The sequence below is a fragment of the Crocuta crocuta genome, unplaced genomic scaffold (genome assembly GCF_008692635.1).
Source record: "Crocuta crocuta isolate KB4526 unplaced genomic scaffold, BGI_CrCroc_1.0 scaffold103, whole genome shotgun sequence".
NCBI lineage: Eukaryota > Metazoa > Chordata > Mammalia > Carnivora > Hyaenidae > Crocuta > Crocuta crocuta.
The window spans coordinates 270,180-342,268 of NW_027529192.1; the positions used below are offsets into that span (position 1 = coordinate 270,180).

The window sequence follows — 72,089 nt, forward strand, 5'->3', positions numbered from 1 at the left end:
TGCTTTTGGGATTTATTTGCTTTTTATTTATTTGCTATTTATTTAAGAGCTTTTTACAGCTCTTTTAGGTATAAGGTTATGTTGTGTATTTGAGGCTTTTCTTCCTTCTTTAGGAAGGCCTGGATTGGTATATACTTCCCTCTTATGATCACCTTTGCTGGATCCCAGAGGTTTGGGAGTGTTGTGTTTTCATTTTCATTGGCTTCCACATACTTTTTAATTTCCTCCTTCATTTCTTGGTTAACCCATTCATTCTTTAGTAGGATGTTCTTTAATTTCCAAGTATTCATGATCTTTCCAAGTTTTTTTCTTGCAGTTGATTTAGAGTTTCATAGTGTTGTGGTCTGAAAATATGCAAGGTATGATCTTGATTTTTTTTGGCCTTATTGAGGGCTGATTTGTGACCAGTATGTGATCTATTCTGGAGAATGTTCGATGTGCACTTGTGAAGAATGTGTATTCTGCTGCGTTAGGAGGACATGTTCTGAATATATGTTAAGTCCATCCAATCCAGTGTGTCATTCAAAGCCATTGTTTCCTTGTTGATTTTCTGCTTACATGGTCTTTCCATTGCTATAAGTGGGGTTTTGAAGACTTCTACTATCATAGTATTATTGTCAAAGAGTTTATGTTTGTGATTAATTGATTTATATATTTGGATGATCTCACGTTGGGGGGACAATATTTACAATTGTTAGATCTTCCTGGTAGATGGGCCCTTTAATTATGGCATAAAGCCCTTCTTCATCTCTTATTACATGCTGTATTTTAAAATCTAGTTTGTCTGATATAAGTATGGCTACTCCAGATTTCTTTTAATGACGATTAGCATGATAGACAGTTCTCCTTCCCCTTACTTTCAATCTGCAGGTGTCTTTGGGTCTAAAATGAGACTCTTTTAAGCAGCATATAGATGGATCTTGTTTTCTTATCCATTCTGATACCCTATGTCTTTTGAGTGAAGTGTTTAGTCCATGGACATTTATAGAGGGTACTAAAAGATATAAATTTAGTGCCATTGTGTTGCTGGTAGAGTTGGTGTTTCTGGTCATATCCTCTGGTCCTTTCTACTCTTTGCTGCTTTGGGTCTTTTTTGTTTTGTTTTGTCTTTTCTCCACTCAAAGGGCCCCCTTAAAATTTCTTGCAAGACTGCTTTAGTGGTCAAAAACTCCTTTAGTTTTTGTTTGTCTGAGAAACTATCTCTCTTATTTTGAATGACAGCCTTGCTGGATAAAGAATACTTGGCTGCTTATTTATTTTTCTGATTCAGCACATTGAATACACCCTGATACTCATTTCTGGCCTGCCAAGTTTCTGTGGCTGGGTCTGGAGTGGACCTGACCTGTCTTCACTTAAGGACTTTTTTCCCCTTTGCTGCTTTCATAATTCTGTCCTTGTCTGTGTATTTTGTGATTTTGACTATGATATGCCTTGGTGATGGTCGGCTTTTGTTGAATCTGATGGGAATTCTCTGTGCTTCTTAGAATTTGATGCCTGTGTCCTTCCCCAGATTAGGAAAGTTTTCCCCTATAATTTGCTCTCATAAACCTTCTGACCTTTTTTCTCTCTCTTCATCTTCTAGGACTCCTATAATTGGATGTTAATCCTTTTTAGTAAGTCCCTGAATTCTCTAAGTCTTGTATAGTGATCTTTTGCCTTTGTTTCCCTTCTTTTTTCTGCTTCATTATTCTCCAAATGTTATCTTCTATATTGCTTATTTGCTGCTCTTCTTTGTTCATCCTTGCTGTCATGGTATCCATTCAAGATTGCATCTTGGTTATGGTATTTTTAATTTCATCCTGACTATGTTTTACTTCTTTCATCTCTGCAGAAAAGGATTCTGTTTTTTACAACTCCAGCTAATATCCTTATTATGATGATTCTAAATTCTAATGCAGACATCTTGCTTATATCTATGTTGATTAAGCCCCTGGCTGTCATTTCTTCCTGTTCTTTCTTTTGGGGCGAATTCCTTCATTTTGTCATTTTGGAGGAAGAAAAAAATTAATAAAATTACAAATTAAAATTAAAACTTTAAAAACAAAACAAAAATAAACAAATAAAAGAAGCTAGATCCTACTGTGTGTTTTGGTCTGCTTGTTGAATGAAGCTTGATAGAGTAGAGAAAAATGGGAAAGAAAGGAAAAAAGGTAAGAAAAATTTAAAAATTAAAAAAAATATAGAATAAAATAAAATAGAATAAAATTATAAAAATAAAGTGAGTAAAAAAGAAAAGAAAAAGAATTTTTTCTCTTTTTGTATCCAAGAAAGGAAAGAAAAAAAGAAAAACAATTTAAGCAAAAACAGAAGCAAAGAAAATTAACAAATGAATCAGCAAACAGAATGAAACACAAATGAAGTTATATCCAGTATCCCCTAGAACTGAAATTATGAAGCCCTCTATGGTCCATACACTAAGCAGGTGACTTGTGCTGGTCTTCTAGGGGATATGCGTGGAGGGCACAGCTGAGCAGAGCTTGGTGTAACAGCTCTGTTCTCCACTAGCTGGCACTATTTAGCTTACTATGGTGGATCTGTGTGGCGTGCATGCACATCCTCACACATGCACGTGTGTGGGAGAGGTGGAAATGGCTCCACCCAGCTCCTAGTCTCTGGCACAGGAACTTCAAGCTCTCACTGACCTGCGATCAAGCACCCCCTCCTTTGTCTCACACTTCTGTACACTTCCCTCCTGTATCCTGTTCATGTCCAAGCTGTCCACCTGCCAGGTGGCACCTCACTTCAGAGTTTTATCTCAGATGGAGTTTTGTTTCAAAATTCCACACTTCAGAGAATCCTGTGGTTTAGACCCATGCTAACTCTCTGGGGGGAGGGTCTCATTGAGCAATGGCTGAGTGCTGGCTTGCCCCAGAAAACGTTTGTGTGATTGTGCATTGACAGAGGTTCAGAGATTATGGCAAACCACAACACAGAGCCAGCACCAGGTTTCACTGCACTCTGGCATCTTTGTTCCAATACCAGCAAACATGGCTGCTCTCTGGGGTCCGCTGGGACCTTTGCCTGTGGGGAAGCCAGATGGTCTCTACCAAATGCCCTTTAAGCAAGGGAACTGCTATTCCCCATGTGGCACACTGATCCCTCAGACCCCACTACTGGCTCCTGGGGATTCATCCTACTTCCTCCCCAGAGTCCTGCCAGGCATTGAACTCTGAAATTTGAGATGGTGTTCCACTGTTTATAGAATCCTGGTGGTATTGAAACCCTCTCCTTTCTTCCCATCAATGGTTTTGGGGAACAGACTTCTTATTTAGTCCCATGTGAGTGTTTTCACTCTTTCTCTCCAGTTACTTTTGGGGGAATACTTTTCTTGCAAAATCTCAATGCACCACACTCTCCCCCTTACAGAGATAGTAAGTTTGTTGTGGCTTGAGTGGGAATGGGCAAGGGCTTTGTGATTAAGATTGATTCACTGCACTTTTCTAGTAGACATCATTGACCAAGTTGGAGAATTTCCTTATATTTTGGCTTACAAATCGTTATTTTTGTTGCTGTTATCATTATGAATTTGTACTGACGTTTTTCCAAATCCTTTTTTTGGCATCAATTCAGATAGATGTATTCTTTTTCCTTTATTATAGTCATAAACTGATAGTGACTCTTTCATGTATAATGTGTTAATCCTATTACATGATGTTTTATTGTTCTTTTAATATTCTGCTAGATTCTCTTCTGAAATTTTATTTAGGATTTTTTTTGTTTCATAAGTGACAATAGATCATAGTCTTTTTGTTCTATTTATTGCATGGCTTTGCTATTGAGACTATTGTAGTGTGGAATGAGTTAGAAAGCTTCTCTACATTTTGTATAATCTGGAAGAGTTTCCATAGTATAAGAATTTTGATTATACACATTTTTGCTAGAAAAACATCTCGTTTTGTTAAATATTCATATTGGTTGCCACACAATGTATTAGATCATCTCTTCCAATTTTAGAAATTCCTCTGTACCTATAGTTATCTTTTTTCATTCCTAATAATATATCAGTTATTTCTCTCCTCCTTTTCTTCATCAAACTTGTCACTGGTTTGTCTATTTTCCTGGTCTTTTACAGACCATATTTGGGTATTGATCAGAATTACAGTCATGGAAAGGTTTTGCTTATTACTTATTCTTTAAATTATTTGATGCTTTTCTCTTGTTTTCTTCCTGATATACACTTTGGATTTATTTTAGGGTTTTTTCCCCTTAGCTCTGGAACTATATCCTTAATCACTTATTCTCTATCTATCTTGTTTTTTTCTAATAATATTTTTCAACTATAAATTTTCCTCTGGGTTCTACTTTGGCTGTATTCCACAGGAAATATTCCACATTCTTGTTTTTGTTCACTTCCAAATAGTTTATAATTTCAGTTTTTATTTTCTTTCTTCCAAACATGATTTAGTTTTTAATTTCCATGTCTGTAGGTTTGCTTTTATTTTTTTTTGATGTTGTTTGACTATCCTTTTTTAAAAATTAATTTCTAATTGTATTACAATGTGATCTGTGATTGTGGCCTGTGTGGTTTCCACTTCTGAAGAGCTACTGAGATTTCCTGGGTGCTGTAGGACACAGTTCTTCGTGTGTCTATTAGATTAAGTTTATAAATTATGCTATTCAAACTTCACCTGTTGTCACTTACTTTTGTCTACTTAACCTGCTAATGTCTAAGGAACATGTTCTATATGAAGCTTCATGATTTATTTTTGAAATAAATGAGTTTGGTGGTTGAACTTTTTATCAGCACGAAATAACCATTTTTATCTGTAATGCTTTTGGCCTATATTTCTGTTTGGTCTTAAATTAGTATTGCCATACATCCTTTTACAAATTTTTATTTACCTCATACTTTTTTCTTCTTTATTTTCAAACTATTCATTTATTTTTTTTGTTTTTGTTTTGTTTATGTTTTATTTATTTCTAGGAGAGAGAGAGACAGCGTGAGCAGGGGAGGGTCAGAGAGAGAGGGACTCACAGACTGAAACAGGCTCCAGGCTCTGAGCCGGCAGTCAGCACAGAGCCCGACACGGGGCCGGAACCCACGAACCGCGAGATCATGACCTAAGCGAAAGTCGGACGCTTAACCGACTAAGCCACCCAGGCGCCCCAAACTATTCATTTATTTTTAAGTCAAGCCTTAGATTGACAATATTAAAGTATCTAATGTAAGAAACTTTGATTTTTATAAGTGTGTTTAGCCTTATTTAAATGCGAAACTATTAATATTTTTGGCTTATTTCTGTGATATTATTTTATTTTATATTTCCTATTCACCATCGTTTCTTTTTTGTTTTGTTTTGTTTTATTCTTCCCTGCCATTTTTTGACTTGGTTGCATTTTCTTTCTAACACATTTTTTCCTCTTAATGATTTGAAAGTTGTATATTCTATTTCTGTTCTCCTAAAATCTAAAGCTATGGTTCTAAACTTTACTCTCCATCAGAATCACTGGAAGAGACTTTTAAAACACAGATTGCTGAGCCTCACAGCCAGATTCACTAATTCAGTAATTCTAAGGTTTCTTAGAATTTACATTTCTAACATCTTCTCAGATGATGTGGTGCTCCTGGTCTGGAGAGCCACACTTTGGTTCTGGAAGATTTTCTAAATTTTTTAATTTAACATTTTTAATTTTTCTATAAATATTTATATTTGGTCTGTTTAATTTGCTGTTTGATTTAACAATGCGTTATTTCAAATTTTTTAATGTTTATTTATTTTTGAGACACAGAGCACAAGTAGGGGAGAGGAAGAGTGAGAGGGAGACACAGAATGTGAAGCAGGCCTCAAGCTCTGAGCTGTGAGCACAGAGCCCAACACAGGGCTCAAACTCTCAAACTGTGAGATCATGACCTGAGCTGAAGTCAGATGCTTAACCCACTGATCCATCCATGCACCCCAACAATAAATTATTTAAATTGCTACAATGTATTCCATTACATTGTTTGAACCTTTCACAGTTAGTGAACCTATCATAGATTCACTAATCTTTTGCTGGTAAATATTTATATTATTTCTAAATCCTTACTGTGATAAACAATACTGCAGCCAACATTCTAAAACATTCACCTTTGCATGCTTGTCCAATTATTTCCTCAGAAAAAATACTTATAAGTAGAGCAACTGGGTCAAAGGTTTGCACATTTCATATGCATTAATATGTATTGTGAGGTTTCCTACCAAATACATTTGATAGATGTTGTCAAAGTTCCTTCCAAAAAGATTATACCAAATACTTGAGAAAAGAGTGGAGGACATCAGAGAGACCCTTAACAAAGAGATTAAAAAAAAAAAAAAGAATTAATCAGAGATGAAGAACACAATAAATGAAATTAAAAATATGCGAGATGGAATAAATAGCAGACTAGAGGAGCAGATGAATGAATCAGTGACTTGGGAGACAGAGTAACAGAAAGTCATCAAGCTGGGTGGGTAATAGAAAAAAATTATGCAAAAGAAAATAGACTTAGAAAACTTACTGGCACCATCATGCTTAATAACATTTGCATTATAGGATCCTAGAAGGAGAAGAGAAAGAAAAGGGTGCACAAAATTTATTTGAAAAATAATGGCTGAAAACTTCCTGAATCTGGGGAAATAAAATAGAAATTCATCAGGCACAGAGATCCCCCCCAAAAATCAATCCAAGTGATCATACCAAGATACATAGTAATTAAAATGGCAAAAAGCAGTGATAAAGAGAGAAGTATAAAAGCAGTGAGAGAAAAGAAAACTCCATAAGGCTATCAGCAGATTTTTCAGCAGAAACTTCGTAGGCCAGCAGGAAGTGACATGGTATATTCAGAGTGTTGAACAGAAAACATCTGCAGTTAAGAATATTCTATCTAGTAAAACTATCATTCAGAATCAAGAGAGAGACACAGAGTTTCTCAGACAAACAAAAGTTAAAGGAATTCATCACTACTAAACCAGACCTATAAGAAATGTTAAAGGGCACTTTTTTTTCCCATAGTTTATTGTCAAGTTGGTTTCCATATAACACCAAGTGCTCATCCCAACAAGTGCCCTCCTCCATGCCCATCACCCCCCTTCCCTCTCCCTCCCACCCCCATCAGTCCTCAGTTTGTTCTCAGTATTCAAGAGTCTCTTATGGTTTGCCTCCCTCCCTTTCCCCAACTATTTTTTCCCTAAAGGAGACTTTGAGTGAAAAGGGCTGAACATAAGTGAGACTAAGAAAAGTAGGAAGCACAAAAGCAGAAAAAGTAAATATATTTATAAAAACCAGTCAAGGGACTCACAAAATAAAAGGATGTAAAATATGACACTATATATCTAAGACACGGGGGTGGGGGAGAGGAGTAAAGAATGGGTTCAAACTTAAGAACCCATTAACTTAATATAGACTACAATATGCAAAAGATGTTATATACAAACCTAATGGTAACCATAAATCAAAACCGGTAATAGACATGCAAAAAATTAAGAGAAATAAACCCAACCATACCACTAAACATAAAGTCAACTTATTGTGAGAAAAGAGAACAAAGGAAGAAAGGAACAGAGAAGAACTATAAAAACAGCCATTAAACAAGTAAGAAAATGGCAATATATACATATCTATCAAAAATTACTTTGAATGTAAATGGACTAAATGTTCTCACCAAATACTTATGGTAATGGAATAGATTAAAAAACAAGACCCATTTATATGCTGCCTACAAGAGACTCATTTCAGTCCTAAAAACACATGCAGATTGAAAGTAAATGGATGGATAAGTGTTTATCATGCAAATGGATGTTAAAAGTAAGCTGGGGGTAGTAATATTTATATCAGACAAAATAAACTTTAAAACAACGACTGTAACAAGAGGCAAAGAAGGACACTGTATAATCATAGAGGGACCAATCCAACAAGGAGATATAACAATGATAAATATTTATATACCCAATATGTGAGCACCCAAATACATAAAACAGTTAATAACAAATATAAAGGAACTAATTGATAGTAATACAATAACAGTAAGGGACTTTAACACCCACTTAAATCAATGGACAGATTATCCAAACAGAAAATCAACAAGGCAATTGTGGCTTTGAATGACACATTGGACCAGATGGATTTAACGGATATATTCAGAACATTTCATCCTAAAACAATAGAATATACCTTCTTTTCAGGTGCATATGGAACATTTGCCAGAGTATAGATCACATACTGGCCACAAAACAAGTCTCAGCAAATTCAAAAAGATCAAGGTCATACCATGCATTTTTTTCTGATACTATGAAACTAGAAATCAACCACAAGAAAAAATCTGGAAAGTACACACATAACATGGAGGTTGAAAACACTCTCCTAAACAAAGAATGGGTCAACCATGAAATCAAAGAGGAAATTAAAAAATAGAGACAAAGGAAAATGAAAACCCAACGGTCCAACATCTTTGGTATGCAGCAAAAGCTGTTCTAAGAAGAAAATTTATAGCAATACAGTCCTATCTCAAGAAGCAAGAAAAATCTCAAAAAAAACAGACTAACCTTACACCTAAAGGAGCTAGAACAAGAAGAACAAACAAAATCCTAAACCAGTAGAAGGAGATAATAAAGATTAGAGAAGAACTAAACAAAATAGAAACTAAAAACATTATAGAACAGACCAAGAAAAGGGAATCAAAATCATTCAAGTTGGTAAAGAAGTAATACTTTCACTTTTTGCAGATGACATGAAACTATGTATAGAAAACCTAAAAGACTCCAACAAAAAACTACTAGAATTGATAAATGCATTCAATTATGTCACAGGATACAAAATTAATGTACAGAAATCTGTTGCATTTATATACTCTAATAACGAAGCAGCAGAAAAGGAAATTAAGAAAACAATCCTATTTACAATTCCACTAAAAATAATAAAATTTCTAGGAACAAACAACCAAGGAGGTGAAAAATGTGTACTTGCAAACTATAAATATTGATGAAAGAAACTGAAGAAATTGACACAAATGGAAAGATACCCCATGCTCATGGATTGAAAGAACAAATATTGTTAAAATGTCCATACTACCCAAGGAAATGTACAGATTTAATGCAATTCCTATCAAAAAATACCAGCAGTATTTTTCACAGAACTAGAACAAATAATCCTAAAAATTTTAGGAAACCCAAAAGACCCCAAATAGATAAAGCAATCTTGCAGAAGAAAAACAAAAATTCGGGGATCACATTCCAAATTTCAAGTTATACTGCAAAGCTGTGGTAATCAAAACAGTATGATATTGTAACAAAAATAGACACATAGATCAATAGAACAGAATCCAGAATCCAGAAATAAACCTGAAATTATATAGTCAATTAATTTGCAACAAAGGAAGCAAGAATACACAATGAGAAAAAGACACTCTCTTTAACAAATGGTATTGGGAAAAAACTAGATAGCTATTTTCAAAAGAATGAAACTGAACCGTTTTCTTACACCATACACAAAAATAATCTGAAAATGGATTAAGGACCTAAACATGAGACCCGAAACCATAAAGATCCTAGAAGAGGGCACAGGAAGTAATTTCTCTTACAACATCTTTCTAGATATGTCTCTTGAAGCAAGGGAAACAAAAGGAAAAATAAACTATTTGGATTACATCCAAACAAAAGGATTCTGCACAGCAAAGGAAATAACCAACAAAACTAAAAGGCAACCTACTTAATGGGAGAAGATATTTGCAAATGACATAGCCAATAAAGGGTGATTCTTCAAAATATATAAAGAACTGATACAACTCAACACCCCAAAACCAAATAATCCAATTAAATAGGCAGAAAACATGAACAGATATTTCTCCAAAGAAGACACACATATGGCCAACAGACAGATGAAAAGATGTTCAACATCACTCATCATCAGAGAAATGCAGATCAAAACTACAATGAGATATTATCTAACACCTGTCAAATGGCTATTATCAAAAACACAAAAAGCAAGTGTCGGCGAGGATGTGGGAGGAAAGAAAAACCTTTGTGCACTGTTGGTGGGACTACAAACTGGTGCAGCCAATGTGGAAAATAGTATGGAAGTTCCTCAAAAAGTTAAAAATAGAACTACCTGTGATCCAGTAATTGCACTACTGAGTACCCAAAGAATACAAAAACATTAATTTGAGAGGGTTTATGTACCCCTACGTTTATATCAGCATTATTTACAATAGCTAAATTATGGAAGCAGCCTAGGTGTCCATCCAAGAGATGATTGGGTAAAGAAGAGGTGGTATATATACACAAGGGAATATATTCAGTCATAAAAAGAATGAAATTTTGCCATTTGCCAGGACATGAATGGAGATAGATGCTAAGCAAAATAGGGCCGTTAGAGAAAGACAAATATCATAGAATTTCGCTCACATATGGAATTTAAGAAACAAAACAAATGAACAAAGGGGAGAGAGAGAGAAATCAAGAAACAGACTCTTAATTATAGAGAATAAACTCATAGTTACCAGAAGAGAGGTGAGTCGGGGGATGCTGAAATAGGTGATGGGGATTAAGGACTACACTTGTCATGATGAGCACCGGGTGATGTATGGAATTATTTAACCACTATATTGTACACCTGAAACTAATATAACACTGTTAATGGAATTAAAATAAATTTTAAAAGTAATAATAAAATAAAATTAATTAAAAAGAGCAAATCGATTTATTCAACTAACAGTGTATAAAAGTGCCAGAGTATCCATTTTTTAAACATTAAAGAGTTTAAAAAGTGTATATTTTCTCTTAGATTTTATATTGCTCTGTTTTTTGCATTTCAATCCTTAAATTTATCTGGAATTTACTTTGGTATCATATGTGAGGAAGACACTTAACATTGTTTTTATTGAACTAGCTATCCAGTTAATCCCAGCACCAATTACTAAATAATGTACATGGAGCAGTCTCACCCCAGACATGGTATTTATAACACGATACTTATATTCTTGTCAATTACCCTGGTTGACCAAGTCACAGTTATCAAGAGCAGAGTCTCGGGGCACCTGGGTGGCTCAGTCGATTAGGCGTCCGACTTCGGCTTGGGTCATGATCTCACGGTTCGTGGGTTCGAGCCCCACGTCGGGCTCTGTGCTGAGGAATAGCTCAGAGCCTGGAGCCTGTTTCGGATTCTGTGTCTCCCTCTCTCTCTGACCCTCCCCTGCTCACGCTGTCTCTATCTCTATCTCAAAAATCAATTATTAAAAAAAAAAAAGAGCAGAGTCTCATAGAAAATAGGAATTGCTTGGGACAACATGGCATAGAAATAAAACTTATGATAAATGAATATTCTAGGGAATAGAATCTAATTTTAAACCAAATTAATTTGAGTTGGTACAGTATCACTGTTTAACAATATAGCAAGTTGTTTCATAACACATACTGAGTACCAGGGACTATTCTAATAATTTTTCATGTATTTAATGCCTCAAAGGCCTATGAGGTAGGCACGATAGTTATCCCTATTTTATAAATAATTTAAGACACACAGAAGTTATGTAACTGAAATACATTGATCCATTTTGGGGCTATCTGTTTGATTTTATTAATCTTTCCAGCTTTATAGCTCAGTTCTCATTTCCAAAGCTCTAAAATAGACTTAATATCTGGTAGGGTTAGTTTCCCCTCAAAACTTGTCTTCAAAAATTCCTAACTAAACTTATATGCATAATCATCTTCTAGGTAAATTTTTAAAATAATTTTTAAATGTTTATTTATTTGGAGAGAGAGAGGGTGTACATGCACTCATGCACAGAAGCCGGAGAGGCAGAGAGAGAGGTAGAGAGAATCTCAAGCAGGCTTCACACTGTCAGGGCAGATCCCTACGTGGGGCTCTGTCTTACCAACTGTGAGATTATGACCTGAGCCAAAACCAAGAGTCAGACACTTAACCAGCTGAGCCCTTAAATAATATTTTTCAAGTTACAAAAAAATCCATTAGGATTATTATGAGATTACATTAAACTATTATGACAATTTCCACTAAATTAATCCATTAACACAATGGAAACTTTTTTTCCAAAAAAAAAAGGTATTTTTTTCTTCTTTGATTAGGTCTTTATTTTCCTCAGTAGAATTTATAGTTTTGTCACATAAGCCAAATCCTTACTGATTGTGCAATCCTTACTGATTGTTCCTCAGTATTTATATGTTTTTTTTCTTCTCTGGCTTATTTCTCATTATGCTGTTTAATTAGTTACTGTTAATAAAGAAAAATTAATTTTTTAGTATTTATAGTTTATCTGACCTCTACTGATGCTTTTATTAGTTTGTGTGTTCCTCTCTTCTGTTTCCTAGACAATCATATAACCTATAAATATAATTTTATCTTTCTAATAATTATGTTATTTGTTATATATATTTTGCCTTATATTGGTTAGAGCTCTGAGAACAATTAAAGTGCTTTCATAAATGATATGTGGTTCAACCATAGTAACCCCAAAAGCCTTCCTATACTTAAGAAGGCAAATTCAACTGTTGGCTAAATATTTAATGCATGACTATTTGCTGGTTTATGTTATTTCCAAGTTGTAGTACATATAGTATTATATATTGATCATTACATTTCTGCACCTTCATTAGGTGTGACTATTTTATATATATGGTATAAAACATGTAATGTAAATTTCATATTCCAAATAATCATAGCACTTCTAATGTTTTCATCATTGTTTTCATGATAAATTATTAATTGAACCTAAATGTATCTGATGCCAAATGCTGGCTCGTGAACATAATTCTCATATATAATGTTTCTATGGAAAAGAACAGTCTGCTTTTTGACCATCCACTTTATTTTGGTTTCCAAGATCATATTCCAGCAAAACTCAAAAGCTATAGATATAAAGTTAGCTCTAGATATTAAAAAGCTTCTATAAACTGTTGGATTTGCAGAGTATGTTGGTATTAGAATAATAATGAACTAGGGGCTAAGTTGAAGGATCATAAAAGCAGGAGAGTCACAAATCTTCAAACCATGAAGGCCAAACACAATAATATAGCTAACAAGGAAATTCTCCCAGGACCTATAATGACCATTGTATAAATTAAATGTGAACTGAAGAGAGTTTCGCAAACTATTCAGACTATGATTAGGCAGTTTCTACAAGCTGCTTAATTAAGGCCATGCAAGATAAGTGATGTACAAATTGGTATTTCCTGATCTCTGGTTTTATGAGGGTGATTCCTCACCCCAAAATCCCAGAACATATTTTAATTTAATAATCAAATTTTATTAAGGTGGCTTCAATTTAACTCCTTTGTTCTTTGCCTTGAGCAATCAGTGTCCCATGTGGCACCCCAAATCCATCCCGGGACCCTCACTTCTCCTCTTGTGCTCCTTTGTGACAGAAACACAAGCAACTCGCGGTGTAGGAGGTGGAGCCGGAAGCTGGTTTGGAAGGCAATGTCCCAGGTCATGTGGAGTTGGTAATCCCCTCCCCAGGCAAAATGAGTTGTGCCATGGATCCTGATGAGCCTCTGAGCTGTGGCTGTACCATCTGTCTGAAGCACTGATGGCCATACTCTCTTTGGTTGCCTTTAGCCCCCCCCAAAGGCACAAAATAGCAAACAGCATTCATCTCCTAAGAAGGTAGAGAGGATGGCTGCCTACAGCTACGAAGTAAGAGATGCAAGAAAAGCCTCTACAAATGCCTAAGACTGGCCAATCTCCATGTTGACCTGTTTTCAGTTGTTACTCATAACATACTTCCCACATACAAGGGGTTTACAGAAAGTTTAGCAATGAATTTTGGCCAAAGGGACTATGGTCAAAGGGATCAAAGTTTCGTATTTTATTCCTCTGGAAGCCAAGAATGTGTTTCATTCTATGAGCACAGCCAAATTACCCTGGGGAAGTATTCGTTAATGGTAAGTGGTCAACCTGCCAAGATCTGTGAAAAGTCTGAAATTACACTCTACTTGAAAACTAACAAATTAGGGGCGCCTGGGTGGCTTAGTCGGTTGAGCGTCCGACTTTCGCTTAGGTCATGATCTCGCGGTTCGTGGGTTCGAGCCCCGCGTCGGGCTCTGTGCTGACTGCCAGCTCAAAGCCTGGAGCCTGTTTCAGAGTCTGTGTCTCCCTCTCTCTCTCTGACCCTCCCCATCCAGGCTGTCTCTCTTTCTCTCCTAGAAATAAATTTAAAAAAAAAAGAAAACTAACAAATTAGCTATTACCATTTCATGGATGCTGGAAGAAGAGACCAGATTTCTAGACCAGAGACAAAGGACTTTATCACTTAGAGTATAGAAGGCAGCATGAACTTCAGGTGTACGTCAGTTCCTCTGATCCCCAACCCAACAGAGCAACCTGGAGGGATGCTGAACATGCAGATTTGCATTACAGCCCAAAATTCCAAATTTAAGGAACCTGATCTTTTATAATGGGCTGCAAGCAAACCTGTCCAATTTTTGTCTCCAAGGAGAAATTTTCTTTATTATATAGGCCTTCAGCTCCATAGGGAGACACCATCTTATTCTAATGCTATACAAAAATTCTTGAAAAGATAACCTACAAATCATGTTATACTCCCCAAACTAATACAATGTGATAGATCAATTATACCACAATTTGAATGAAAGGAAAGAAAGAAAGAAAGAGGAAGGCAGGAGGAGGGAAGGGAGGAAGGAAGGGAGAAATGAAAGAAGAAACATAAATACAAATCCCATGGGGGGAAAAAGATAATACAGAACAAAGACAATCAGTGCCTCTAAATGCAAAATGTACAGAAATGTTAGAGACCTTGGTCTACTCAGGCTGCCATAACAAAAATACCACACACTGGTTGGCTTAAACAACAAACATTTATTTCTCACAGTTCTGGAAGCTGGGAAGTTTAAGATCCAGGTGCTAGCAGATTCAGTGTCTTGGAAAGGCCCACTTCCTGGTTCACTGATGGCCATCTTTTCACTGTGTTATATGGTAGAAGAGGTGAGGGAGGTCTCTGGGGTCTCTTGTATAAGGGCACTAATTCCATTCATAATAGCTCCATCCTCTTGACTAATCACCTCCTAAAAGCCCACCTCCAAATATCATTACATTGGGAATTAAGGTTTAAACATAAATTTGGGCAAGGGTGGTACAAGCATTCAGTCTACAACAAGACCTATGAAGAACTGTCTCTGCACACAACTCTATGTATCAAGCCCTCAGAGAAAACACAATCTATAGACTCACCACTGATACCTTATCTCACATTGAATGGTATAAGGAAAAGGAGCATTTTCTCTCTCTCTTCATAAGAGAATTTCAAAAGAGAACCATAGCTTGATTTGGGAGGGAATGAAGAACATAATGCCAGCAATGTAGTGTTCTCCTTTTTGCCATTCTCCATTTCTTGGACTTGCAACATTATAAGCCCAGCTGTTAACCACATGCAATCACTTGGGCGACAAAGAGTGTGAGAATAAAAATATTAGCATTATTTCCATGGCACTGGATTCACATGTTATTATAGAAATAACCAACTCCAGCATATTATAATATTTATTTTGTCCTTGAATGTTGTAACACCTTAGGAGCAAAGTTATCTTTATTTGAAAAGGGTTTAAAATGACAGTACCTGTTATATACCTTTGCTGGAAATGGTGGGAATGAATTTTTGAAACCATATGGAAGGGAAGAAGGAATAATTAAAAACAGAATTCTAAAAACAGAGAGAGAGAACCACAGTATGGTGATCATACTAAGAAAATGGGTATCAGGGGTCCATATAAAAAAATGTTTCTCGGGCGCCTGGGTGGCTTAGTTGGTTAAGTGTCCGACTTTGGCTCAGATCATGATCTCATGGTCCGTGAGTTCGAGCCCTGCATCAGGCTCAGTGCTGACAGCTCAGTGGCTGGAGCCTGCTTCCAATTCTGTGTCTCCCTCTCTCTCTGTCCCTACCCTGCTCTGTTTCTCTCTCTCTCTCAAATATAAATGAACATTAAAAAAAAGTTTCTAAAATTCAAGATACAATATGTCATCAGCTAATTAATTCCACTTTTGACTGAGGGAATATGTTTCTGACCAACTGTCTTTAGTTCTACACAAATTTGAGTTATTATTTGTCTTTGTGATGAAATGGAAGTAATAATCGGACTGCCAAGTCAGGGGACATTATTGGATGTCTTCCCAGAATGACTTTGGGCCTTAGTTTCCTCATCAGTAAAATGAAAGACTATACAACCTATATGAAGTTTTCCAGCTCTCAAATGCTAGTGCACTTGTCATAACAGGTAATTTGTTTTAAGTTTATTTATTTATTTTGAGAGAGATGGGGGGATGGGGCAGGGAGAGAAAATCCCAAGCAGGCTCTGTGCTGACGAACTGCGAGATCATGACCTGAGCCAAAATCAAGAGTCAGACTTTCAACTGACTGAGCCACCCAGGCACCCCTCAGAGGAAGGAATTTAATTCATTTTAATATATTCCCATTATTAATTGCACAGTCATATGCCTAAATTAACCATGCATGCCTGAAAACTTATCATGAAGAAAATCACAACCTAAGTTGGTAAAATCCAGATAATATGAACAAATTCTCATGAAATCTTAGAGCTTATCTACTTCCTCATCCCATTTAATGCTGCATGTGCATTTCTTTTTTGTCAATATAACTTTAGAGGACTTTCCACCCTGTCCCCAGAACAAAAGTCGTCCCTTAAGAATCTAATGATTAAGAAAACGCACAACACAAAACAACCGAGATGAATTCCATAATGCTTTTAAAATCAAAATCTATTTCATTTATTGCATATATTTTAAAAATAGTAAACAATTCACATTTTAATGTGAATACAGTACTTCAGGTGTGTATGATCTCACAGAATCACTGCAGTAACCATTGCCTTTTTCCTCTCACCAACTCCACTGCTAAGGGTCTTCAACCTATATGCCAAGACCTACTCCTCCACAACATGCCATTATAGACTAATTTTAGAGATTGAAGGACTTCAAGGAATACTTTCATTTTACAGACTGTTAGAAATGGAGTAGTGGAAAATTATCAGTAGCAAAACCAAAATTAGAAGCAAACCAAGGCACGTGTCTTGATTCCTTATTTCATTCCTATTCTGGAACACGACCATTTATCCTTTTGTAGTAGGTGCTGTTGGTGCCCTACCCAGATCCCATTTACCTGGCCAATACTTTCATCCTTCAACTTCTGTGAGTATTGACTGCAAACAGATCACAGATGTACCCCTGGCCTGAGAATTGCCTCCGATTGCCTTGCATGGAAATCTCTTTCAGTGCTATGCTTCACCACCTCACACACACACACACACACACACACACACACATCTATGGGCACCCCACAGGCAATAATGGACTGATATACAGGCACAAAAGACCTACCTCCCTTGTCTCCGGGCAGGACAACCCTGTGATACCAGTCATGCTCTAGAATTCCATGGGGTCAGGTGGAGGTTAAACTTTAGCTGAACCCTCATCTTTGCCCAGCTTCTTCCCCTGCCCTAACCTGCTTCCCTTACTTCTCTATAAGCCCCTCCCGAGAGTACTGTCAATGAGTCACCTGCACAAAATCCCCATTTCAGGCTCTGCTTCAGAACATGACCTAAGACACTCTCTTCAACTTTTCCAGGAATAGAGCTGACAACCCTGCAAAGCACGCCATTCTGTTTCGGGACAGCTATCGTCATTAGAAAGTTGTTTGATTATGATTGTGATTATGGTTATTATCTTATGATCACATCTGCCTCCATAATTTCCATCCACGAATCTATATAGAATGAGTCTCATTCCTATTCCACATGACAAGCCCTCATATTTGAAAAGGGAAAAAACATTATGTTCTACTCAAACCTTGTTTTCTTGGCTGTGAGAAAAAAAGAAAGTCTTTTATTGTTTTTGAAACCACCAAATGATATTTTAACTAGGTGATGCCTGTCTAACATCAAAATCACATGAATCAGAATAATGGAAAATCTACCAGAAGAAAATTTGAAGAAGGATATGTTCAAATCCACTGGTTGGTGGGGTTGGAAGGAGTGTGGAGAGACCAACCCAGTACAAGAATGAGGAGAAGATTAAATCTCGGAAAAAAGCAAATCAGACATAAACTACTTCAAACCAGACACCGTGGAGGACTGCAGAGATCCCATGGAAGAGAAACCTTCTCAAGTGGACATCTCCATAGAAGTAGGTCAGGAAAAAAGTCTAGGACTCAAATGTGTGTATGTCAATGCACACAGCATGTATATATTTAAGATTTTTAGATACGGAAAGGTAAATATTGTCTCAGAATCATCAAGGTTTATGGATGAGATGCATGCCTGGAATACAACAATAAAAGACCATACTATGTCTTGTTCAAGGGGAAAATGTTTCATTGAAAGGATAGGATAGGAAAACTGTGTTGAGAATGGGTATTGGGATGCCTGGGTAGCTCAGTCCATTGAGCATCTGAGTCCTGATTTTGGTCATGCTCCCCGGGTCGTGGGACTGAGCCCTGAGTCATGCTCCATGCAGAGCATGGAGCCTGCTTAAGATTCTCTCTCTCTCCTCATCCCCAGCTTGCCCTTGCTCTCTTGTTCTCTCTCACATACACAAAAGAGTATGTATATAGTTTTCCTGTCCTATTCTTTCAACGAAACATTTCCTTTTGACCAAGACATACTGTATTCTTATTGTTATACTCTAGATATACATCTCATAAAAGAAAAGAATGCATACATTCCTATGAAAAAGTATACTTGAAGCTTTTGCTTGAACTGGGAGGAATAATCACTAGGTGACTTCTCAGAGTCTTCTGAACCCAAGATTCAATAAAGATTAAATGGTGTGAAAAGGGATTCCTGAGAATCATTGAGTCTTAAAGCTACAGGAAATCTTGAAGCCATCAACATTTCAAGTTTAAAAAGTTGTAGTCTAAAGCCTAATTCACCTATTTTAGTTCTATTGGGAACATATGAAATCTTTGGAGCACTTCCCTTCTTTTGTTTCATTTACTCTTAAAGTATTTTCTTGGAGGTAGAGCAGGCATCAACATCTCTGTTTTATTGACCAGAAAATGGAAGTGATTCCACAGCTAATGCATGGCCAGGCAAGATAGAAAGTCCATTCCTGCAGGCACCTGGTAATCTTTCTATAACGTCACTGCTTTCCCAGCATTACTTATCTCAGCAGATCTTGCCAAGATTTTCTAAAATCAAATAAATAAAACAAAAATTAATTTTGATTTTCTTTAAAGCATATATATACACATATATATGATATGTACAAGAAATGCATTCATGAAAAAAACTGATAGGGAGTTACAGCTCCAAAAAGACTAGAAGTCAATATTTATTTAAGGCTTTCAGTCATTCAATACCATTTTGTTAGACATTTAATCATGTGACTTGGATCTCCATCCATATGGTTTTGTGCAAATTCATTAGCAGTGAGTAAATAAAAGCCATGTTTAAATATGATTTTGCAAAGGCAGTCCTGGCAAGCCAGACCAGCACCAAAATTCCAGGACTGCCTTTGCAAAAGAAGCTCTGTACTGGAAATCCAGGATCATATTCTAGCCTGGCTCTGCCAGTGAGCCATGTGACCTTGGGCAAATCAGGTAAATACCTTGAACCTCAACTTCTTGGTTTCTAAAATTAAAAAGGGCTTCAACTACACTGATCTCTAATGGTTCTTAGACCAACTTGCAACATCTCTGCGTCGTTGCCTATCAGGAACCTTGACTTACTTGTGATGGCCCTCCCCTCTTCCACAGCCCATGGTCTGGTTTAGTTTATAATCCTCTTGATTTGTAATGTGTTAGAGCAAGGTCACATCAGCAGGAACCTCACATGTATGTTTAGCCTGATTTCAGCAATACTTTTAATCTAATAAGCCTAACCAAGCAATTATTTTTTGATTAGCACAATTTGGGATAAAATTTTTAAAAAACGCAGAACTATAACTTTTTGGCTGTACTACTATTTTAGTTTAGCAATATGCTTCTTCTTCCCTGCTCCCCCCTTAACCCATATTCAGCAATGTTAAAATATGCTGTCACACTCGTGGGGACTTAATGCCAGGTTTCATATTTTGGCACCCATAAATAGCCACAGTTCCAATCTGAGAAATACATAGATGTATCTATTGGCTCTTGGCTTCTCAAATATCTTCATTTCCTTCTACCCTTGACACTTACCACCAAGTAAATGGGTAGGTTTCTAGTGAAATGAACTGCTGGGTAATGATATAAAATTGTGTGCTCACCCAAAATAAAATAACCTAATGAAAATAAAGCCCCCTATCATTTTCCACCCCATCCCTTGATTGCTCTGCCACCTGGCTCAGTGGGCCTGAGCTGACAGCTCTCACTGGCCTCTTGCAGAGGACCCAGCTGAGTCTCAGTTCCTCACTCTCCTGGGGGCTCCCATGCCAGTGGCCCCCTGATGCTGTCTCTGACACCCAGGCCACAGTGGTGGCTGGACCTGTTCTCATTGTACTGAACTAACTCCCTCAAGGACCCCACACACCCCTTGTCCACAGTCCCTCTGGGAGCAGAGTGGGCCCCCAATCCACTGGGCAGGGTCTGTTGACAATAAAACAGTACTGGTTTACAAAACAAACAAACAAACAAACAACAAACAAACAAACAAAACCCTAAAAACACAAAAAGCAAACAAAACATCTCTGTAATTAAGTACATGTTACTAACTTTGAACTTTTAGTTTCTTAAAAGAAAACCAAACCAAAAATAGACAAAGTACATTCATTTCACTCATTACATTTAGTTTTCCACCAACAAGAATATTCAAGTTTTACTACTTAATTGGGCACTCACATTAGGACATCTTCCTAAGTACAATATTCATAATGTCATGACCTAGTATAGTTCACTCATTTTCATATTTTGATTTGCTACGGTAAACACAAATAAAAATTAAGTAGTCAGAAATTTTATCACCTGAAAATAATTTAAGTAGCCAATGGCTGTATAACTTACTTATTTATATATTTGATATAAGGCTTTCTAAGTATGTAGTAACATATCATTGTTTCTTTGGGTGGATTTTAACAAGCATCAGTGACAAATTTTTGGCAGGGAGGGACGCTGAATGGGGGGAAGCCTAAGAATGCTTACTGTGCTGCCTTTTTTATTCGCTGTAAAAATTTCAGTTAAGAGAAAGTCATATAAGAGCAGGTGGTTGGATCTTCCAGTTTGAAAGCGGAAAGCAGTTTTGCTTATATCACCCATCCTATCAGTGGTTACCTAACCGTGCTTTCTGATGTTATGCAGGAAAGGGAGGCTATTAGATACCAAGATCTTACACATGCCCACTGTTTTCATCCTTGGATCCCTCACCTCTCTGCTGCTTTGTGATATCAATACACCTCAAAGCTTTGACTCAAATGGTGTCAAAACATAAAGACACACAGTGTTGAGTCAGCTCGTGAATCCTCAAAATGAAAGTGTTTCTCTCCTAGCCATGTGTCCGCCAGCCATTTGTAACAGTGAATCACAGGGCAAGGAAGTGAATCATGGCCACACTGAGAGTTCCCCTGTCTATTCTATTATATGTTTCTTTCTTTCTTTTTTTCTTTTAAGTTTATTTATTTAGAGAAACTCTGTGCGTGTGTGTGTGTGTGTGTGTGAGAGAGAGAGAGAGAGAGAGAGAGAGAGAGCGAGCAGGGGAGGAACAGAAGAGAGAGGGAGAGAATCCCAAGCAGGCTCTGTGCTGCCAGCACAAAGTCCAGGACTGTGAGATCATGACCTGAGCCAAAATCAAGAGTCAGACACTCGACTGACTGAGTCACCCAGGCACCTTGTACCTGTTTCTGAAGAATTGTAGAGATCTGAGTTGAAAGTGTGACCAGAAAGTATTCAGATGGACCTTTTCCTCACCTACAACACAGCAGAAACTATACAATCAACCACCTTCAAAGTAGTCTGTTTATTTAACAGAGTAAGCATGTTTCTAAAATTTATTTCCAACAGCTACAGAAAAAAATTAACTTTATTATAGTCACTGCCCATGTTGCCTGTGTCTGATCCTTTTTTCCTTGTTTCCTCTTCCCTCATCCCTTTGATGTCTCCATCACTCCCTTCATCCTGCCTTGTCCTCCCTTCTCTACTGCGCATCCCTAAAGGGTTGTCCCGGGGCTGGGTAATAATCCAAGAAAGCTCCTGGATCCCAAATTTAAGGAGGGGTCAGGAAAGCCTTACACAAGGAATCTGGAAAGATCAAGTGGTTCCTTTAAATTCATCCATATGGTCCAGGTGGAAGAGGTAATTGGCTGACAAGCATAGACAAAAAATGCTAAAATTCAAATCTCAGTGAAACTGCCACTTCCGTAAAAGAAGTGCCTTCTTTTCAACAATTTGTTCACTCTGTATTTGTCCTGCCAATCTTTCCATTGTTCACGATTTCACCTTTCCATGTTTTCCTGAGCTTGGGCAAACCTCACTTAACACATCCAATTAATTGAAGCAAGTTCAATTGTCCATCTTTGTATTTGCCGAGGAAATCCAAGATAAGAGAGGAAATTCACTAACACTAGAAACCAAACGAAGAAAGTGTGCGACTAATTCGACTAAAAACCGAAGCGACCTTTTACAAGTTAGATTCAACAACTAGAAAGTCAGATACAGGGATACAAACCACACAGCTTGAGGGCTACACTCCTCTTCAGTGCTAATTCTCTGCCCATGTTTTAGATGCTCCCTGATACCAATGTGGGCTATATGGAACTTCAAATATTATGCATGTTTATAAATAACATTCTGTAAATATAAAAATCAGCAATGCTGTTTTGCTAACACCTCACTCTTCCCAAGAAGTGTTCCTATAACAAAAAAATGAACCGAGAAGTTTTTATTTCCCTCTCACCCTAAATTGTGGCCTATTATTCTGAGGGACAGTGATCTGTTACTAAGCCAGCAGGGACACTAGACTGTCATAGATGAAACCTGTCACCACTGCTACTTCAGACTATAACAATACTAACAAGGGACAAGGACACATGTGTTTGTAAAGGTATCTTAAAAATATTTTTCTTTTTTAAGTTTATTTATTTATTTTGAGAGAGACAGTGCAGAGCCTGATGCAGGGCTCAAACTCATGTCACTGCGAGATCATGACCTGAGCCAAAAACAAGTGTTGGAAGCTTAACCAACTGAGTTACCTAGTTGTACCTGTAAAGGTATTTTTAAAAAGCACCTTTTGACATAGACAGACCTCAGCTTGCACAGAATCTGTCTGGGCCTGTAGAATGAAAACCAGGTCTCCCTGCCCTTCAGCCTCTTCACATTAACACCCCCCAGTTCCTTTCCATAATGGGCTTTCATGGAGGAGGAGGTAGCATCTCTTGGTCAGTACTTTCTAAAAGCAACAAAGGAGTACTCACTGAATTGTGCTTAGGAATAAACCATGCTCAGGAGGGGGCAAGATGGCGGAGAAGGAAGGAGCTCCGTACTTGCACTCGCGCCCATACATCACACAGAAAAGATCTGAAGCCATTGGNGAATAAACCATGCTCAGCTCACTTAACAAGTAAATCACACAACAACCTTCATACCATTGCTTTCAAGTCGCATCCAGATAAAATTGCAGAGTGATTCTGGTATTAACTAGCTAACTCCTATCCAAGTCCACCACCCCCTTTTACCAGTCCACTCTCTCTTGTTGCCTAGTTCTGAGTAACCTTCCATTCATCCATTCACTAAATATTTACTGAGCACATACTAGGCGGTGACAGTATTCTAGACTCAGGGAAGAAAAGAAGCACCAATAAACATCACGGAGCTTGCATTCTACCTGGTGACACATAGGAACATAATACAAAAGTACATCACATAGTATATGAGAGTGTAAAACATGCCATAGAAAGAAATGCAGCAGGGTGAGAGACAGCCAGGATGCTGGGCAGGGTCTCCAACTTAAAACAAGGAGACCAAGGAGGCCTCACCAAGAAACTGACATCTGAGCAAAGACTGAAGGTATAACATTACTTAAGAGGAGGGAATTTAGGCAGAGGGGGCACCCAGGGCCGAGGCTAAGGGGCAGGGTGCGTTCTTGGTGTGTTCAAGAAAGAGGAGGGAGAGCAGCTTGGGAGGAGAAGGAATACCAAGGAGGAGGAGAAGAGATGGTCAGGAAAGTCATGGTGTTTCCCAGATCTGGCAGGGCCTCATAGAGACTTTGGCTTTTACTCCAAATGAAGTGGAGAGCCAGTGTAGGATTTGAGGTGGGGGACTGATCTAGATGAAGTGTCACACAGATCATTCTGGCTGCTGCTCTGGAAACAGACTGCAGGGACAGGAGGCTAGGCAGAGACTGAGGCCACCATCAGGGTGATGGGTGGGGGCATGTCAGGTGGTCACAGTGGGCACAGTAAGAAGGCATCAAACTCCAGACACACTGAAGGGAGACTCAGCACAAGTCCCCGTGAGCTGTGAGGGGAAGGAGACTGACTCCATGGTGACCTGAGCAGTGAAGAATGGAGGAGGAGGAGAAGGGGTGAGATCAGGGCTGCAAGTTTAGATATGTTGAGTTGGGACATATTAGATATCCAAGCGGGGAAGCTGAGGAAGCGAAAGTCTATCAGCCTATAGTCCAAACGAAAAATTCCAGACTGGAGACATAAACTTGATTTGGGTCATACCTAAATCCATGACACTGACTGAAATCACCCTAAGTAAGTGTAGATGGAGAAGACAAAGCCCTGGGCATTGCAGACGGTAACAGAAGAGGGGGTACCAGTAAAGGACACTGAGAAAAGTTGGCCAATGAGATAAGAGGAAAACAGTAGAGCATCCTGGAAGCCAAGGGAAGCAAGTTGTTTCCATATAAAATGAAGACTAAAATGGGCCATTAGACATCACAACCTGAAGGTCTTTGGTAATCTTGACATATGAACTTTGGGGAGGAGGGCCCAAACTCTATTGGAAAAGACTGAAGAGAACTGGAGATAGTAGGAATAGACAATTCTAGAATTATGTTGTGAAAAGCAGCAGAGATAACAGAACTTGGAAGAGAGAGCAACTAGCAGATGTGGGGTCAAGAAAGTTTTTTTAAAATACAATTAATATGAGAGAAATGCGAATATGTCTGTGTGGTGAGAGCAATGATCCAATAGAAAGAAGGAAATTGATGATACAGGAGATAGTATGTTTGCCAGGCAGCAATTAAGAGTCCACTTAGGGTTTATGTTTATTAATTTAAAATGAGAAGAGTCAGCATGGTTATTTTTCTCCAGCCACATTCAGCTGCATGGGATCAAGCACTGAGTAGGTGGAGAGCTCGATTTTACCAGGGTCATGGTTTAACCAAGAAAGTCAACAAAGTGAAAGCTGCAGGCAGGCAACGGAGCAGTCTTTTTCTTTTTTTTTTTTAATATTTTTATTTATTTCTAGGAGAGAGAGAGACAGCGTGAGCAGGGGAGGGTCAGAGAGAGAGGGAGTCACAGACTGAAACAGGCTCCAGGCTCTGAGCTGGCAGTCAGCACAGAGCCCGACGCGGGGCTCGAACCCACGAACCGCGAGATCATGACCCAAGCGAAAGTCGGACGCTTAACCGACTAAGCCACCCAGGCGCCCCGGGAGCAGTCTTAATAAGATATTGGGGTATTGGTGCTGGATAAGGAGGGAGGGGAAGGCATCAGGGAAGCGTACAAGATACGATTACAGGTCCTAGTGGTGTTGAAGGATTGCTGGAGATTAGTATGTTATGGGTTAAATTTGTGTCCTCTCAAAATCTATATGTTTTTGTTTAATGTTTATTTATTTTTGAGAGAGAGATAGAGCACAAGTGGGAGAGGAGCAGAGAGAGGAGACACAGAATCCGAAGCAGGCTCTGGCTCAGAGTCAGATGCGGGGCTTAAGCCCATTAACCATGAAATCATGACCTGAGCCGAAGTTAGACATTTAACTGACTGAGCCATCCAGGCTACCCCTCAAAATCTATATGTTGAAGTTCTAGTACTTCCAAACATGACCTTACTTGGAAATACAGCCACTACAGACATAATTAGTTACATTAAGATGAGGTCATATTGGAGAATTGGTGGGTCCCTAAATCCAATATGACCGATGTCTTTATAGAAATGGGAGATTTGGACACAGATACATACATGGGGAGAAAGCCATTTGAAGATGAAGGCAGAGATTGGAGTGATGTGTCTTCAAGCCAAGGAACACCAAAGATGGCCAACAAACCACCAGAAGAAGACAGGGGAGGGGCATGGAACGGCCTTCAGAAGGAATCATCTGCCCACACCTTGATCTTGGACTTCTAGCCTCCAGAGCCCTGTGAGAATAAATGCCTGTTGCTTAAGCCCCCAGTCTATGGTGCCCTGCTATACAGTCCTAGCAAACAGGGTGCTACAGGGAGTGCGCTTGGTGGGAGGGGGAGCAGGGAGTGGGACCTGCATTGCAGTCATGGTTGGCATACAGGATGGGTAAGGACCGGGTCTGGTATGACCTCGGGACTGAAAATTCAAACTGCTTTGCCTCCAGTCTCACCCCATCCCTAGAGGAGAGGATTGTGGACAGGCTTCCAAATGCTGCAACAAGAGCATGGCACTGATTCACTCCCTCAATGGGCTACACAGTGAGGCCAACCCAGAGGTAACTTTTCTTTTCCCTTGTCATCTATTTTTCTTCCTCCCAGGGTTGGCTTGAAAGATGATTTCCTGATCAGAAGAAATAGATTCTAAGATGTTAACATTTTGAATGCATAGATCAGGTCTAACCCCAAACATTTGTGGAAATAGAGACAATAATACAATGAAGGCCCAGAAACCATATGTCTGCATTTTAGAAGTTATAAATCAAAGCTAAAGAGCTGCTGAGTAAGACATGTTCTGTTCTCCTACCTCATAAATATGCCTTCAGAAGCACCTGGAACACCAGATGTTAAGAATGCAGGGGTACATGGCCCAAAGCCTACACTCCAGGTCTGCCCAGAGCCTCCGCTTGAGGCTCCCTCTGACCGCTAGTAGACAGTGCAGTTCACACAGTGGTACTCCATTCACATCCCTTCAAACAGCCACTTCCTATCCTCCACTGAGGCCTAAGGTGTCTATAGCCAGGTACCCATTCTAGAGGTCAGATCTGGGGAAAAACCCATACAAAACCTAGGCATCAGCTCAGTGTCATTTGAGTGGATCATTCCAGGGGCCCATGGTCTAGAAAGCTGGTCCTAGGTTGCAGGCTGTCATATTCCCTTGAGGCCACAGACTCCTAATCTGACATGGCCAGAACAGGGTCCCCTAAACCACAGATCTCAGACTAGATTCTCTGGCCTGGATCAAAGGGTGGTAACTGCCCCTGCTTATTTAATTTTTATCTCAGCCACTTCAATGAGTCTAATCTTCTCAAAATGTGGTCCAGAAGAAGCCTGTGAAAATATAAATTCCTGAATCCACCCCAGACATATAATCCAGACTGAGTTTTCAAACAGCTCGAGGTTGGAACAAAGGATCCTGCTTTTCATACTAAGCCCATCAACTTTATCCCCCAAAAGTTGGGCTCCTGAATGAACCAGTATACTGCTGTCCATTCTAGAGACATTACTATCTTGACAACCCTGTTGGCCTTTCAGAAGCTGAGGCCAGCACTTCGGGACAGTGTTAGATAAACACCACATGCACTGTACACTCCAGTTCCAGGAAACCATTACCTAATTCCTGGCAAGTTGCAATGTAATTTGAGTGGGTTGCAGCTTCTTTATACCAGTTTCAATTAGCCAACTTCCTGGGAACACCATGGTCTCTTGATGAAGATCCCTGAAACACACATGGTTTCCCAATGGTAGTGGGGCAATTTATTATTATTATTATTAAACTATGTACTTTTAACTTCCTGTTACCCTTTCCTTTCACCTACTTCTCAGCAGCCAGTGGGTACTTTCTGTACATACCACCCTCAGGATAGGATCTTTCAGGAAGAATATAAATTGTGGATTATGAGTTAAATCTATAGCAGAGACCATGTTCTGCAGGTCTTGGCTTTCTATTGTGAGTGGCAGTTTTTGAAAGAAAATAAGATTTCTCATTTTTTTCTTTTAAATACCAGAGGCTTAACTTTAAATATCAAGGTCCAAATCCCAAGGGTTCAGAGAATCTTATATCATACATATTGGAAGAAGAATGTAAATGTAGATTAAAAGTAGATAAAAAATTTGATAAATGGGAAAAGATAGAAATCACAGAGGATATGACGAGAATTCATGTGTAAGACCCTGAGAGAGTCCCCAGATCTCCATCTCCCATGCCCACATTCTAAAGGGGACATACCTCAGCAGGGCACAAGAAATGGAAATAAGAGGCACTACATGCTGGGAGAGGGTACTTAGAGCAGAAGGGGTCCCTGACAGAGGAGAACACAGAGTATATGAACGTCACAACTGAAGGCCATGATGGAGTCAGCGATATTACTGTCCATGCATCAAGAGGTGACAAGATGCACAAGACTGAAGGGGATGAATCACACCTCAGCAGAGGTCAGCAGAGACAGAAGGTAACTCAGCCTACAATTACCTTATTCCACCCCACACACCCCATGAAGAAGAACAAGGAGGAAGGGAACCTGAGTTCAACCTTGAAGCAACTGTCACCTTTGTGGGTTTCCATTATCTACTACTGGCAGAGATTGGAACCTGAAAGCAAAGTTAAATTTCATTACAGAGCAATATGATTACATTTTTGCACATTGGGGTTACAGAGTCTGACACCGTAACATACATAAAATACCAAGCCTTCCACAGAAGCAACAAATCTCTTAGACCAAGTCTGTTCTGTGTATGCCTATTTTTAAACAAGTGTGTGTCAATTTTTGCCAGCTTCCTTTTGAGAGGCCTTTGTCCTGACTCTTGAATTCTTGAATTCAGACTCTGGGGATACACCCTATTTGAAGCCCCATAGGAGGCCCATCACACCTTATACATCCTTACACATGGTCCTCAAACATTCTCAAGTAAGTGTGTGTCATTGTCTTGTCAGGTCTGAGATTAGATTTTAATCTTGGTTTTAATTGGTACAAGCAGATCAGTTACTCTGTTATGATTTCATGGATGCTGGCAGAAGACGCAAAGCTTGTAGATCAAAGACAAAGGACTTGATCACTTACAGCACAGCAAGAAGCATGGGTTTATATTTGTGAGTATATATTTGGGTTTCTTTGTCAGTATACTTGCCTTGGTTACAGTTGCCCTCAAAACCTATAGGGCAACATGATGGGCCCCGATGGATGATAGCTATGCAGTGGGCTTCTATTGTAACTGAATTTGGGGAATTTATACTTTTATAGCAAACAGTAAACTAAGCTAATAGCTTGGTGTGCTTGTTACCTGATCTCTTCAGGTTACCAGCTATCTAAACAACCCTGAGAAATGGCCCAGGTAAAAGAGCAGTTAGTCAGGGCCTTGCAGACTTGGTACAATAGCATGATGTGTCAGAACACACAAAGCTCAAAGGGGACTGTCTTTTCCAGTGTGCAGAAGAAGAAAGAAACTCAGTGACTCAGGCTACAATGTACCAAAACCTCCTACAAGCCTAAAGTGCCAGAGTTCCATCCTATTCTGCCACTTAAAAATTGTTTAATGTTTATTTATATTTGAGAGAGAGAAAGAGAGAGAGAGAGAGAGTGTGTGTGTATGTGTGTGTCTGTGTGAGCAGGGGAGAGGCAAAGAGAGAAAGAAGAGAGAAAATCTGAAGCAGGCTCCAGGCTCTGAGCTGTCAGCACAGAGCCCTACGCAAGGCTCGAACTCACGAAATGTGAGATCATGACCTGAGCCAAAGTCAGACTCTCAACCAACTGAGCCACCCAGGTGCCCCCTATTTTGCCACTTAGTAGCCATACAATGTGATGTGGTCAAAACCTAATCCTTCTAGACCATAGTGTTCTCATCTCTAAAGTGAGAGTAAGGGGCACCTGGGTGGATCAGTTGGTTAAGTGTCTTAAGTGTCCGACTTCAGCTCAGGTCATGGTCTCATGGTTCATGGGTTTGAGCCCTGAACTGCGTTCTGTGCTGATGGCTCAGAGGCTGCTTTGGATCCTTTGCCTCCCTCTCTCGCTGCCCCTCCCCAATTCATGCTTTCTCTCTTTCTCTCTCTCCCCCCCCAATTAAACATTTAAAAATAAATAAATAAAGTGAGATTAATAAGACAGGTCTTGTCTGCCACAAAAGGTTGTTGTTAAGATCAAGTAAGCTCTTGCATGTAAAATCACCTTATAAACTATAAAACACTACACATATATAAGGAGTTGTTATAATTATCACAAATCCATCACCATCTTCTTTAAACATAACACAAATGACACCCACTTCAAATATTTTGTGTAGAGGAACATGGGATATAAATGAAAAATACTCAAAGCACATTTTCAGTGACTTCCAATTTATATTTTGGAATATAATATTTTTTTCATGTTCACCTTTGTGTCTCTGGCACCTAGAACAGTCCCAGACACATAGTAATCATGGGTAAAATAATGGAGTCCTGGTCTCCAACCTAATTAAATCCATCAGAAAAGAGAACCAATTTCAACATAAATGCCTTTTGCAAAATTTCATCAATAATAGATGAGATCAGGTCTCAAAAATTCAGAACTTTTGGAACTGTGTGCAATTTTTTTTGGTAATTATTTCTCCAGCTCTACTTCTCTGTGAATACAGCTCATATCAACAGCACACCTAGGTCTGCTTTTCTCTATGCTCTAAAATTTTCTGTCCACTCCTTCCTCATGAAGTCCATTGATTGTTAAAATTGTAAAGATTTGACACATTAAATCAGTGGCCTTCAAAGTTTTTCTCTCATACCTCTTAAAAGAATGTTGCAAATTTTTGAATCCTCTTGCACATTTTTGGGTAGACATCTAAATTTTTTCATCATAAATTTGAATAGCTTCACAATAGTATTTTCTAGCATGTTACAGATGTTGATCTTTATCTTTTGCTTTTAATGTTTGTTTATTTTTGAGAGAGAGAGAGAGACAGAGAGAGAGACATAGCATGAGTCAGGAAGGGGCAGAGAGAGAGGGAGATACAGAATCTGAAGCAGGCTCCAGGCTCTGAGCTCTCAGCACAGAGCCTGATGTGGGGCTTGAACTCGTGAACCATGAGATCATGACCTGAGCCAAAGTTGGACGCTTAACCGACCGAGCCACGCAGGCGCCCCTGATTTTTAAATAAAAGTTACATCATAGTTTGCATCCTATAAACTCTAAATGCCAGAGCAATTTGATACCCATCCTTACTCATTTAATAAGTTACAGACAAGCTCTCTTTGACAATTGGAGAATGTATGCCGTTCCTTTTTCTCCTTGATCTCCTATTTCCCAAAAAGAATCTTATTAATGTAATAGATTTTTATATTTGAAAGATTTTATCTGATCACCCTATTAACTTCACTACAATAAAAATATAATTGCATTTGGGCGGAAAATTAAACACTGTAATTTTGTATGATCATGAAGTTCTAAGTATTTTAAAAGGTTTCTGGGTTATCTCTGCAATGATTTTGAGTACACAATGGATCAAAGCAACATAAATATGTAACGTATTTTGAGAAATAATTATCAAACATAGCAAGTAAAGTTTTATAGGAAAATCAATAAAAATTAATAAATTAATCTTTTAAATTAAGTTCATGTATCTTTGGCTATTAGTTATTGTTGCAATGAGACAGGATTCAGCAGCAATTCTATTCTTATTTTTCAATTTTATAGACATAAGCCCTGAGAAAACTTGGTCTATTAAATAAGTAATGAGAATGTTAGGCATTTTCTCATGGAAATGTCACTCTTTTATTTGAATGCCTTCTTAAGTATAAGTCAAAAAGTGCATAGTGATCTATTATCAAAAAAATATTTTCATTATCTGTCGACAACTTGGTTAGGTCCTCTATTTTCTTGAGAAAGGAGAACTGGAAACCACCTATTTAAAAAAACAAACCAAACCAAACCACTGTTACCCAGTCTCTAGAGTTCTACATTTTCTCAGTTTCTAGGAAGTATGAAAAAAAATTTTACCCAAGACTTATTACATGACTATTGATTATATTGTTCATCTTTTACTTAGAGCCATCTTGCTTATGGAGCTAAAATAGATAAAAGTAGAGTTAAAAACAAAATTGCAAATTGTGCATTTTAGGACTTTTCTCCTTGACTATGAACACTTATACGCTAATGTCACATTTCATTTTTTTAGGACATCTCAAAATGTGTAATAAAGGTATGACAAAAAGTCAGTCATAGATGAACATAGAGGAAGGGAAGGAAAAATAAGATAAAAACAGAGAGGGAAGCAAGACTCTTAAATAAGACTTAAAACAATTTTTTTTTAATGTTTTATTTATTTCAGAGAGAGAGAGACAGCGTGAGGGGAGGGTCAGAGAGAGAGGAAGACACGAAATCTAAAACAGGCTCCAGGCTCTGAGCTGTCAGCACAGAGCCTGATGCAGGGCTGGAACCCATGAACCATGAGATCATGACCTGAGCCGAAGTCAGACACTTAACCGACTGAGCTACCCAGGTGCCCCAAATAAGAGACTCTTAAACACAGAGAACAAACAGGGTCAACTAGAGGGGAGGTGGAGGAGGGGTGGGCTAAATAGGATGGGCATTAAGGAGGGCACTTGTTGGGATGAGCACTAGGTGTTATATGTAAGTGATGAATCACTGTGTTTTATTCTTGAAACCAATACTACACTGTACGTTAACTAACTTGCATTTAAACAAATAATTTTTTTAAAAAAGAAAGAAAGTCAAATAAGCTAGCTGATTGGGGAGATCATTCATTCACATATTTGTTAATTAGTCATTCATCAATCATCAAAGATGTATTTGTACCTCTAGGCATCAAGCATGCAAAATGAATTAGATACTTCTGTATATTTGAAGATTTTTATATAACTGTTGCAATTAATGGGAAAAAAAGACACAGACACTGGAGGATATTTACTTGTATATTACTGAATTGTTCCCAAAGTTGGTTGAAGTCAATGATGTAATTAAGGGTAGAATTTCACAGTATATCCACATCTGAAAGGGAGAAATTAATACTAATTAAATCAAACTGGTTTTCTAAAGCTTAGGTCATTTTGCACTAGATTTCCATCTGGGGAAAATTTTGACTTGTCTTTGAACAGAACCTGGGTTCTGTTTTTAAGAGCATAGTTTAAGTATTTTATGTAAATTGATGGGAAGAGAAAAAAACTGAGTCACTAATAAATATAGGCTTACAAAAGCACATTGAGGATTGTTGAGCACATTATTTAAAGTATAATCTGTNTTATAGTACATTATATTATATTATATTTATTATATTATATTATATTATTACATTAATTATATTATAGTTCCTATTAAGTTAAACCGAATGTTATGGACTGAATTGTGTACATGCCCCTCTGCCACCCCCATATTCCTATATCAAAGCCCTAACCCCCAGTGTATTTGAAGACAGGGCCTGAGGAAGTAACAAAGGTTAAAAGAGGTCTTAAGGGTGGAGCGCTAATCCAGTAGGTGCTTTTATAAGAAAAGGAAAAGACACCAAAGTTTTTTCTCTCTTCACCATGTGAGGACACCCTGAGAAAAACCAAACCTCTGCTGGTTAAGCCAGCCTGTCTATGGCATTTTGTTTTGGCAGTCAGAGCTAACTAATACTCCTAGTAAGTACTCGGTAGGATTTAATAAATAAGTAGAATAGTTGTTAATGAGTGACAGTGAGCAGGAGACTGGTAAGTGCATAAAAATGATTATGGAGTTCATATTTCGTTAACTTCTAACAAAAATCAATGAAAGTGTTTTTCCTATTAGTTTGAAGAAGTAGTCAAGAAAATACAAGACACTAGCCTGCCTCTAATATATGTTTCTCATTAGAAAAGACAATGTTGGTGTGCTGGAAGAAATTGTGGGTCTTTTCATCTTGCAGTCATGCAAGTCACACTACTGAGATGAGACTAAAATGCAGATAAATGAGAGTATTCACTGAACTCACCCTCATTACTGAGAGGCTAAAATGGCAGAGAGAGTACAGTTCGTAGCTGACTGGCGTTTCCCAGAACGCTTCTTACAAATCTTGAACATTTCAACATAGACAGATAGCTGAAGTACAGAAAGCTATCATGAGTTTGTCACCTGAGTGAATAACGTGCTGCCATTGTCAGTATTTCCAAGAGATGTTTTTACTCCATTCTCAAGGGATTCTTTCCTCAAGAAGAGTATCTTCTTTGCTATTAGTGAAGACTAAAAAAAAAAAAAGCCATTATCCACCCCACCCCTCACCTAATCCACAATATGCTTGATAACAACACATCTAAATATATGTCAGCAGTCAGCACACCTGTTTATGGTATCATTTTAGCCAGTTGAGGATGCTGTACCAAATTATCATAGACTATGTGGCTTATACAAGAAGCATTAATTTCTCACATTCCTAAAGGCCAGGAATTCCAGATCTGGAGTCTGATGAGATCCCTCTTCCCTGTTTGCAGATGTCCATCTTTTCTTTGGTGGAGAGCAGAGAGGTTCCTGGAACCTGCATTTCTCTTCTTACAATGGTACTTACCCCATTCATGAAGGCTCCATCCTCATGACCTAATTATCTCCCAAAGTCCTTGCCTCCTAATTCAATCATACTGGGGGTTAAAATGTCAACATATGAATTGGGGGGAGGGAGAGGGACACAAACATTCACTCCAAAACAGTTATGCTTTGCCCGTAACTGAGATAAGCATAAGCATAAGACCAGGAAAGACATGATGCCCTATTATGTTTGGGTTGTGGTTCCATTTTGAGTAATGGACGCTCTCAAATACCTATAGACTAAGTTGTCTTTGCTTGGTATCCCAGAGCTTTCCTCACCCATGGCAATGTACCATCATATGATTTTGGTTGGATGAGAAATATGTCTCTTTCTTAAAAGGCAGAAGAAGGGAATTTGTAAAAGGGAAGATAGAAAAGACGAAGCAGCCTGATGCAGGTGTATTTGCAAGCAGAAGAGTACAGAAAAAGGGTATATGTACAGAAACGTAGAATCTGGAAATTGATTCCCTTAAAAATATCTGAATCTGTATACCTCTTTAATGTCTTCATTTACCCCAAAAGCTAAGCAAACCCTAGTTAGAACTAGATATAGTGCCGCTATTACTAATAGTTATCAATGCCATGAACTAAGAGCATTAAACTAAGTATTGTATTGTGTTCTTCAATTATATCAGCTTGTTAAAATTTGGTCTTTCATTTTTATTAACTCCCTTTTACAGATGAAGAAATTGGGACTCAGAGAAGATAAGTATAGTTTACCCAGAATCTCACAGCTAGTAAGTGCCAAAACCAAATCAAATTCTAGCTCCATCTGACTCTAGACTCTATGTTTTGTGATAATCCTGTGTGGCTTGTACACGTGTGCTTGATTGACAGGTCTCCCTCCTGGAGAGCTGGTACTCCCAAAAGAATAGTTCCTTAATGATAGATTTTTAGGATTTCATGGCAGACTTTTGAGAGGTATTTTCATCAAGACAGTCTTCCTAGTGTTTCCTCAAATTATGAAAGAAAATAACATATATATATTTCTCTTCTCCTGATACACATAGTACTTTATTTATTAATCTTGATGAAATTGCAATGGGGAATCAAATATGAATAGCAAGTAAGCATTTAAATTAAGAAAACTTGAGATTATTCCAAAGGTCTTTAAATGGCCCACTATAAGAAATTTCCTCCCATGTTTTCATTGTTAATTTAGGGACTTTGTGGTCACTAGATTTTTTTCCCCCAAAATATTTTCCAAAGGACTCATTCTTTAACTTTCCATTTTTGGTCTAAGACTATGAATGCATCTAAAAATACTTCCATTAATTACCCACATAGTTAAAAATTGAAGGCAATGATGATCACAAGGTCCATAATAGCAAACCCTGAACAATACTGTTTTTTGCAAAAAAAAAAAAAAAGACAAATTTATGGTACTTAAAAAATTGTCTTCTCTTCAAACTATTCCACACATGTGCACATGCACAGTTTTCACTAGAATGGTGAGTAAAGTGAATCTACATTTGTATTTCATGATATTGATTAAACTAATATTTATTTATTCTTTAGGATAAATTCAAGCTTGTTTCCTTGGGTAGACTTAGGGCCCATGTTTTTTCAGGCACAAAGACATCTGAGAAGTAGCAAGGCATAGGGTGAATAATCTGGGCCAGTTTCCTACATTACAGTTAGGAGAGGAGAGTAAGCTTAATGATCTAACTAGAAATATGGTGGGGCGCCTGGGTGTCTCAGTCGGTTGGGCGTCCGACTTCAGCTCAGGTCATGATCTTGCAGCTCGTGAGTTCAAGATCCGTGCCGGGCTCTGTGCTGATGGGTCAGAACCTGGAGCCTGTTTTGGATTCTGTGTCCCTCTCTCTATCTCTGCCCCTCCCCTACTCACACTCTGTCTCTGTCTCTCTGTCTCTCTCTCTCTCTCAAAAAAAAAAAAAATAAATATTAAAAAAGAAAAGAAATATGATGTAGCAGTTACTAAGACAAAAGAGCATCTCTGGTAAAGCCGGTCACAGTGCATTGCTGCGACACCCTTAATGAGGGGGAGAGGGGAACCAAAAAATCTAAGACTGAGAGAGCAGGAGAGGGAGATCATGCTGATCCTTAAGGTATATTCCAGAAAAGAATGAACAAAAATATATCTCTACTTGGTCCACAATGAAATAAAACCATGTCATATATTTATGTTCTGCTTAAAGAACTTTCATGTAAATTGATAACAGCCCATGGAGTGTGGGAGATAGACACTCTTTTCATGATGATGCAGAAAAGGAAACCTAGACACGGAGAGAGTGGGTGAATTGCCCAGTGTCCCTCAGCTGCTTCCTGGCAAAGTAATGACCAGTCCAAGGGAAGACCACCTCTTTCTAGTAATCTGAGACACTCTTCACTTCCTCTGTCCTCTCTTTTAATGTCTAGCATTTGTAATAGCTTCTTCCTCTCACTTCCAAGAATCTCTTTCTCCATCTAGTCAACCCTCCCATATCAACAACTCCCTCATTTCCTCACTTTCAGCAAAGACAGAGATCATAAGAAAGATCCATGCCTAACAACATTCGGTTAGTAGTACCAAGGGCTGAGGCCAAAAAGTCCCCACTTTGAGAGACTGAGAATCTACCTGACCCTTTTTCTCTACTACTGGGCTATTCTACCTGCATGGACATTGTGATCACTTTCTCATAGCTAATAATCTAAAACAATGACTTTTCTTTGTAAAAATGTCAACAAGATTATGAAAAATGCATCTGAGAATCTATACAGTTGTAAACAAGGGACTTTTGTCTTCATTGAATGGATTTAAATTCCTTGTTATGTTGATACTATGCAAACTTTGCTATTTCGGGATGAAGACGTGTTTATAAGCATATATAAATGGACAGAAGTTGTGCAAAGATTTAAGTTAAAAATTGCAATTAAGTTAGTTTCTCCACCTCTTTGTCTATACAAGATTTTTTTTTCACATGCACTCTCTACTTGTACCCATCTTCCCTGTAACTACCCATATTTTGTATAATAGGCAGCATGTCTTTGAGCATAGTTCTAAGTGTTCTGTTTGTTTTATCTCATTAAGTTCTCAAAACAACCATCTAAGGCAAATACTCACATTAATCCCATTTTGCAGATGCAGAAACTAAGACACAGAGAGTTTGCCAAGTTCTTTAGGACTCCCAGGCAGGGCAGGCATTTGAAACCAAGAAGTCTGGCTCTAGAACCCACATTCTCAACCATCACACTAAACTCTGATATGGCAGGCCTATAAATTTTATCTTACTAATTTATCACTATATTCCAGGGACTTGTATCACTTGCATACCTACCATATTTTCAACCTCTTTGACTTTAAAAGTTAAGTGTATTGGGGTGCTGGGGGTGGCTCAGTCAGCTGAGCATCTGACTTCAGCTCAGGACATGATCTCACTGCTTGTGTGTTCAAGCCCTGCACTGGGCTCCTTGCTGACAGCTCTGTGCTGCTTCATATTCTGTGTCTCTGTCTCTCTCTCTACCCCTCCCCTCTCTCAAAAATAAATAAACATTAAAAAATTTTTTTTAAGTTGAGCATATAAACCTATAATGGATTATAGACTTAAATGTAAAACACAAAATGATAAAACTTTTACCAAATAAATGGGAGAATATCTTCAGTATTAGGAAAAGAAATTTTAGATTTGACACCAAAAGCATGATCCACTAAAGGAAAACGTGATAAATTGGACCTCATCAAAATGTAAAACTTCCACTCTGCAAAAGACACTGTTAAGAGGGTAAAAAGATCAATTATAGAGTAGGAAAAAAAATATTTGCAAATCATATATCTGATAGAGGACTTGTATCTATAGTATATAAAGAAGTTTCAAAACTCAACAATAAGAAACAAATAATCCAATTCAATCCAATTAGAAAATGCACAAAGACATGAACAAAGATTTCACTGTAGAGTATATACAGAGAGCAGGTAATTTTGCATGTGAAAAGATGTTCAACATCTTAGCCATTAGGGAAATGTAAATTAAAACCTCTGTGAGGTATTATTATACACATATCATAATGGCTAAAATTAAAAATAGTAGTAATACTAAATCCTAGAAACCGGGTCACTCATGCTTTGGTGATGGGAATGTAAAATGGTACAGTTACTTTGGATAGTAATTTGTTAAATTGCTTTATTATTATTATTATTATTATTTTAGAGAGAGAGTGCATGTGAGCTGGGGAGAGGGGCTAAGGGACCCAAGCAGGCTCTCTACTCAGCATGGATCCTGACATGGGGATTGATCCCACAACCATGAGATCATGACCCAAACCAAAATCGAGAGTTTGGACACTGAACCGACTGAACGACCCAGGTGCTCCATAATTTGCTAAATTGTTAAAACTAAACATATAATTATCCTATAGCTTACCAGGTGCAACCTTGGGCATGTATCCCACAGAAATGAAAACTCATGCTCAAAAATCTGTATGAAAATGTTATACATTTTTAACTTACACATGTAACTGTACATGTAATACAGTTGCACAGAGCTACACATACACAGAGAGACACACACAGACACTAACATGTTAACACTGGGTGAAATCTGAATAAATTCTGTGGATTGTACCAATACCAATTTTCTGGTTTTGATACCTTACTATAGTTATACAAAATGTTATCAATGGAAGAAACAGAATGAAGCATACATGCGTCTATACATTTTTTATAACTTCTTGCAAATTTATAATTATTTCAAAATCCGGGGCGCCTGGGTGGCTCAGTCGGTGAAGCGTCCGACTTCAGCTCAGGTCATGATCTTGTGGTTTGTGGGTTCGAGCCCCACGTCGGGCTCTGTGCTGACGGCTCAGAGCCTGGAGACTGTTTTGGATTCTGTGTCTCCCTCTCTCTCTGGTCCTCCCCTGTTCACGCTGCCTCTTTCTCTCAGAAATAAATTTTTTAAAAAACGCATTATAATTATTTAAAAATAAATCATTAAAAAAATGTAGAATAGTCAGGCCCAACTAGATACTTCATTCCAGGAATAAAAATGGCATAATCAATACTATCTGAATAAAGTTATTTCTACCAGCTGACATTAGCCTAATAGTATGAGCGAGTCTGCAATTCACCATCTCAATCAACACAAACAAACAAGAGAGACTTTAATCAACTTTCTGAAATTTAGATGGATTATGTCCACAGCCTTCTTCCAACCTACAAGTCTGAAGACCCTACCAGTGAAATTGCTGGCAAGACCTGTCCTTAGTGAAGCCATGTTTTGTCCTGGTGATGACTCCTTTTCTAAATTCTCATAAACCACATTTGGTCAAGTTTTCTGATTTCCCCATTTTCTCTTACCTGTCGGTTAGCTAATCTTGCTTTCATTCTTTCATTTATTCATTCATCCATCCTATATTTACTAAAGGTTCATCTTATATTCACTGCTACTCTTCCATGGGGTCGTTTGCCTTGCTGCTATCCCTTGACTCCAACTTGCTTCTTACGTTTCTGTGAAGAAAGAGGAGGGAGCAACTAATTCAATGTAGAGGGACCAGACATCTTCCCAATGGGGGCATTTAAGTTGGTTTCCCAGGATTTTTCTCTCCCTCCTCCAGAAAAATGAGTGGAAAAGCTTTCTTCATCAAGGCAGCGGTTCTGCCAAACAAATTCTTCTCACTCTTTGAAAGATCCACTCTGTTACGTTTGACTAAGAGCCAAGAAATGTAATCTACTTCTAAACCAAAAACAAAAGCCAGCTCTTCCTTTCTTGAGTCCCTTTCTTCCAAAATCAACTGAAAAGAAAAAATGAAAACGCTTATCTATGCTCTAAAGCCCTCTATTTTCTTTCAAAACTCCAACAACAGAGATAAAATTCCAATGTCTTTTTACTGTCATGGACTTCTGTATTGGGAATGGATAGTAGAGGTCAGCCTCCTCATTTTAGAGAAGAAAAAGAAGCATTTGGAGGGATGGTTCAGCGTGCCAAGAGTCCGGCAACCTAGAGGAGAACACAGACTCTCTCCCAGCCAATGCCTCCTCCACTAAACGCCATGTTTACTAAATCTTTTCTTACCAATATTTCTTGGCATCTTACCTTAGGGTAGCTGCTGTCTTGCGTGAAGAGGACTAGGAAGTCAGCCTCTGAAGGGCTGCATCAGATTCTCTACCACCCTCTTGTGTTCCAAAGGGACAGGATAGGCTCCCTGAAGGTAACATCTGAGGTTCCTGCTGCTTCTTTTCTCCCTCTCCCCCTCCCTCTCTCCTTAAATGCTTGTCACATATCTACTATGTGCCAAGACTGTGTTATTAACTTATCACAAGAACTATACAAAGTGGTATGGCTCTCCCCATGTATGGGTGAAGAAACTGAGGCAAAGAGAAGCAACGTAACTGCCTGAGATCCACAGTTAAGAAGTGGGGAGGGGGCAGCCTCCAAATCTGCCTCTCAGGGTCTCAAATCCATGCCCTCTCCTCTCTCTGAACTTGCATGTCCCTTCCACTCCAGGCACCTTCCAAGCATACCTGGTGTCAATCTCTCAGGGGCTCCTCTAAACCCCAGGATCTACTTGTTCCAGACATGTGTTAATGAACGCTGTCCCGCTTAGACCCTGGATGCTGTCTTCCTTTCTTCACCTTTTTCAGCTCTACCAAAATATAATTAATAAAATCATCTATATCTAAAGTGTACAACCTGATGATATATGTATAAATTGTGAAATGTTTGCCACAGTCAAGCTAATTAACACAATCATCACTCACATAGTTATATTGTGTGTGTGTGTGTGTGTGCTAAGAACACTTAAGATCTACTCTCTTAGCAAACCTTAGCAAATTTCAAGAATACAATACAGCATTATTAACTATAACCCCTATGCTATCCTTTAGATCCTCAGAAGTTATTCCTCTTACAACTGAAATCTGTAACTTTTGACCAATATCTCATTTCCCCAGTCTCCCAGAATAGAAATCACCATTCTAGTCTCTGCTTCCATGAGTCTAACTTCTTTGTCTTTTTTAAAAATTCCATATATAAGTGATACCATGCAGTATTTGTCTTTTTCTCACTGACTTACTTAATATGGCATCATACACTCCAAGTTTATCCATGTTGTCATCAAAAATGGCAGAATTTCCTTCTTTGAATGGCTAAATAATAGTCCATTATATGTGTACACACACACAGACACACACACACACACAGCATGAGAAAACTATAGAACTCACTAGAAAGTACCTTTAATGATTACACTATTTCCTCCCAAGCCAATACAGCTTTTATTGATCTTTTTAAAAATTTTATCTATTTTGAGAGAGAGAGAAAGTGGGAGAGGGGCAGAGAGAGAGGGAGAGAGAGTCCCAAGCAGACTCCGTGCTGTCACTATAGAACCCAATGGGCTCAAACTTACCAACTGTGAGGCCAAGACCTGAGCCAAAACCAAGAGTCAATCACCTCACCAACTGAGCCACCCAGGCGTCTTTTATTGCATCTTTAAAATATCACAAATAAGTCTGAAAAGTCACCCACCATCTTGCTCTTTCTGTAGCTGGACAACGTAGATCTTATTCATCAGTTTGCTGAACTGTTTCCTTTTCAGAAACATAGATACCGTCCAAACGTTTTCTGATATCCTTCTTTTTAAATGTTGTGGCATGCCTGAATCAAGCAGCTGGGTTTGATACAAGTTCAATGCCATTCCCTTCAAGCATTAACTCATCTTTCTGGACTCGAGATACTGAACAAGCAACACCTGGCCTCATCTGAATCCTGTGGAGATATTCTCACCCAAGGAATTTCAGATTTCAACAAGAGAACCATTCCTGAAGAACAGCATTGATGGGGGAGTGAGCATACACAGACCGCATCTTGTGCTGGGAGCCCAGGGTAACACCCTTCATCATGCTCTGCACATGACTACAGATGGCACCCAGAGTAGCCAGTTCTTTTCTATTTCCCCATCATTTGTCAACTCAGAGCCTCTTCTTTTTCTCTCCAAGCAGATTGAGTTCTACATTGAGGTGACTGAGGTCCCTTTGCAGGATTCTTCTGGTGCCCTTCACAGTAACAGTGCATCCCTTTAGAGTGATGTCGACATTTTCTGGAATGTCGACAGTCTGATTGCTGAGAATAGTCTTGATTCTTGCAGTAGATGCAGCAAAAATGATTACCTTACTAACAAAAGAAAAAGTACAGTGAAAAAGGTTTGGGGGTGGCTCAGTCAGTAAAGCCTGTGACTCTTGATCTTAGGGTCATGAGCTCAAGTTCCACAATGGGCATAAAGCCTACTTAAAATATATATGTATATTTTAATATTACATATTTATGTGTATGTGTATGTGTATAACATCATAGCCTGATTCTAAAGCTCTTTATTACTTTGTCATACCACATTTAATACCAGTTAAGAGCTCACTCTGTGCCAGCAAAGGGGTTGGTAAGGAGATAATTATTAGAATATAATCTACTGGTATATTTTGTAAAGTGTTTATGAGTAGAATTTGGTTAATCATTTCCAAATCTTAGGAGAACAAACAAAAGAAACTTTTAGACAAAAGCAGGAGAGAGATGGGTTTGTAACATGAGGATGATAAAACACTTGGATGAATTTTTACTGGGGTCCTGATCCCTGGAGAAACCTTCAAGGAAAGAATTTACCACATTCTTCACAGATGGTTCTTACCGCCATCATGGAGTGCTTTTGTTTTTTTATTTTTATTTTTATTTTTATTTATTTAAATTCAAGTTAGTTAACATATAGTGTAACAATGGTTTCAGGAGTAGAATTTAATGATTTCCTCACTTACATATATAACACTCAGTGCTCATCCCAACAAGGGCCCTTCTTAATGCCCAACGCCCATTTAGCCCAGCCCCCAGCACCACCCCACCAGCAACCCTGTTTGCTCTCTGTATTTAAGAGTCTTATCATTTGTCTCCCTCTCTGTTTTTATCTTATTTCTCCTTCCCTTCCCCTGTGTTCATCTGTTGTGTTTCTTAAATGTGGAGTGCTTTTGATCCAGCTGAGAGGGCACCTTGCCACCCCCACCCATTGGAGAATCTAGGAGGAAGAAAGAATGCCCACACTCTGCCTTGGTCTCACTTGACACCAGCTGTTCAGAGCTGTAGTGCTTGCAGAATCAAGGTCTCATCCAATGAGTGTGACCTTATTGTTCATCATGAAATGGTAAGTATATCTATGGAATGACATTGATTAAAGGTATTTTGGGCTTTTTGCATTTTACCTGGATGAAATCCTCATACCCAAGAAACCTAAAATCTAATATGGACCTTTACATTTAGAATGAGAAGTGGGAAATGGAAGCTTAAAACTAGTATAGCTGTAAGAAAGATGCTTCTTAAAGATCAATGCAATGAGGAAGACAATTTCTCTGTTTCTAGACACCAGTATTGCAGTCACCCGTTATTTCCCACCTGCCCAGCAGGCGTCAGTGTAAGACAATGTTCCTACAACTAAACAAGCTTTAAAGCAGGAACAAAACAAAAGAGGATCAAGTTATAAAACAAAGAAGACGTAATAAAGATGGGGCTATGCAAATTTCACATGAGCCTTAAAATGTCATTATTTAAAGATTGCTGACCTAAACAAAATTCCCCTATGACTAAGATGAGGGACCACAGCGCCTCAGAAGACCCAGTCTGGCTCTCATATTCCTTGCCAACTCACCAGGAAACTCCCGGAGCATCCCACAGAGCTTCTAGGAGGACTCAGCATTGCTGTAAGAGTCCATCACTATAAACTAGTGTAGGACACAAAGAACACTCCCAGGGAACAAAGCAGTGTTCAGCCCAATGTCCTCTCTTTGAAAAACAGATATTATCCCCACTTCTCAGAGACAACAATAACATGATATATCAAATAAGGAATGTACCATAAGGATTACAAAAGTGGAAAGGAGAGGGGAGATAAAGGTTGTGGGTTTCACAGAATGTGTTGAGTCAGTCAGAGTGAGCTTCGTGGAAGAGCTGGCCTTTGAACTGTAATGGAAGAGGGAGTGAGGCACAAAACCAGGGCTCCACCCTAGCCCCCACCTTTCTGCTTTGCATTCAGTTTTCCTCCTCCAAATACAACCACCCTATACTCTGATGAATGGTAACCAATAAAGGGAAAGAAAATAAACATGAATTATTTTTAAAATTCACTATATAAAGGTACTGTTGATATTTTAAAGGGAAAATTGTAGGGGAATGGGGGGAGGGGAGGATCTGTTGAGTACCTGATACACACACACACACACACACATATATATTGTGACATACAATCCTTACCAAAATCCTGAATGTAAGTTGTATTACTCTCATTTTTAGATAAAGGATGTAAGACTCATAGACGTTATATAACTCACCCAAAATTATGGTATCTAATATTTATGAGTGATTACTCTGCACCATATTAAACTAAGTGAACTCACAATGATCTAATGAAGAAATGACTCATTATTCCCATTTTGCAGAGAAGTTAAGTCTTACAGAAAGCAAGTTATTGCTTCCTCAAGATCACAGCTCTCCTAATTGGTTGAAATTCAAATTCATGCATCGGAAGTAGGGTTCTCTAGGAAGGGGACTGTGAAATGGACTAAGATTGTGGCTGTTTATTAGGGAAATACCTTTAGGATTAACATCTGTGGAAGGAAGGGACCAGAAGTAAAATTGGGAAGTTCATCAGTGTTGTCCAGCACTGGGCCAAATAGCCAAGCTTGTATACACCTGCCTCAGTCAGTCATTAGATGTAGACATGGCCCTGGAGGAGACCCCAAAGGGCTGATGGCTGACAACTGTCTGTGGACAGCATGCCCAGGGCTGGGACCACACATCCTTCCTGGGAGGGAAATCTGGGCAGCATATCTCCATGCCTGTCACACTGTGTCCATATGGTACTCCCAGCTCATCATGTTTTTCTGCCATACCACAATGATGGGGGGCCAGAAAGGAGGCAGGGCTATAGTAGTGAGGTTACAGAGTGGTGAGCCCAGGCCTCAGGCTTCATTGGGAGACGAGTACCAAGTTCTCATCCCTTATAACCCTCAAATAGCATCAGCTAGGAATCAAGAAAGGGGTGGAGGCTGAGAGCACTGAGTTAAGAGCAGGATCAGACATTAAATGCTTGTTGTTCAGTTGATTGACAACTTCCAGGTGGTTGAGTAAGGGAGGTACCAACCCACATACAGACTCAACAGTTGGTCAGGGCGTTTATGCTATTTAGTAACTTCTCATCTCCTGCCGCTTGCCACTCATGCACCCCAGAGGCTGCCCAAGATGGCAAACCCATCTGGTATTCCAAGTGCTGGCCTGGTTTTCACTGCGCTGTCCTGCCCTGCCCTAGGTGACAGTAGCACTGAGTGTGCGGTCTTCCACGTGGAAACATAGCCCGCTTGCGGTGTCTCGAGTGGTAAGGATGGCAAAATTCCAGCCTGAGTGACAAAAAGTTCTCATGCTTCTGCTTGAATTCAGCGAACAGCTGACTTGACAGAAGGCAGAAAGCCGGTGAGCTTACTTCACTCAGTGACAAGTGGGCACAAAGCAAAACCGGCTTTCCATGGTGAAATTCTTCTTGAGCATCTTTCTGGTTGTGCATTGAAGAGAACGCCTTAGAGATGGCAGAACGGCCACGTACAAGGAAAACACGTCACCTGGTTGGTCTGCAAGTGAGTGTCTGCCTGAAGCCTCGGAGCTGCCAGCTCTTCCCTAGGCTACCATCACTGGCCTCCCATGGGCTTCATTGCCTTGGACCAACCTGGTCCTTGCTCTTAGAACACCGTGCCCCCCTCCCCCACTCTTTGCCACAGGTAGCAAAATCCAGCCAAAGCCTTGGTTCAAAATTTTCTCCACAAAACTATCCAGCCCCACCCTCCAGCCAGAAGCAATTTTTCTTATAATGCATTTGGTACCTACTACAAAGCAGTGGGAGTTCTAACATTTTAAATTGTGCATAAGAATCACCCACAGTGCTTGATTAAAAGCCAGAGCCTTTGGCTCTGGGCCCCAGACACTCTGATTCATCAGGAATAGAGAAGTCTGGGAACCTGCAATTTCCCTAGTCAGCTCTCATATTCCTGATATGCTTGGTCTGCAGAGGGTACTTTGAAGAGTACTGGCATTGGGCTTTTACGATTCCTTCCCTGGGGGTGACACAATGGCTACAGAGTCGGGGTCCTCTGAAGGGCATGTCTGATGCAATTGGAGGACAGAGACCCTGTCTTGTTCTTAGCTATCTCTCCTACAGTCTCTAGCATAGTGATTCCCATCCAGGTGCTCAAACATTGTTCAGAGATCAGCTAAGAGTCTTTCTGGCCTCCTGATTGTCTCTTTACTCTTCCAAAGGGCTTGAGGTTTATAGGGAAGCCTGCCTGTCACTCCTATCTCTCACACATTCCTCCCTGTGCTCCCTCAAGCCCCAAGCTCCATCCTGCACCTCACTTGATCTGCCCTGCTGTGTCTTCCTTTAGTTGATCTTTTAGTTGTTTAACAAGATTTTCATATGAGTTTTATCCTCTCTCTTATCAAAGATCATATTTACTCAAATTTTTTAAACATCCATGTTCACTGGGCGTGTTTTAGAAAATGCAGTTCACCGTTGAACAATGTGGGCTGGAACTGTGTGGGTCCAGTTACACAGGAGTTTTTTCAATAAATACAGTACAATACCGTCAATGTATTGTGTCTCCCTTACAATTTTCTTCACGTTTTCTTTTCTCTAGCTTATTTTATTGTAAGAGTACAGTAATAATACATAGAATATACAAAATATGTATTTATAGACTCTTTTAATTTTTTTAATGTTTACTTATTTTTGAAAGAGAGAGAGACAGAGCATGAGCAGGGGAGGGGCAGAGAGAGAGGGAGACACAGACCAGAAGTAGGCTCCAGGCTTTGAGCTGTCAGCACAGAAGATGATGTGGAGCTCAAACTCACAGACCATGACATCATGACCTGAGCCGAAGTCAAATGTTCAACCAACCAAGCCACCCAGGGGCCCCTAGACTTTCTATTTTCAGTAAGCCTTCTGGCCAATAGTAGGCTATTAGCAGTTAGGTTCTTGGGGAGTCAAAAGTAATATGCAGATTTTCAGTTGCTTGGGGGTTGGCACCCCTAATCTCTGCATTGTTCAAGGATCAACTGTAAGAGAATTAAGAAGAAAGTTTACCGGTAATCCCCATTTCCTATTGAATGCACATTTTCACACATCTTGAAAAGGTTTGTTTTTCTGGGAGCTATGTCAACAATCTTCTTTACCTTTGGACCTCTCCCTCTTTCCTGAGAAAGCTGGGATATTATTACAGATTAAGGGGAGGGATGCCTGGATGGCTTAGTGGATAGAGCACATAAGCCTTGATCTTGGGGCTATAGGTTCAAGCCCCATGTTGGATGTAGAGATTACTTAAAAATAAAATTTACAAAAAAAGAATCTAAAGTCTATTGTAAAAGAACAAAAGTTGTTCTATGATTCATCCCACCTATCAAAAGTCAAACAAACAGGAAACTAATAGGCCAACTTTGACCAAGCATACTTCATAGGGGACCAATCTTTTGGCAATAGTATTTTAAAGAACTCAGTCTTTTCCTGGCTTTCAGAATGCACAACAGGTAGATAATTCACTTAGTACAACAGGTAGAGAGGGTAGCTAGAATATACACAATAATTACAACATAATAGCAAACCTATGTTATTCCCTATGTGTTGGGCATTGATGTAAGTGCTTCTATGCGTTAACTTATCTAACTTCATAATAACCCTATGAGGGAGGAATTATTATTATTGCCAACATTTTACAAATGGGGAAATGAGTGAGAGCATTAAGTGACTTGGCTAGTAAGTGAGAGTTAGAATTCAAACCTAATCAGGCTCCAGAGTCTATGTTCTTAACTACTAACAGCAAGTCAACTAGTGTTGCTCAAAAGTTAGAACACGTTAGTCATTTAAAAACCTTATATAACACTGGACTTGAACTTCTGTCCGAGACCCCAAATATTTCAGAGTGTTTAATTGGGAAATAAGCCCACTGTTAAGCCTCAAACAGACAATTATTCCACTCATAATTACCATCATCAGTCTTATCTGACAGAGTTTGCTTATAGTCTGGTTGAACAGCCACACTTTAAGAAGATGCTTCTTTTATTCCTGGACTTGGTTGTTCTTCTGAATTCATTCATTCTACAAATTGACCAAGCAACTACTAAGTTCCAGCCATTATTCTAAGTTCCTGGCCCAGAAGATAAATGAGCTGTGTCGTTTACTCCCCAGGAGAGGACCCAGCCTCTAATGGATCCATGGTCATGGATACACAAAGAGTTAGGGATGGGTGGCATATTCATACATAAGAAAAACTCCTGGGTAACAGATGAGCGTGGTTCTAAAACTCATGCCCTATGTAACTATGGCATATCTGAAATATAAGAAACCCAAGTACCTTGACAGCAGAGCAAGCATTTATGGTTTTTCTCCCAATGAGAAGAGCCGTAGGCATAACCATGGCCACAGCCAATTATCCACTCAGCACCACTGTCTCCTGGCCTTCTGAGTGGGTGTAGGTGGGGCCCTGGTACCCTTGTGTTGATTTGTAAAGCCATCTTCTCTTCCTAGCATCACATTCTTCCAGCTTCCCTGTATCCTACGGGGAATAAACATTTTCTCTAGTTCGCCCAAGTACTAAAGACATCATGTGCAGTCTAGCCAGTGAATGAAACACAGGTCTCTGCCCACATAGAGCTCACTTTCAAATGGGGGAGGCAGGCTATAAGCAAAAAACACTAAATACGAGGTAAAATGTAACTGATATAGTGTGTGGAAAGGTGACAGGCGCTATGTGGGAGACAGGTAGAGCAGGTAAGGGGGACGAAAGGTACTGAGGTGAGAGAGGAAGGGGTACAACTGTCAAGAAAGGGATCAGGGCAGGGCCTCCCTGAGAGGGTGGTATTTGAGCAAAAATTTGAAGGAGGCAATGAGGTTTGATATGAGGCCTTCTGGAGAAGAGCCTGCTCAACAGAGAAAGAGCTCAGAGAGAAGCCCCAAGCCGAGAAGGTGGCTGCTGCGCTGAGGAATAGCAAGGAGGTGAGTGGGGTTAGAATACACTGAGCAAGGGGGAGAATGGTGGCAGGTGAGGGGAGAGGTAATGGCACCAGTCACGTGGGCCTCTTCGTCCTTGCAAGGACTGGCTCATGAAACTAAGAGCCATTATAGAGTTTGGAACAGAGACTTGTAATGGGTTTGTTTGTTTTTTTTTTTAAATTTTTTTATTTCTAGGAGAGAGAGAGAGAGAGAGACGGCATGAGCAGGGGAGGGTCAGAGAGAGAGGGAGTCACAGACTGAAACAGGCTCCAGGCTCCGAGCTGGCAGTCAGCACAGAGCCCGACGCGGGGCTCGAACCCACGAACCGCGAGATCATGACCTAAGCGAAAGCCGGACGCCTAACCGACTAAGCCACCCAGGCGCCCCTTGTAATGGGTTTTAACAGGATCTCTCTGGTTGCTTTAGTGAGAACTGACCCTTGGAGGCTGAGGAAAGAAGCAGGGAGACCAGTTAAGAGGCTACTGTAGGAACCCAGGCATGAGAAGACAGTGGCTCAAACCACAGTAGTAGTAGAAGTGAGCAGATTCTGTACACTTTTTGAAGAGAGTGTACTGGCCCGAAGGGATAGTTATGCTGCAGTAACAAGAGGCCCCCAAACCATCAGCTTACAAGACTTAATTTCCAGTGTGAGGTGTGAGTCAGCAGCGGCTCTGCTCCTTGTGATTTGGCTTTGAGTCCAGGTCCAGGCTGGCAAAGCAACCTCTGTCTGGAACATTGTAGATCATTGTGGCAGCAGGAGAAAGTAGATGTGCATACCATACATGGGGGCTCTTAGAGAATCGGCCAGAAATGATATCCATCAATTCTGCCCACATTTATTTCGTTAAAGCAAGTCATATGATTACTTCTAAACTCAACAACTGGGGATATTTAATCCTGCAAGGAGGGGCGCAAGAGGAAGGGAAATTGGATTATTTGATGAAAAGTAATACCATCAGCCACACAGAGCCAACAACTTCTCAATGGATTGGATGTGCGGTATGAGTGAAAGAAATGTGTCAAGAGTGACTTGAAGATCTTGGTCTGAGCAACCACAAGGATGGCTGGCCATCAACCTAAATGGCAAAGCTACAGGTGAAGTAGTTTACGGAATATCAGGACTTCAGTTTGGGGTATGTTCAGGTCGAGCCGTCTATCTAAGCAGAGATCCCCAGTGAGAACCTGGATAATGTAAGTGTGGATTTAAAGTCGGACATCTGGGCTGGAGACATAAATTTGGAAAACACCGGCATGTGGTTGGCATTTAAAGCCATGAGCCCAATGCAATTGTAAAGGGCATGTAGACAGAGAAAGGGAGGAGACCAAGGGCTGAGCCTGAGGCACACCAACATGGAGGGTTCTAGAAGAAGACGAGGAGCCAGAAGAGAAAACTTCGAGAAGAATGGAGCAGTGAGGAAACCCACAAGAGTGTTGTAAGAATATTTTATCAAAGGTGACAAGAGGGGCTGATTCCATCACAGATTTTTAATTTTACTCTTGGATTCAGTGATGTGGAGATCATTTGCTGACCTGGAGAATAGCAGTTCCTATGGGGTGGCAAGAAAAAAGCCTGAGTAGAAAGGATTTGAGAGAATAGGGAAGAAGCATTCCAGTTAGAGAATATGAACTGCACTCTGATTTCTGCTGTGATAAGGAGCAAAGAAACGAGGGCTAATGGGGATGGGGAGCTTGAGGGGAGTTGTTTTGTTTTTCTTTTCGGATGGAATCGGTAATAGCAGAGAAATCAATGCTGGTGAGAATGGGTCCAGTAGTGTGTGGAAAAGTGTATGAAAGAAAGAGGAAAGAATTGCTGGAGTGCTCTTCTTGACCATATGCGAGGGGATGAGCGGGCTTAGCTTCAGACAGGAGCCCAGACAGTTCCTCTGGAAGATGGCACGTTGCAAGTGCTGGTAGATGCGAAGAAGTGGCAGGGAGAGCATATGAACGTTCTCTTCTTGTGGCTCTTATTTTCTCCACGAAGTCGGAAACAAGATGAGCAGCTGAGAGTGAGGATGGGGAAGAGGAGCTAGAGATTTGAGGAGAAAGAAAAAGGGGTGACCTTATCCCTCCAGAGAGAAGTCAGAACCGTGGTTGCTGCTGGGGGTGCTGGTGTGGGAATTAGCTGGGAGGGACTGAGGGAACTTTTTGAGGGGGGTAGGGATCTACAGCATTCTGTGTTTGATAGGGGTGTGGGTTACACAATGTGCATTTGTCAATGTCATTGCACATCATCTGTGCATTTCAGTGAGTGTAAATTATACCTCAATTTAGCAAGAATGAGGAAGAGGAGGAGGAGGAGAAAAGGGATCAGGGAGAGAAAAGTCACCCAGGACAGTGAAAGAGTAAATGGAGGAGAAAAGTATGGCATTAAAGTCTCATTTGAGGTTTAGGGTCAATAATTCAATTAACACCAGGGTGGTGGTGGTGTGTATTCACCTGCCACAATCCACTGTACAGGTGCTGGGCAGGTTTGGATTGATCTGGGGCTGTGGTTTTGCCAAGCAGGTTGTGTGACGTGGGAGAGGTACACAAAAGGTTGTCGTAGCGATTGACCCCAGTGATTATCGCTTTCAAAATAGGGCTTTATAGCAAATCCATTAGCAGACTGAAATAGACACTGTGGCTATCAAGGTAGAAACATCCAGGTACTTTAGTGAAAATACTTTCTTGTTGATCTGCATTGTAATCTGCATCACCTATGTTTTTAATCATCTCTGATTGCATCTTATTCTGTTAAATGTATTCATGTGCTCTTTGAAGAGATACTATTCCAGGGAAGAGGTCCTCCTTTGGGAGAACAGGCAGAGAAATACATTATTCACCACCCGCATATTTTATGGCTATCCATCACGTGGGCTAATGACTCAGCAATCTTTGCTTTTCTGGGTTATGAGTAGTAAATTCCGCCATTGCCATCCACCAGGGCTGGCCTCGTGGTGGATCAATGAAAAATGGCCCAGAGGCAATGATTCCGCAAGTGCAGCCGAGTTGTTTGTTTGTTTGTTTGTTTGTTTTTTACTCCTGAATATACTTCTTGCCTCACATCTTGGGCAATGTCTACATGTCACCAGAATTATAATCTTCCAGTTTAAGGCTTTAATCATAAATTACAATTCAAGTGATCTCGTTATGAGTAAGTTATACTTTACACTTGAGATTTCCCCATCGTCCTTTCTGCACTTCCACAATGTTTGGACAGAAGGGTGAAGGGTTGAGAAGCTCCTAAGACAAAGAGTTCTGTCTTCGGGCTGACAGCCAGTGCCCCTCTCTCTGCTGAGGCCCCCATTCACGGTCCTGCTGCCCCTAAGCAGGGTCTTCAGACACACAGACCTTCTCTTGTGCTGCCTTGACCTTGCAATCCAGCACCCCCAATTCCCCTATATCATGAGACAACTTCTTTACTGAAGGGTCAAGGTCATTTTAAAGGGAATGAGGAAATGAAACGTTAAGCTGAATGCTAAGTTTGATCTTCTTCAGAATCCAAAGGCAGCAGGAGCCTAAGAGGTTAACTCTTCACAGCAAGGTTCCCGCTCGGGCTCAGAACCAGGCTGTTCACATTCTGAATCTGGAGCCCTCATATAGAAATGCCTCCCTCAAAGAGATTCTTGCCTCTAGGTTTTGGAAGGAAAACCTCCACACCTTCTGGAAAATTGTGCCCCTCACACAGAGAGATGCATCCTCACCCTAGAATGCATAACCCTCTCCCTATTAGAGCGCACCCCACGTCTGGGCCTTTCCGCAGGGGCTCCAGTAAGACCAGCCACGATGTTGATTGACGCCCCCATGTGCCTGGACAACCAGCAATTGGGAGGCAGGGGCTGTCCAGGGTGGGCTCCTTACAAGGGTGAGCTGAGGGCAATCACCTGTTTACTTAACACTTATNAGCTGTTCACATTCTGAATCTGGAGCCCTCATATCGACGAAATGCCTCCCTCAAAGAGATTCTTGCCTCTAGGTTTTGGAAGGAAAACCTCCACACCTTCTGGAAAATTGTGCCCCTCACACAGAGAGATGCATCCTCACCCTAGAATGCATAACCCTCTCCCTATTAGAGCGCACCCCACGTCTGGGCCTTTCCGCAGGGGCTCCAGTAAGACCAGCCACGATGTTGATTGACGCCCCCATGTGCCTGGACAACCAGCAATTGGGAGGCAGGGGCTGTCCAGGGTGGGCTCCTTACAAGGGTGAGCTGAGGGCAATCACCTGTTTACTTAACACTTATTGATTCAAAGGGGGACTCATTATACCAGCTCCATCCACACATCCCCCAGGGACAAACATTATGTTCCTGGATGGTCTAAAGCCATACCTACTGCAATCATTGTCATTTTTTCCTTCCACAGAATCAGGAAGTCACATTATTACACAGAAGAGAATCCAGTTTCTTTGTCACTCCCACATTCTTGCTTGGTGGACACATCCTTGGTTAGAAACAAAAGCCCTGATGTAAGTATCTGTGGAGGGTTTGCCCTGATCTACTCAGCTCCCATCTTGCGTAAAGCGAGGCAGCGGTCTGTTTGACTTGTCTCCACACGATGACTGCCCAGGTCCTCCTCCTCTCCCTCCCAACACGGGCTCCCCTCCCCCCACCACAGTTAAAAGATCCGTGTGGGCCAGGAAGGGTTCACAGCACAGCAACACAGAGGTGGCGTGAGCTTTGGCTGCAGAACTGAGATGGGGACACAAAGCTGGGGAAAAACATGTCATGAGGTGACGGGCACAAGCTTTAATGGCACACATAGTTAGGTCACGAACTGACTTACAGGCCATGCTGTTCCCAGTCCTTCGATAATCTGAGGAAATTCTGAGGCCTGACTTCGTCGGACTGCTAGGTCGTCGGTGGCCCAGAGGCTTTCACAGAAATAAAACTTCGAGGTCTGCGGATTTCCCAATATTTTTGTTTGTTTCTGAGTTAAGAAAACAACAGAACAAAGGAAAAATTTAACAACAATGGGTCCAACATATATAGAGAATAACAACGACAATTTTTCAGAAATGTTGAGAAGACGGATGACTAAAATTGAGAAGCAGTTGGCAGGAAGTAATTTGGTGACTAAGCATTAGCACACCATATAATAAGCTACAGATCAAATAACACACCCAGTAATAAAAATGTGAAGAGCTACTATAAAGCACCTGTACTTTGACACCAAAATCCTGATTCTATTAAAGTTTATTCACAACTATTTTTTCTGAATCCTAGTTATTAATAATACTCCCTAACATTTGCCCGGAAAAAAATGCTCTCACCTACATTACATTACAGAAAGCCTGTAAGCAGCATGTTACCACCATTTCTATCTGTGAAAAAAGAGCTCAAAGAATTCAGTGGCTTGCCCAGCGTTACGCAGTGAAATTGAGATGGCCACCCACATCAAGGGGACCCAGACTGTTCCTGCCCCAGGACCTTTGACCTAACCATTTCCTCTGCCTGGAATGCTCTTCCCCATGCTTCATGTGGCTGGCCACCCATCGTTCTACTTTCACCCTGAATGTTGTCTCCTCAGATGAGTCTTCTCTTAACAACAGGGTCTAAGGTCACCATCCCTCACCCCAGTGACACTGTACCCCAGGAGGCATCACACTATATTTGCAGGCCAAATCTGGCCCACCTGTTGTTGGTTTGGGGTTGTTTGCTTATTTGTTTTTGTAGATCAAGTTTTGTCGAAACACAGCCATGCCCTTTCATTCACCTATTGGCTATGGCTGCTTTCTTACTGAAGCTACAGACTGGAGTCATTGAGACAGATCATACGACCTGCAAGCCTAAAATATTTGCCATTTGGCCCTTCACGGAAAGTTTGCCAACCCTCGCTCTGTCCTGTAGCTCCAATTATGATCTTCACAACACTTATAATGTGCGTGTGTCTATATCCCGTGTTTAGAATGTAAGCCTGTGGTCCATGCCTGTGGTCTTCACCATGAAATCTCTAGCAGCTAGATCAGTAGATGATCAATATATGCTTGTTGAGTGACAGATGGCTCTTGGAGTGTTCTAATTTCAGAGTCCCCAGGTGCTTTTCTCTATAGTTAGGCTGACCAAAGGGGAAAAATATCTGTTATATATTTCATTATCCACCAATAGCATTCTTTTTGCTTTTAAAATAGGTGTCTGGGGCAGCTGGGTGGCTCAGTTGGCTGGGTGTCCGACTTTGGCTGAGGTCATGATCTCATGGTTCATGGGTTTCAGCCCGGAATTGAGCTCTGCACTGACAGTGGATTCCAAGTAGGGATTCTCTCTCTCTCCCCCTTTCTCTCTGCCTTTCCCCTACTTGGCATATACCCTCTCTCTCTTTCTCACTCTCACTCAAAAGTAAATAATAAAACAAAACTTAAAAATATAAAATAAAAATAAAACAGGTGTCTGAAGGGCATTGCCACATAATTCATTTCAACATTATATTAACTTATTTAAATTAATTGTTTAATTAATTGCTTAATTAAAACCTTTTTTTTAATATTTATTTTATTTTTGAGAAGGAGGGAGAGAGAGACAGAGAGAGAGACAGAGTGCAAACAGGGGAGGGGCAGAGAGAAAGGGAGACACAGGAGCCAAAGCAGGCTCCAGACTCTGAGTTGTCAGCATAGAGCCCGACATGGGGCTTGAACTCACAAACGGTGAGACCATGACCTGAGCTGAAGTCAGCACTTAACTGACTGAGCCATTCAGGTGTCCCAGTTACTGTTTAATTTTTAAATTTTAGTAAATACTGGCATTTTGATCAGGATAGTAATGCTCATTAATAAAGTTTCAAAATCCACAATCCATTTAATTTCTTAACATGATACATATTTTTCTAATAAACCAAAGCTGGGAAGCATTACTTACTAAAAATTATACACTGTGACCATTAAAATCTACATCCTATCTTCTCTCTTCCCTAATAGAAAAGCTCTGAAACATTTATCACAGAGAATACGAAAGGAAACTATTCTATTGCTCTAGCAAATTCTTATTTTGCTCCTTCCACCATTACCTCTTGACATCTCTGGCCCCAAAACACCAAAGGGCAATTAGGGGTGGTGAGACAGTAGGTAAATGAGCTTTGCCAGAAATGTCTTCAGGTGAAATACTCAGGAGAAAGAATTTCTTTTTTAAGGTCAGGTGGGAAGAGAAAGAATTTCTAACCCAGCACTCTCCAGTAAGATCCCCCACCAACTTGATCCCAGACATTAATAGATTTGTAATCACTTGAGTTTTAGCTTGAATCTATGACAGGAGTCCAGTTGCCTCTGTAAACAAAAGGAGATCCGTACTTGACCTTTGATAACCACCCTGCAATGCTGACCTCACCACATACTTTTCTTTCAAGTGTCTGTGTCACTTAAAAAAAAAAGTTTAAGGCTTATTTATTTTTTGAGAGATAGAACACAAGCTGGGAAGGAGCAGAGAGGGAGACACAGAATCCGAAGCAGGACCCAGACTCTGAGCTGTCAGCACAGAGTTCAAACCCATGAACCGTGAAATCATGACCTGTGCTGAAGTCAGATGCTTAACCGACTGAGTCACCCTGGCGCCCCTATACTGTGTTTTATAGATTTTCCAGGATCTTTAGCTTTAAATACTGAGGATATCTTTATATTCTAAGCCAGACTACAGTACTTTCCTCCTTTTCTACTCATTATCCCCTAAATAACTTAGATTTTTTTGTTTTAAGTTCTCCATCAGAATTGTGATGCTTTCCAGGGAATCAAGAGCAAAAATAAACTGTTGGGACCTCATCAAGATTAAAAGNAAAAAGAATTGTGATGCTTTCCAATGTACATGATCAGAATTCTTAACTTCCAAAACCAATTTTCTCTTTCCTTTGCTGCCCCAAATGTTTCCCTTCAGAACATTAAAAATAAATGCAGAGGAAAAAAAATAAATGCAGAGGGGAAACATTTTTTAGGCATTTTATTTTATGTTTGTTGTTCCTATGTCAAGAATACCCATTGTGATGGGTTTATTCAAATAGAAGACTCACTTCCCTTCTAGAAGCTCCCTGTGAAAGAAGTTCCCAGGGTTAGGGAGAAACAATACACAATGTTAGTACTTCCCAAGTGACAGCCCCTGAAAATGCAAATACATCTCTTACATAATTTGTTAATTTAACCTGCCCTGACTACCCTGTCTCATCTAGTACCCCGATCATCGTCTATTCCCTTGCCCGGCTTTGTGTTCTTCCTGACACGTATCACCAAGTTGTTATGTCATTCATGGATTGCCTCACTTATATTATTTGTCTCTGCTCCCCGGTCTAGAAGGTCCAGTCTTCTATTCCACTCAGTTCTCAAGCTTTGAATAGTATCTACCAAATAATAGGTGTTCAATAAATATTTGTTGAGTGCAGTGGGCACTTTGGGTCTCCTTCCTAATCAGGTCTTTTTATTCTTGTAGTGTTTCTTTGCGTACCTTTATATGCTTTTGAGTCCAATGCCTTCCCCCACCCCTCACAATTCATCTTCAAAGCACAGCTCCGGGGCTACCAGAACAGAGGTCCTTTGCCATCTCAGGCAGGGCCCTGAGTCCCTGGAAATTATGCCTCCCCCGGGCAGCCCACAGCCAAGGACTGACTGATAAATAAAGAGAACACAGCTCCCCTGCCCAGGAGGCTGGGAGGGGGCTAAGAGGAGGACAGAGAGGGGAGAGCGGGGCTCCTTAGCTCAGTATGCTGCTTTTCTAATTAAACAAATTTTTTAAATGTTTTATTTGTTTCTGAGAGAGAGAGAGAGAGAGAGAGAGAGAGACAGCATGAGCAGGGGAGGATCAGAGAGAGAGGGAGACACAGAATCTGAAGCAGCTCCAGGCTCCGAGCTGTCAGCACAGAGCCCGACACGGGGCTCGAACCCACGAACCGTGAGATCATGACCTGAGCCGAAGTCAGACTCTTAACCCGCTGAGCCACCCAGGCGCCCCTCTTTTCTAATTTTTTAATGTTTATTTTTGAGAGAGAGTGAGAGACAGAGAATGAGTGGGGGCAGAGGACGGAAGTGGGGGGAGACACAGAATCCAAAGCAGGCTCCAGGCTCTGAGCTGTCAGCACAGAGCCCAAGGCAGGGTTCGAACCCACAATCCATGAGATCATGACCAGGTCGGACACTTAACCAACTGAGACACCCAGGTGCCCCCACTCAGTATCTGTGTCTGAGGAGCCCAACCTAAGACACTGAATGAATGAGTGTGCTAACATTTTATACAAACTCAAATCATTCCTTGAAAATTTCACAGTAAGAACAAAACCATCAACCACATTTCTCTTAGTTCTACCTAACACAGTAATGGATTGATATTTACCACCCGAATCTATGGTAAAATTAATTACCTGGGGCACTTTAGAAAGAGCTCAGCTTTAAGAGTAATTTCCCCGAACAGTAACTCTAAGACACTGGCAAAAAAGAAATGGATGAGTCAGCCCATCAACCATACAGAATTATACGTGTTAATTAATGCTATAATTTGAAAAGCACGGCTCTTTAAAACCAACAGAACTGTAACAAAGGAAAATTTTAAATGCATTTGCTTTTAATGCTGCCTGCTTCTCCTAACTCCCCACCAATGTCTCCGTTTCTCAGTCCAGACGTAGATAAATTTATCTTGCATCTTCAAAGTATCATTAGCAAAAATGAGAGCCTCTCTGCCTGACTAATTTTGATCAAACGGTGCTTAATCTAAATACCTAAAATGCCAGGTTTGCTTTTCAAACATCCTTTACTGGGGTTTGCACTGCCTCCCACAATTCATTTTCCTCTACTCTCAGGTGGAAAAAGAACACCATGTCAAAGGCCAAATCTAAGCCATTACTGGCAGCTCTGGAAGTAAGAGTGGCAGCATTTTTGAGTACAAGTAAATATAATTTCCTGAAATCGGTCCTAATAAGAAAGACAACCACCTAAGTTTCCATTTCCCTGCCCTATGGATCTTACAGACAGCAGGCCTTATCCAGTAATGCTTTTAGGATCATGACTAACATTTAAAGAAATAAAGGATGACAGCTTTTATAAGCAGTAGCTGGAATGACATGAATACCTCCATTTTTTACACATTCTGTTTTCATATGCTTTGTTTCTGTCACCTTGTTATTTTAGCAAAGTCTTTCTCTGTATCCTTCCTGACACCAAAAGTATACTAAGTCAGAGTTATTCTCAGCAAAAATCCACAGTGTCTCGTTTGATTGTGTACACATTTCTCCTTACGTCCTTACGTCCTGGCTGTAACAGTAACACCGTGCACCTTCACCTTCACAGATCGCTCTTCGGGGTCAGCTCTGGTGAACGGATAGAGTGTAAGTCTCAAGAGACTTTGTTCACTTAATGGTATTTGCTTACACGAACTTAGTGGGGACGCACGTTCACAATAGGCACGTTCAGTGCCAACACCCGAGACAATAGGGTGTTTCCACAAAAGCCTTGGGCCCACCCTTGGCTTCACGCTGGCTCCTCCTCTGAACTTGAGGGGTCCCAGCTGGACCTCCGGGCATTACATGTTTGGTCCACAGCTGAGCATCTATTCTCAACCACCCCACTGGAATTTCTGTAGGGAGATATCTGTGGAGATAAATGAACGCTAGGAGCTTAATGCAGTCACAGGAAGTGCATCATTTATTTTATGCCGACAAAATACTGCTGTGTCACGTGCTGTAAACTACGATAATTGTGTGTCTGTGAATTGAGTTGAGTGTTATCAAAACTGTGCAGAAAAGCTCATTCAGCACCTTCACGGATGCGTCTAACATTTTGCTGCATAGTAATTATGCATAAATGGTAAGCAGTTCTCATAAGTTGCTGAGATTACTTTGGCCAACCCAAGTTTTATAGCTTATGTTTTGGCGTGTTTGTCTGATTGTTGCTCCTCATGTGTGGTTTCATAATGTTTCTAAATGTCAATTATGAGCAAATTTCCCTAACATCATATAAATGCGAGCAATATAAGACATCGGTCCGAAGACTGAACCCACAGCGGCTGGCGCTCCAGGGGCAGCAGACCTCACCCACTGGTGCTAAAGCCAGACATGCTCTTATCTTCATTGTGCCCCTTCTGCTCCAGTTTGGTCATCTCCCAGCCTTTTCACAAGATGAGTCCTTACTCAACTTGAAAAAAGCATTACAGAGCCAATCAACACTTGGCTGTCTTCCTTCCGAAACGCTGGGTCCCCTACTCTAAAGGCCTCACTTGTTACAAAAGCTCAAAAACAATGTAGCGGAGAACCCATGGTCACCTCTGTCCCTCAGAGTCTAGTGTTCACAACTGACACGTTATAACCCGGACTCCTAAACATCCATGGCGCATAGCTAACACCATCCAGGCTCCAGGGCAGTATTTCTTAACAGGTCTTGTCTTTTGCTCTATGATCTCAGAATGAAAGCTGATTACAACTGAACAACGTGAAAGTTTCTGGGAGGCACCTTGCTGACTTTGGAAAAATGGTTTTGACTTTGGGGGACACCTGAGATAGAGAAGCACTTGGGTGAAAATATAAATTAATTAATTTCTCAAATTGTTTCTCTCAAAGTGAATGCAGTAGATTCTTGTATTCACCAAGTAGCATTTCCCAAAGGCGTCATGTTCTAACCCCAGAGGGCTTGGTTCTGGGGGACACACAGGTTACCACTGTTCTTGCAACAGTTGTATATTGGCCCTTAGGAATATATATCTAGTAATATTAACCAGTTCAGGTTATGCTTAAGTTATATACATGTAGGTTTGGATGTGACCTTCATGAAACATACCATTTTTTAATATTGCTGCATGACTCTAGATATTGCTTTAAGAGACGGATAAATCACAATTATATGTGATAGTAATTTGTATGACACAGAATGTGACATTGTGTGAACTTCTGGCCCACAAGTCAAAAAGTGCTTCAAAAGAGTAGACTCTGACTGTAAAGAACCTTTAACAATGCTTTTGACAATTTAATTCACTTTTATTTTTCCTGTATGTGTACAATCAAATGGTGCTCTCAAAGTGTGCCCATGACCTCCTCAGAGCTCCAAAACCCTTTCTGGAGATCCACAACATCCAGTTTATTTTCATTATAATACTAAAATATTGTTCTAATTATTATCCTAATATTTGCACAGATGATGCAAGAGCAGGGATGGATATAACTGCTGGTGCTTTAGCACAAATCAACCAATGACATGAAATCTAGTAGTAATTGCTGTTCTTCACTACTGTACATTCACATTAAGAGAGGAGGGCACCTGGCTGGCTCAGTTGGTGCAGCATGTTACTCTTAATCTCGGGGTTGTGAGTTCGAGTCCCACATTGGGTGTACAGATTGTTTAAAAATAAATCTTTAAAAAAGGGCATACCTCAGACCACCACAATAAAGGGAATATCATAACAAAATGAGTCAAATGAATTTTTTTGCTTCTTAGTGCATATAAAAGTTATGTTGATGCTTTACAGTAGCCTATTAAGTGTGCAATAGTATTATGTCTATAAAAACCAATGTATATACTGTAATGTAAGAATCCTTTATTGCTAAGAAATGCTATACATCATCTGAGCTTTCAGCAAGTCGTAATGTTTTTGCTGGTTGAGGGTCTGGCCTCCATGTTGTTGGCTGCAGACTGATCAGGGTAGCGGTTGCTGAAGGCGGGGTGGCTGTGGCAATTTCTTAAATTTTTTAAATGTTTTATTTATTTCTGAGAGAGAGAGAGAGAGACAATGTGAGCAGGGGAGGGCAGAGAGAGAGGGAGACACAGACTCTGAAGCAGGCTCCAGGCTCTGAGCTGTCAGCACACAGCCCGACGCGGGGCTCGAACCCACGAACTGTGAGATCATGACCTGAGCCGAAGTCGGACGCTTAACCGACTGAGCCACCCAAGCGCCCTGGCAATTTCTTAAAATAAGTTTGCCACATCGATCAACTCTTCCTTTCATGGACGATTTCTCAGTAGCACGCGATGCTGTTTGATAGAATTTTACCCACAGTAGAACTTCCTTCAAAATTGGAGTCAGTCCTCTCAAACCCCGGTGCTGCCTTATCCACTAAGTTTATGTAATATTCTAACTCCTTTGTGGTCATTTCAACAATCTGCACAGCATCTTCCCCAGGAGCAGGTTCCATCTCAGGAAACGACTTTCTCTGCTCAGGCATCAGAAGCAGCTCGTCATCCGTTCAAGTCCCATCATGAGACTGTGGCCAGGCAGCCCCGTCTTTGGGCTCCTCATTCTCATCTCATTCCATCTTCTCGTCCTAGTTCGCCTGCTGTTCCACTCCGTCTTCAGTTTCTTCCTCCACTACAGTCTCAAACCCCTCAAACTCATCCATGAGGTTTGGAACAGCTTCTTCCAAACACCTGTGAATGTTATGGATGGAGCTACAATGTATTATGCTAAGCAAAATAAGTCAGGCAAAGACAAATCCCATATGATTTCATCACGTGTGGGATAAGAAACAAAACAGATGAAATATATGGGGGGGGGCAGTAAAAAGAGAAGATGGGGAAACAAAAGTCTCATGATGAAAGTCCTAGATGATATGTTCCAATAGAAGCCTGTTTCATCACTCTGAAAATCTGTTGTTTAGTGTAGCCACCTTCATTAATATCTCAGCTAGATCTTCTCCGTAACTTACTGTAGCTTCTACATTAGCACCTACTGCTTCACCCTGCACTTTTATGTTATGGAGATAGCTCTTTTACTTGAACCTCTTGAATCACCTCGACTAGCTTCAAATATTTCTTCTGTAGCTTCCTTGTTACTCTCAGCCTTCACAGAATTGAAGAAAATTAAAATATTGCCTTGGATTAGGCTTTGGTTCAAGGAAATGTTGTGGCTGCTGTGGTCTTCTATCTGGACCACTCAAACTTTCTCCACATCAGCAATAAGGCTGTTTCTCTTTCTTATTATCCATGTACTCACTGGAGTGGTACTTTTAATGTCCTTCAAAGAGCTTTTCCTTTGCGTTCACAAGTTGGCTAACTGTTTGGAGTGAGACACCCGGTTTTGGTCTATCTTGGCCCTCTAGCTTCCTTGCTAAGCTTAATCTTTTCTAGGTTTTGATTTAAAGTGAGAGACGTGTGACCCTTTCTTTCACTTGAGCACTTAGAGGCCATTGTAGGGTTATTGACTGACCTAAATTCAGTATTGTTGTGTTTCGGGGAGTAGGCAGACCTAAGGAGAGGGAGAGAAATGAAGAACAGTCAGCGGAGCAGTCAGAACACATACATTTATCAGTTAAGATCTCCATCTCATGTGGGCACAGTTCGTGGCACCCCAAAACAATTCCAATAGTAACATCACATATCACCGATCATGGATCACCACAGCAAATATAATACTGGTGAAGAAGTTTGAGATAATGAGAATTACCAAAATGCAATACGGAGACATGAAGTGAGCAAATGCTGTTGGAAAAGTGGCACCAATAGACTTGCTCCATGCAGGGCTGCCACACATGTCACAATGAATTCTACCTCAGCTGTATTAAAGAATATAAAGAACTGTGTCTATTCTGAAACGGTAGTGGAAATGTGAAGCCCTGGTGCCATTAAAATTTTTTTAAATATCAGATTATCCTCAATTCTCTATAAGTAGTAGAGAAACGAACAGTAATAATTCCTAATTCTTTTTTCTAACACACTGCAGAGAAAAGAAAAAAGTCCCATGCTATGGGACTGATTATCTGCCCATGCTGACAGCATAGATGGTCTGGCTTATAAACACATAGAGTGGTCTTTGAAGACCCAGGAGGGCCATTTTAGCCCCGTTTCCCTTGCCAGGCCTAAAATGTCAAGACTAGAGACTGCCGGGGTGCCTGGGTGGCTCAGTCGGTTCAGCGTCCAACTTCAGCTCAGGTCATGATCTCACGGTTCGTGGGTTTGAGCTCCGCTTCGGGCCCTGTGCTGACAGCTCAGAGCCTAGAGCCTGCTTCAGATTCTGTGTCTCCCTCTTTCTCTGCCCCTCCCTTGCTCACGATGTCTCTCTCTCTCATAAGTAAATAAAAAACATTAAAAAAAAAAAAAAGATTAGAGACTGCTTACCTTAACATGAAAATAAAAATCTCCCTGGGAGAGGGGAAACATCTGAGGTCTTCTGGCATTTACATCCAGTGGAATTGAGTTTATTGGCTGCTCCCCAAAGATGTGGACCCAGGAACCTTCAAGGGGGTACTTTTGCTCCCTCTGCCTGGATACCATGAGCAGTTTCACCGGGGGGTCCTCTTGCCTCCTTGGGCACTTCCGGGAAGCTGAGTCTAGGCTCTTGTCCTCTGTGCGGCCACCTCTCTCTTTTCTCTTCCCATGAAGCACTGAGGCTGGGGAGAAATGGGAGGCTGTATGTTTAGCTTAGGGTAAAGTTTTTTCTGCTATTAATTCTGACCTGGACAAGTTGTCTTTTTTACAATCTATTCATTAAGTTATGGGAACAAAATCAAGAATTTTTGTTCCCTTGTCTTCTATATCCTTTCCCTAAAACAATGAGCACAAAACAAAAATCCATGATAACGTTCTCTCCAATATCATAATTCAGCCATAATATGACTAACCATGAACTCCAGTCTCCCACCCAGCCTGCATTCTGAAACCAGGATAGGCTAATTATGATAACTTCCTAGGAGGGGTAGAGGAATGACATGGAAGGAACAACCCCAGATGAGAGAGAAGGAAGGAGGGTAGACTTCCACCAACAAACCTAGAAATTTCTGCAATAACCATTATAGTCCTGGAAGTGCTAGCCAGGCAGGACTCTCACAGTGGCCCCCACTGATATGTCAGCTATCGTGAACCAATATCATCGGGATGGTACCCACTGACCCATGGAAGTCTTGAGTAGCTAACCATGCGGACTCAACCCGGGCATTTCACTGCTCATGAAATAACCCAACCCCACGGTGTGTTACTCATGATTTTTAGAGCCTGCTCTTCCTATTCTTTGTGGTAGGTATCCACTGTCGATATTACTGATCATACTTAATTGGGGAAAAGGGAAAGGAAAGATACAGGAGTAAAATACACATATGTTTTTATCTAAAATAATCTCCTACTGCAGGGCATGTAAAAGGCCAGGTAGCACTAGGTCACCGCAATGTCACATTGGACACCTTGGACTACAGCTGTCCAGTGTGGCAGTGTCCAGGAGACAGAACCTGAGGTTGGTTGGATACAGCTTATGGGAAGCAGGAAGAGTCAAAGAGAACCCCTAGGTTGCTGACTTGCGCATCTGGGCAGATAGTGGTGTCATTTAGTAAAACAGGGAGCACAGGAAAAGAGGGGATTTCAGCTGGGCAAGTGATGTGTTCAGCTTTGGACCATTGGTTTTGAGATGCCTGTGAGACATCTTAGCAGATTTTGAGGACACAGCTGTGAATCAGAAGAAGCAGCAGCCACCAGCTGTGCCAGGAGTGGCAAACCCAGCCATTCTTTGTTCTCCACAGCCAGGGGGAGGCCTCTTCAAGATGGGCCGGCTGATTGGTAATTAAGTACAGCAGAGTGGAGGCATACATCTCCATTAGAGCGGCTGCAGACCATGAACACACTGTGCAATTCTCTTTACTTAACACTGCGCTCAAACAAATAGTACATCTGGAACGTTAATGCCCATTCCACAGCCATTAGCGTTTGCAAATCAAAACTTGTCTTTCAGTGACATGCAGAGTGAAACAAAATGGTGTTCAAAGGGGCTAAGGGATTATTCCATGTTACGTGATGCTATTCATGAACCTCACAAGGTGTCTGCTTGTCATAGTTCATTAACCAGCCCTCCTTGCTCAATCCGTAATCCTAAACCCAGGGTGAGGTTGTGCCGGCATCACCTTCCAGGGGAAATCACCGAGGCAATTTAGCATGATGCTGATTAATAAACTCACAGCAATATAGTGTCTATTACCTCCTCAACAGCAATTGCCCCCACGTGACACATTGCCTGACAAAAAGGATTTCCTTTTTCCAGAAATTGAAACCGAATGTAAGCTGGAAAATATTTGACCCCCTCTCTAAAACAGGGATACCTGTATTGCTGTGTTGCAACCCAACCTAAGCTAATTGTATCAATCAAGAAATTGCCAGATTAGAAGAAGTAAGTCAGGCTGTCACTTTACAAACTGACAACTAGGTGGATGATACAATAGAAATCTCAAACCAAGTGCTGACATATATATGAATTTATGAGTAATCAGGAACAAAACCTGGTTACCCTAAGAGAAGTCCATGCTCTCTGTCCCAGCGCATATAGTTCAACAAAAACCTTGTAAAAAGAGTTCCCTCTGAGGCAGATGCAATGATGTTCTGAGAGCAGAATCAGCAAACCTTCTAGGCAACATGGTCCTTCACTAAGCAGGAAACGCGGGACCAGATGGATTTCTAGAACTCGGGTCCTAACTCTAAATATGCGTTGTTGTTGTTAGTGTTGTTGTATGTGCTTGTGATGGTTTATTTATCCAAGGGCCCATCAAACCTAACTTTCCACATATTTTTTAAACTATTAATTTCACCAGTGAAATTATTCCTAATATCTCTTATGCTAATGAACAAGCCCTCTGGTGTAGACTTGGATGCCTATATTTAAAACACTAGTGCTAACCTCCTTGGAGTGTGGATTCCCAGGTAGAGGGCTCTAAGCACTATTTAAGCAATCCTGCCTAAAAGGTGTATTCTTGATTAAAATCTCTCAAAATGTTAGTTTAAGGCCTAGGGTTTAGATTAATATTAACTTACACTCATATATATCACACACTGAAATATTTCAAAGTAAAAATCACACAGAGACAGTATGACATTTGGGTTTTTATTTTTGTCCTTGCTATGATGTTAAAAATAAAACTAAAATTCATAGCATGGGCTATGTTCCAGTATTTTTTACTATGTAACAAACTATCTCAAAATGTAAAAGGATATAATGTACAGTGTGGTGATTATAGTTAATAATACCATTTTACACACTTGAAAGTTGCCAAGGGAGTAGATCTTAAGTGCTCTCACCACAAAAAAGAAATGGTAATTATGTGGCATGATGGATATGGTACCTAACAGCTCTGGTGGTAATCATTTGGCAGCACGTAAGCGTACCAAATCAACACGCCGTACAACTTAAACCTACACAATATTGTATGTCAATTACATTTCAGGAAATTATATCTCAGGCGGGGGGAGAAACTTAATGGAGTAAAATAACACTAATTACCATTTTGTTCACAAATCTACAATTTGGTCATGGCTAGTTGGGAGTAACTCCACTCTGTTCCACGGTATCTGGGGCCTCAGCTGAAGGACTTGGGAGAACAGGATGAGGAGTTGGGGCTAGAATCATAGGAAGGCTTTTTGGCTCACCTATCTGGTACCTGGACTGGGAAGATGTGAATATAGGCTCAGTTGGTGGTGTCGACGTGAGCATCTATAAGTGGCCTCTCCACTCATAGATGTTTTGGGCGTCTGACAAAACAGTGTCCCAGAGGGAGCAACCCCAGAGTGAGTGTTACAAGAGAACCAGAGAGCATGGCCTTCGCAGACTTCAGTGCAGAAATCACACAGCCTCACTTCCACGATGTTCTATGGTGACTAACCACCCCAGATTCAAGGGAGTGGACTTAGACTCTGCCTCTAGAAGGGCAGCGGTTGATTGCTGCACAAGACTGTGGGGAATGGGAGATGTTGGGGTGGTCAACCATTTGAAAAACAATCTGCCACAGTCTAGGACTAAAACTGAATAATATATGGTCACTGGGCCTTTATTCTGGAAAAACAACAACTCATAATTTAATTGTGGAAACAGAAAAATAAACTAATAATTCTAATACAAGATGTGATAGATCAGGAACCAGCAAACTGCGACTTGCCTCCTGTTTTGTAAATCAATTTTATTGGAACATAACCATGCTTATTCATTTACATACAGTCTCTGGCTGCTTTCATGCTATAACAGCAGAGCTGAGTAGTTACGACAGAGGCCATATGGCCCATAAAGTCTAAAATATTTACTTTCTGGTCCATTTGAGACAAAGATTGCTAACCCCTGCAGAAGATTCTAGTTAAAAAAGCATTGGCAGTGTTGAGCAAGGGAAAATTAAATTTTTATAGGAATTTCAAAGATGTAAAAAAGGTAAAATTTGGGCTGAATTTTATTCAGTGATTTATCCCTATTTGCCTTGTCTGAGAACAGATTTAGGGCAGTTAACTAAGGGTTCATCCATGAGTGGTGTTGGGGAAGGGACATTCCAGGCAAAAGTAGCGACATATATACAACATGTCTAAGGAAATGAAAGGGTGGTATGTTCAGAGAACTATAAAGAATTCAGTGCAATGGGCCCTATGGTGGATGCTCCAGGGCCAGAAAGGAACAAGAACTCATTTGAGACCAAGAAATATGAAGTCCGAAGCATGGAGCCCGAAAATTCTCAGGAAAACAGTGGTGAAGACTGGATCCAGGCAGAGCCGGTAAGAATGAGGAAACAGGGCTGTGTTCAGACATTCATGGACATCATTCCCTCACTTACTCAGCTGTCTCTCCATTTGTGACCTTATCAAAGATGTCTTCCCTAATCAGTGTATCTAAAATGGCAAATCCTTTCTATTACTCTATGTTCCCTTACCTTGCTTTATTTTTTTCACTAGCAATTAATACCAGTTACCAATGGCCAACAAACTCAGATGCAGCAGAAGGTTTGTAACATAAGGATTGGTGAGGGACTCCCAAGGAGATCTAAAACGTTCCATGGTGACTCTCACTGTTGGGCACTGCTTATCTCTTCATGAACTTGCTGTAACTCCTATGACTTATTTTCTTGCTAAAGTTTTTTTCTGCCAGCCTCAGAGAAATAAGATTCATAGATCTAAAGAGGAAAATTCTACTTCTGCAGCTGACAACCTATGTTGTCTCTGTGACCAGGCAAATCCCATGGTAAAGGGAATGTTAAGCCAAATGATGTTAACAATACCACAACTCCAACTACATGGGCTAATCATTAGGGTGTCCACTCACTGATTAATGAACTCCTGTCTTGGGTAATTAACGAAAACAATATGGAGTCATTGTTTTGAGTATGAATCACAGCCATGAATAGATTTGCTGCAGTCATTAATTGAAGTAAACAAGGCAGTTCAAGGGAGCCAGCACTGAACTCTTGGCTAAAGGTGGTAAATTTTTCTCCAAATCTCAGCCTGTTTTTATTCCCTCTCTTTTGTTCTCTCAATATCCACTCTCACCTCGATACGATATCTATTCTCTTCACCTGCTGAAACTATTCTCTCCAAGTCATGACCAAACACTACCTGATGGAATCCATTGATCTGTCCGGCGTCTTCATCTGCTGTTTCTTACCTGGTTGGTCATCAGTCACCTTCAGTCCCTCTTGGAAGGCTCTTTTCCTTTGGTTTCTCTGATATCAGGTTCTCCTACTTCTCTGTGTATTTCTTCTTATTTCTTTAAATGGCTGGATTTCCTTCTTCCGCCCATAAACCATAGTTGTCTCCTAAAGTCCAGTAGTCATTCTTCAGGCTTTCACCTACACTCATCCTTGTCTCCTCTGCTTCTCTGCCCGCCCACTGTGTTATAGCTGGACTTATAGTTTATACTTCCTGTGAATGTCATTGTTATATGTTGATATGTATATCAACATACGTAGTTATATACAAAATATTACCTACAATGTATTGGTAAGGATGCTGCCTAGTTAAGTCAGTGGCCAGTTTAGATCATCTTTTTATATTAAAGTCAAAGATGATATTCTGACATGATATACACAAAGCATTTTGAGGTAGAATATCTGAGAATATCCTCTCATCTAAGGATGTGATTGGGCAGTATTTAATTCAGACTGGGGACTAGACTAGTTCAATTAAGAAAATACTGACTCAGAGGGAAAAGTCTATTAAAATCAAATAACTTTAGAGCATGATGCTAGGTGTTAATTTACATATATTAAAAAGGCAATTGTATGAAGCCAGTTAAAGCTACTTCTACAATAGAATTTACTACAGAGGTTAAAAGTTCATTACTGCACACGTTTTCTTTAATAAGAATTTAATTCATTAAATACTACATATGTTTATTTTGCTATGTATTTAAAACTTATATTTTTTCTGTACTCTTTAAGACTCTAAACTTTTAAAAACCAGTCTTTTCGAATTTCAAGTGTAAATTATACATTTATAATATCACCAAACTCTCAGTCATTCCTATTCAGATACGAGGTTTATCCTGGCAAATCCTTGAGCCAAAGTAAAACATACATTTGTTTAAAGGAATAGAAGGAACGGTGAAGTCAGCCAATCCAAGTTTAAAATAAACTGGAGCCCCAAATACATAAGTGATGTTCAAGATGTTAGCCTTTCAAATGGAATCTTTTCTAGCTTTCCCATTTCTGTCAAAAGTAACATTATTTCCCTGGTGCACAGGCTTCACATCTTACGGATTCCTCCGCCTCTGCCCACTCCTTTCTTACTTATCTCCAGCTTGTCTGCAACTATTACTCACTCTGCTTTATGTCAGAGCTACTATGTGGTCAAGGTCACGAGTCTTTCAACAAAGGGAGTGAAACGCCTTTTCCATGGATCTCCTGATCTCAATCCCTCACTAGTTCGGTTATTTCTCGCCAGTAACTCTTTCATATGATTCCATGACTGCCCAAGTTTAAGAGAGCTCGAAGAATTGTTTTAAATCATTTTGAGGTGAACTTTTAACTTTTGACATAAAAACTTTTATGCCTTTGTATATGTGCAAATAAATATACATCAATGTTGTGTTCTTTTGATCAGTTATATATAATTGGAGATACAATTTGTTTCCATTCTTCCCCTGCATCTTTGTGACATCCAGCTTTTTAATTTCTGAACACTTCTATTATTGTATTGAAAAGTCAATCTTAGGGGCACCTGGGTGGCTCAGTTGGTTAAGCATCCGACTTCTGCTCAGGTCATGATCTCACGGTTCGTGGGTTTGTGGGTTTGTGGGTTTGAGGCCCGCATCAGGCTCTGTGCTGACAGCTAGCTCAGAGCCTGGAGCCTGCTTCAGATTCTGTGTCTCCCTCTCTCTGATCCTCCCCTGCTTGCACTTTCTCTGACACTCAAAAATAAATAAAAAACATAAAAATAAATAAATAAATAAATAAATAAATAAATAAATAAATAAATAAAAGAAAAGTCGATCTTAAGTTGAAGATGTAAAGCAGGTGAATCAGCCACATAATGGACTCTTTGATATACTTCTAATAAGAGGCATGAAGATAATTATCTTGAGAGGTGGGAAAGTAAAAAATCTAAGTAGACTCAAGAAGGAGTTAGAAAGATTTGAAAATTAAAGATCAATAATGAGTTATCAATAGATATTCAGAATTTTATCCATAGTCATCAGGATATTATCATATGCAGCATAATAAAAGATGCCATAAAAGTTTGCTCTCATGAACTACTGATTGTTTCCTGAACGGTGTGTTTCAAACACTCTCTATTGTGTCTCATATAAAAACCAAACTAAGAATCTGGGCTTCAACTTCTTCAATTATGAAACTGCCATGCTGGTCTCGAGGAGTGGTCTTCAAAATTTTAAGCAGCCCAAATCATAAACCACATTAAAGTAGAGCCATCAGATGAAAGCATCCACAAGAACCAGATTCTACCACTTCTAGCATGCCCAGAAACCCTGCCTAGCAGCCTCCACAGATAAATCATT

General features: G+C 40.1%; 1 pseudogene; it reads right to left on the minus strand.

Moving 5' to 3' along the window:
• Positions 1-41,993: 41,993 nt before the first annotated feature.
• On the minus strand, positions 41,994-60,530 carry LOC144226805 (large ribosomal subunit protein uL6-like; annotated as a pseudogene).
• Between the last annotated feature and the right edge of the window lie 11,559 nt (positions 60,531-72,089).